This window comes from Danaus plexippus, chromosome 19, assembly GCF_018135715.1.
Source record: "Danaus plexippus chromosome 19, MEX_DaPlex, whole genome shotgun sequence".
Taxonomy (NCBI): Eukaryota; Metazoa; Arthropoda; class Insecta; order Lepidoptera; family Nymphalidae; genus Danaus; species Danaus plexippus.
The window spans coordinates 7,871,888-7,932,835 of NC_083549.1; the positions used below are offsets into that span (position 1 = coordinate 7,871,888).

General features: G+C 34.6%; 1 protein-coding gene across 1 annotated transcript; it reads left to right on the forward strand.

Moving 5' to 3' along the window:
- Positions 1-14,186: 14,186 nt before the first annotated feature.
- On the forward strand, positions 14,187-59,289 carry LOC116768234 (steroid receptor seven-up, isoforms B/C; the record flags this gene model as incomplete). Its single annotated transcript, XM_032658908.2, has 4 exons — positions 14,187-14,472; positions 20,331-20,480; positions 31,373-31,927; positions 57,634-59,289. Coding segments are annotated over 4 exons (1,266 nt in total), but the record flags the coding sequence as incomplete, so codon positions are not given.
- Between the last annotated feature and the right edge of the window lie 1,659 nt (positions 59,290-60,948).

Here is a 60,948-nt window from a genome sequence, read left to right on the forward strand (position 1 = left end):
GTTAAAGATAAACGAATTACTATCGCCATTGACACTTCGAAAGTTAAATTAAACAGTAATAAACATTAAAACAATCGTATATATAAATTACAAAGAAACAGCTCCCGGGACACCCACACACACACATACAGAGAAATTAATATAAACCGACACATAATTACGACTCACACAACCAAGTTCATAGACCACACATACAAAAAACGTACACTCACACAAACACAGTTATACCTATAAATATATAAACACAAGGATCCAACACGACGCGTCACCAACAAATTACTTTTACGGAAATAAACAAATATTTAAATAAACTAAAACCCCACAATTAAAAAAAACACACACTCGTTTGGATTTCCATAAATACATCGAGTTTTTTGAGATATATCTTCCTGGCAACTTTTTTGTTTACTAGTGATGTGACGAAGAATTTTCGATAGAATGATATCAGTACTACAAAATGGTAAGATTTAATCAATAGTATCAAAAAAATGCTCTATACTACAATCAATACATACGAAACACTAAAATAAATACGTAATATTGTTCCTGTGGATATCGATATATCGATAATTGCAATCTATCGATACTTATCCCATCCTAGCGGGTGTTTTACAACATATTGTGTTTGTTGTGTGAATCCAGCTTCTTTACTGTCTTCATAAATCGTCGAGGATCGCTCAACTTCCGACAAACAGCTTAATAATGTTCTAAACTAAATTATGACATCAAATTATAAAAATATTTCATCAGACAAAGACGACACATCCAATCTAGAACCGTCCAATCTAGTTACAGATCTAGAATCTAGATGAAGCTTAGTTTATGTCCGTACATATAACTGAAGTGCTTATTTGTGATATTCCAATGAACAAACAAACGTTGACTTGTAAACATAATAATATACTATCTACAATAATTTTTGTCTGAATAATTGCTTGTAGGAGTAGAAACGACTGGAACGATTTTCATGAAACTGGCATTTTCACTAGCAAATAGCAAGGAGTAACATCAGTAAATTTTATTTTAGACATTTTTTTATTTTTATTGATACAGATAAGTAAATAAAATTATAGGTCTTAGCTTTCTCTAAGTCAAAGTCATTGGCCAAGTTAAATTTAAGTAAAACAATTAAAATTAATTAAAGAGTCGACTGATACCAAACTAATTTCATGACTTAATTATTTTAAATAATATATTTCGAAACTGTACGATACTTGACGGGAATAGAATTTAAAAGTTAAAATATTGCATTGATTTTAAGATATATGCGATTTACATTATAAATGCATATTTAATTAACGTTTGTAAACTGAAAGTAATTTGGAATAAAAAAATAATAATACTATAATTTATTATTTAAACAAGTAAAATATTTATGAATTTTTTATCAAACTTCGAGAAAATAATATATAATGTAAAAATATCTCGTATATTTCCGCGCATTTCTTTACTAAGACTGATACATATTTTTAATAAACATATCGATCTAAGTTTTTTGGTTTGACAAAAAAAAAACAATTATTAAAGAATAAGTATACAAACGCTACAGAAATAAGTACTCTTTTATGTTTTATTCTGTGAAGAACAACTATTACAGGTTTTTTTATAAAAATTAAGTAATTTGAATCGATAACAAAACTTTTTGATCGTCATTAATTTTAATTAGAATTATAAAAGTATACATTTTGAATTTAGAACGTTGTGAATATCATTCGCGGTTGCATACTTTACAAAACCGAAGGTCTTGAAATTTGAATTTAGAACGCGACTTATAAAAGTAAGTAGTAAAATTCTGAGTGAGTTGTATTGTATAATTCAGGAATGTCGTATGTTTGTATATAAGTTATAAGAGGTGGGTTCCACTTGGAGCCGGTCGTGTGCCACATCACATTATCATCTCAATGAGATGTTGATCTGGCGCGTGGACCGACCGCGGACGACTTAAGAAGGGTTATTTATATTGACCGTTATATGCTTATAGAAATTCAGATGAGTCTAAGGTGAAGATTGGATGTTTGATCTTTATGAACTGTTTACGATATGAAGAGATATAGTCTATTGTGCGAACGGCTGCCAAAAAAATATGGCGACCATGTAGAGTAGGAAAGGTCGAAATTATAAAAGATTAATCATTGTACAAGTGTTAGTAGCTAGTTCTCAAGAAACCCCAACGGTCATCAATATTCAAGAATTTCAACTTTCTACGCGACTGTCTATTCATGCACATAAATAAAGATGGTCGCCATTATCCGCGACGGTAGCACAAAGATATCGAACGAGACATTAATTACAAACTCTGGACGTCCGATCATTGTCCAAGGGTCACCGCTTGACCCGTGAGAAAACTGGACAAATTAAAAAAAAAATCTCATATTTAAAATCGCGGGACCCTAAAATTTGAATATCCCCTTCAAAATAGTGTCCTTCAAGAAAACATTTCATTGTGGCCCCTCGGTCATCTTTTGTGTGCAAATAATTTATTCTGTCGCATGGAGCGGTGCAGTGTCGTCCTATTATTATTCATACACCGCGGCGGCCTGCGGGCAGGTGCTACTCGCCGGACACAAACAGAACTGACCTTCGGTATTCTGAATTTGAATTCTTTTGTTTTTTAATATCCTGCCTAATGACAATTTACTGGCCAGTTTAATGTCATAATTCTATTGCAAATTAAGAAACAAACTGTTTTTTTTTTATTTTAAATAATAAATTCTTTATGTTCTGAATATTAATAATAATTTGAAATCTTTAGACTTTGATCAAAATAAAAATAAGAATAACATTACATATATAATTTATACAATGTACATAGTATATCTACTGAACACATACCACAAGTTTCCCTAAATTATTCATAGCATTAGATAACCGCAGTTTTCCCCAAAAAAAGGGAAATGTACAAAGCGGGGTCATCAATCAATGGGATTACGTGAGTGATCGGAGCTTCTCATATTGAAATACCTTAAAATATTGTCCGATTTCCTTATAATATATACAAATATATTTAACATTCTTTACTTAGTATAAAAATCTTTTAAAAGTGAATAAGAATTGAGTTTGAATATTCCGATTTTATTATTTATTCAAATATTATATATAATATTTTTAATTACCTTGTGTTTATTGGGACTTTATTCTTAACTATTATATTATATTAAATGTCAAACTGAACGTAGACGGAGATTTCTGCTCTAGTTTTTTTCATTATATATTCACAAAGATTTTTAAATTAATGTTCATTATAAATTATATAAAGATTTAAAATAAAAATGAAATACAGACGAAGTGATAACCTCCTTCTTTGAAGTCGGTTGAAAACAATATTTCACTGTACAAAACGTATGAATTATATTTAAATTTTAAAAACTATTATATATGATTATTGAAATAACAATTATTTTAAACATAATTGATGTCATTGCTTCTTATCAAGGAGTTCTTGATATCTTTACGCTTACTCTAAGTTAGCATCGTCACTATAAACGGAGCGTTAACAGTTCTACACGTTATAGTATTAACGTCGGCTATGGAATGGAATACGTGAAACACCTCGTGTCTACTGACTATAGAAACTTGTACTAGGCGTACAGAATCCTTACAAGAGTACTCACTCTGTGGTTGTCCTAACTCCTAACCCGAAGAATATCCCGCACTTCTGGTGGAAGAATATAACTTATTTATAATTTGTCAAAATAACCAAATAGTAATACTGAGCAATCATATCATATTTTAAACAATAGGCAGGTACGTTATGCAATTTTTTGTCGTAAACTTGAATGAATGTAAATTGCAGTTTTTTTAAGGCCAAAGTTCGTAGTGACCCGTCTAAAACAAGTCACTGTTTAGTTTTATACGTAAAATGATTTAATAAGATTTTTTTTTTATTGTCGATAGGAAATAAATTCATAATAAAATGTCATAACTGGTAATTTTAAATATAAAAAATGTATTTTATTATATTTTCATGTGTGTGTTGTCCGTTAATGTTTAAAATAATGATAGCTTAGTCCAAGTTCTGTATCGTCACTACACACGGAGCGTTTCTCGTTTCTCATTCAATTATAATCTACGTTAATACTATAATATGGGAATATTTAAGAATGTAAAACTATTAACGCAGCGCACGTAGTGACGTTGTTAACTTAGAGTAAACGTAAATATGACAAAATTAATTCCTTAGAATATTACGGTTACAAAACATTATCCCAATATAAACTAATTAACATTAATACCGGAAGTTGAAAATAAGGTTTACCTTTAATAAAAATGCAAATTTAAATTATTACTTACATCCTTAATTATAAAACAAAACCCCGTTTATATATTTTCATAAAAACATCTATTTTTCAAGCAAAGCATTTTTTTTTTAATTTGTATATTATAGTTATATGTGCGGGATCTTTGTAAATATTAATCTCTTAAATTTGGTCAACATACGACCCTATGATCGATTACCTACTCGACGTGATGGCAGACACTTAACAAACATACAGAAAAATACTAGATTTTAACGTATAACCAACGTAATACATAAAAATACTAATACCTTAAAAGAATAATTTAATTTTAGCAAAGATTCCCACATTTTTGCACTAAATTTATTTGGCGCGCAAACATCTGGACATTTAAAAAAAAAACAAGTCGCAACTAGGGCGTGTGATATTTTCATACAGCTTGTTAGTGGTCACTCCTTTATAGATTTTTTAACAAAGATCTGTTAAGTGGCTGAGAAAACAGTTTTTTTTTATATATTTTTATAGCAATCTTGTTTCACAATGGGCCCTTGGGGACAGTGAGATGTTATACAAAATATTTGTTTTTTTTTTAGTCTATGGAATGAACTAGATCATACTTTTTAAAATTATTTATTTAATATACATTTTATATTAACACATTATGTGCTTTTATATAATCTGTTAAGATAAGACTTTCGCGAGTATTCATTTAGATAAAACTAATATTTTCGGGTTTACGACGCGATTTCTTTTTTTTTTTTGAATTACACACTCCCAATGTTTCGATTAATTTGCAGCAACCGTGATCACGGCCAGACGAGGTAAAAATTTAAGATTTTAATACATTTAACAAAGTAAACCAAAAATAGAGAAAATATTAACATCGGCATACGTTGTCCAGCATACACCTCTACAGAATATAATCGCCTTTGCCGTGTTGGGAATAAAAAAAAAAACCTGTCAATATTCAAAACAAATGTCACTGTAGCGTCCCCTAAAATAAGGCGATATATTGAAAACACATGTAGCGTTATAATGTCCATTGTGGCTAAGTTTTTGGACTTTTAAGGTAAATCCGTGGACGGCGACAGTTCCCATGACGGGTGAATTAATTTCTGTTATGTTTATCACAATGGTTATCGGAAGTGAGACGGATTATTTCCGTCGTCGGCCATCTTGATATGATTTACATGTCGATATGTTTCTCTCCCCAACCGCTACAGATAACGGCCATTATATGTTGTGATAATTCACAGCAGGGCTCTCATAATCTTTGATTTCACGCGACATTTCTGGAATTAGAATATGACATTGTACTTTTTTTTTCCTTAAACTTTATCGCGGGAAAGTTTAGGTTTAAGGACATATTTAAAATGTTGTAATTTTAATACTTTTTTTTCTATTTCAATGTAGGTACATATACAATAAAAATGGCTAAATAATATTCATTATAATTTATACATGTGTATATATTGTTGTGGTGATTATATTTATTTATGTTCCTATTAATTATTGTGAGTAAAGTGGTATATTGAACTTCATATTTGTTGGTCCGATTTCATTCTCAAAAGAGTCTAGATGTGGCTGATAAGCACAGTGCACCGCCCCTCACAGGGGTGACCCAACGCGAGACATTATTACATCATTACATCATTAATAAAAATATATTCAAAACTTAATACAATAAAAATATATAATAATTAATAAGATAAAAAAATCCGATAGATCATAAAAAAAAATCTATATAAAATAAATGATTATAAATCTCCGGTCAACCCTAAATCCTCCAAAAGACCGTTCAAAGCCCACGCAATGACATAATAACGATCGGAGATCACAGATAAGCTATTAATTTGGCTCAAGTATCCTCAGCCAGGGGTCCATCGCGATATTAAAAGCAAGGAATATAACATCTATTGTAATGTCATAAAGACGCGAATCCTTTAATTATATATTTGTATTGTAATTGATATTCAATAGCGTGCAATGCTTATTGTTTTCTATGCGGTCTGATTACAACCCGGAGGCTGATTGTAAAGATTAAATATGTTATAATATATTTTTATTAATAAAAATAATTTAAATTTATATTGTAGTCTACTCGCGAGTCGTTTAAATAAAACTTATAATTTTCGAATTTACTACGAGTTTATTTCACGAAATTTAACGAAATCTTCCCGACGTTTCGGTCACTTAGCAGCAATCGTGATCATGGACATGAGATGAGAATTTTTCATCATTTCATTACATGTAGTTTAAAATAATAAAATAACCGCGTAGTACAACCGAAAATATATGTTTTATTTTAATTCGTATTATTTATCATCCCAAGCTATACCTTACAGTTATCATTCAGTGGAAGTCTTCTCAACATCGATCCAACCGTTACAGAGATCGGCTGACAGGTACAGACGAAAAATAGAAACAAAAAAAATATCGTTCAGTAACATAAAAAAAATACATGCATTTTATAAATTAGGGTGTTTTATGACAGATTTTAATATTAAAAATACTAGTAGAGAAAGCTACTCTGGTGTTGTTTAGCTATATATAGAATTTGAAGCTTTTCTCATTGCAGTCAGTAATTTATTTGCTGAGTAAATATTTTTTTATAATCAAGGAGCTAATCAGTGCCATGTGAGAGGTGAGAGGTCGCATGCTACGGATAATTTTATTGTCTTTTGTCTAATCACCGTTCCAGTCGCGTCTCGAGTCAGCCGTGACTCCTGATAGGTAATTATCATAATGACTATCAAATTAAATTAATGATAAAGGTTTATATGTTGTAATTATTAAGTTGTGAATAAGATAGAAAGATCCTTCGAGACAGCAAGATGAGACGTGCATGAGAGTAACACCCTTAATTGTAGGTGAACTTTTTATTTAAATTGAATTCACTAATTTAATTACTTCAACTTGAAGGTTAAAGGATGTTAGATACTTGATTATTATTAATAATATCTGCCAACTGTGTCCGTGATATGTGCGTCACCCGGGGCGGGTTTCTTGACAAATTTACGGCGGTTTTTGCGTAATTTTTTACAACAGACCCGGCTTTATGGTTCCCGTAAGTTAAATTTCACCATTTTTTCAAAGTTTCTTCGGTGAAAGATTAGTTTTGAGGTGTTAATCTTATCTCATATATCTGACTCTATCTCAAGTTCACGATGAGATATGACGCTAGAGATTTAAGAACATATAAACTTATTTTATGTAAAAAGCATATTATTTGTAGAAATATTATACGTCTGAACGAACTCTAAGCCAATGATAAGAACATTGTAACTTTTGTTTAACGAGAGCATTTTAAAACAGGAATATGTTAAGATATGCATCACTCGGCCTCAGGCGGTGTACCATCCGTTTAGTAAATCCCCACAATGGTACAGAACCTGCCGACACGCGTTTTATTCAACCCTTAAGATGAATCTGTGCGCGTGCCGGGTTCAGACCTCCCTCTGAATCTCTTCATCCCTTTTATTTAAGGGTTAGGGCAAGGATTCTGTGACTCGCGCTCATTGTTCAGATAAAGATTGGACTTCTTTATGTGCTTTATACGGCTTCCTTTTATTAGTCTTTGTGTTATCAGGTTTGTTATAGGATTGTTATAGAACATTTGTTCTTACCTCAAAAATATTATTAGTTAAAAAATTACAATGAACGTGGAGTAATTCACCAGATCTAGTTTTATACACGAACGTGAGTCTCCACGTGTACTCGGACCGTGGGACCACACGTACTGCGAACAAATCCCATAACCAGATTTCATTCTTCATCAATATTCACAATATCAGCCGAAGCCCCTTTTTCTGTGTACTTTTTTGTTCAGGTTTAACGACTTTTTTTGGACGCCGAAAAGACGCTGACCTACGACCTGGGGGCCCTTTGAACGGTCTCTAGCCGAATCTAGTTTTGTATAAAAACGAGTGTCTGAACGTTTGTTTGTAAGTCCAGAACGGATGTTATGTGTAAGGGCGGAGACGTTAGGTAGATAAGCGACGACATCACACGGCTTGTACATATAACACCTGAACATACGCTTCTATACTTAATTTTAACCCTGACTTTACTCGTCCCGGTGGTTACTGATCTCTAAGGCTACTTAATTAACATTTACCAATCGGATTCAACACACGCGATCCAAATGTGTTTTTTTCATGAAACCCCCAAGAACACGACAATGGTCCCAAGCTTCCGTTAAGTAACCCAATTTTTGCGCCATAAATAAAGCCCCCAAAAAAAAAACCTCCACAAAAGCCAACGGTCTTCTACATTTTTTACAAGGTCTCCCGGCTATGTATGAATTAATTTGGAACACGCCCTGATGCTTACACACAAAGTGGGTATTGAGAGCGAAAATTAGCCCACATTGAACGTCATTTTTTCTATTTATGCATTTTTTTGTCGAGTTTTTTAATATTTTGTGACAATATTGACAGATGCCTTCGAGACGGCGTCGGGTAGTTTGTAAATAATCTCATTGAAAATTAATACCATTCTTGAGATGGCTGATTGAAGGCATTGTTGAATGTTTTACATTATAACAGGGAACTGGCGCTCATAAATAAATATGGCATTGTTAGACTCGTTGCGATATTGACTGATTTAAATCTAACTAGATGATTTTTGAGACTGGATCAGTGGACACGGCCGTAATATATATAATATAAGCAATATTTAAACATCTTATATTATATGTTATAAATGAGAATTCGTTTGTAATTATCTTGGATGATAAAAATTTATCTGTATCACATGCAGTCTCACGTAATTTTGTCTAAATACGATAGAAATACGAAAGAAAATATACAATTAATTACTTATTATAAAACCAACAATAAAATAATAATAATTTACTATATAAAATTCGTCAAAAACCTTTTTATTCAGTAGATTTAAAGACAAACTTCATTCATAACTTTTTTCGGTAATTAAAGAATACTTTTATATTATAAAGTTACATTTAGAATGATCTCAATACATTCTGTATACAATAATCCGTATAACCCCGAGGTGTTTATCCTTTAGGCTCGTGCTGCAGCATCCATCCGTTACTCCAAGGGTTAGAATTAACCGGTGAGTTAAACCTTAACCCGACCACGTGCGGGGTTCAAGTCTGATTTATCTCAAACAGATCTATTAGATGTATTGTCATCTCGTAACTGGTACTACGGGATACGAGAGAATAAAAAAAACATTTATAACACCTAAATACATTTAAATATGTTTCAGGTTTTGAGCTTTTTATCTATAAGTTAATATAGAGTATGTTCCAACATACATATCAGCCCTAACCTCTTTCAAAAAATACATATTAACTGATGTGAAACTACTAACATGATTAATTTACAACTATAGTATGTAATGTACTTCATTAAAAATATGTTAGGTTGGTTTAAATATCAGAGAGGTAATTTAATTTAATCATATAATATCATATAAATACATAGAAATAAATATCGTATGTTTAAACAGACAGGACACGTATGTAGAGTTACAAAACTATTAGAAGACGCAACATGAATATTTTTTTCATGACAGAAGCTCTGTTGATCGCAAAATAAGGTTTGAAAAATACAGATCTTTATGAAAGAGAGACAGTTTCGTAATATATAAGTAAGATATTAAAGATTTCAAATACAGTAGTATGATTATTATTTGGACATAAGTAAACACGATTGAAGTAGCATTGATTGAAAGCCGAAGATATTAAAGATAATACACTGATGAGGTCCGTCCCGGGGGAAATACGACCGCCCGGCCGCCCGGCCGCCCGACCTCTGACTGGACTCCAACCGCGATATATACGGCTTTGGATAATATGCAGCCATTTATACGAATTATATTAAGGAATAACTTAATATAAATACGGCTTTTATTTCGTCAATCGAGAACATTAAGTATCCACATGTCGTAGGTATATCGAAGTGTTCTAGCGAGTAACATTCAACCGAACCAGCCGGTGGGATCTCGTGACGCTTTCCTCACATTATAATTGTTCATCCGTCTCCGTAATCCATCTCGAAGCTCAAGAATTCGTTGTAAATCCAATAAGTTGGCCGCTGAGTGCACGCGAACGCCTCTTTTTGTTCTCAAGCCGAGCGAACGGCAACCTGGCCTCCCTCCTGTGATCGCAGATTAAGTGGCATTAAGCACACAATCCTATCACTTGCCAACAAATCTCATTTTCACTGCACTTTAATCCGATATCATCGGATTTTAGCCAGCGATTCACGAAACAACACAAAAAGTGTCATACATTGAAGAGTCAGTTTAGAGCTCGGTGTGGAGCTGGGGCGGAAACCTCGATGGATGTGGAGCGACGAAGTGGCGTCGTGTAATGTATAGTTGTGTGGAAAAGCGTTCGCTCTGTAGTCAATTAAGTGATCAGCCAGGGGTTCCGCACAATTGGTCGCCTTCACACAAAGCGGTGGCGCCGCGGTGCGGAGGAATCGGGAAACGAAGCGAGGATTACACTTATTAGGGTGACTTTTATTAACCAGAGATAGCTGATATATACATCTTTAAAGATACGAAAGATGAGATGAGATAAAGAAAAAAAGATTTAAATTATAAACAATAGTATTGTTTGTAATGATTTTATTGATGATATGTATTAGGTAAAAATGATATTTAAATCAAAATGGCGTCCGAGTAACTCGGGCCGCGCGTAATCTCATCAAGCTCTGACCGGGGACCACTGACGGGTAGTTTTTTAATATTTCGTGCGGAATCCATCCTAATACCTTTATACACGTGCTCACGGTTTTATTTTTTATTTTCGGTTACCATTTTACATTTAGGTAAAAGAAAACTGACTGTTCAATAGCTCGGCTTTACTTTAAACAACTTTTTAGCGAGTTTAGGAATGGAAAATAAAAAGTCTAGGAATCTATTGTATGGAAACTTAACAGTCAGTAAACTTATTGAAATTAGGCTAAAATCTTCAAAGAGTTTGAAACAAAATGAAGTTATATATTTTTTTATTATTATTAAAAAAAAATACGAAAAAAATCGATAGAAAAATGTTATTACTGACGTCACTATCCTTATATATGGAACTTATTATTTATTCAACAAAACATAAAAATGAATTTTGTGTCATTACAACGTAAATAAAATAGTTATAGATATAATTAACACGAGTCCTCTCAAGCAATACGCTTCCCTTAAACTTACGACGACAAATCATTACAATTATTGCATTAATTAATCGGGCTATTAACCCGCCATTTTAGGTGAACCGCCATATTGATGACGTCACACCTAAGCACACATCATAGTAAGAGCACATATACAATTAAAAACAGAATCATTTAGAAGTATATTAATCAATAATATAAATTGTTATAGGTATATTAAGTTATTATTTGATGTTTGTGTGAAGACAGTGATAGCGACAGATAAAACACGGCCCCTGAACCGCTGATAACCCTGGCTCTTATGTACTCGATAGCACTATTTCGAAAATATAATCATTTATAATAAATACGAAGTAGCTTTTAATTCATTGCAATTAGTTTAAAATATTATATATATTTAACAAGATAGGTAATGCATATAATATTTTTTCGGATTAGGTACTACTCGTATTGTTTAGCTGCGTGCTAATAATAAAACACGCGTAGTATAGTCCGAAAAATATTAGTTTCATTTAAACGAGTACTCGCGAGAATCTTAAATCTCATTAAAATAGCTAATGATTTCTTAGTTTTTTTTTTATATTATTAGTAATAATTTAACTCTCATGTCAGGTGACTCTGTAATACTTGTTTGATCTCAATGACCGTTAACATTAGGACGTCTCGTCTCGTGTCAAGACTTCATCAAAGTTTAATCTCCTTTGAAACGATGTTAATATCCTTTAAGATAATTTCATACATCTCAACGTCCGATACGTACGTACGTACCTACGGGATTATTGTATATAATGAAAATAAACAATCTGAAGACAAGACAAAATAACAGACAAATATATATATATATATATATATATATAATAGACGTTATACTTATAAAAAATTCTAATGATATTAAATATTTAAGCATATAATAATTATCATATATATATATATATGTATATATATATTAATATCCTTCAAGATATGTCTGTAGCCGGTTACAGACAGACGGAGTGTACTTAAATAACACTCGCAGAATAAAAAGAGTGTCGTGAGTGATTTAGAGATATGTTTTTGTTACGTTCGAAGCTGATTGATTTATGTGTTACGAGGAACACAAACAGACGAACAAACATAATGTACTTCTCTGTTTGTCGCCTGGTAATTGAGTTTGATTGTTTGAAGCGATTCTCACTGACGAGTTTAGTTCAATTCAAACCAACAAACGTTAAGGAATTCGATACAAGTTAGTAGAATTAAAAATCAGTCATTTATATTACAAAAATGTGGTTATATATATATGAATTGTATGTCTGTAACGAACACACAGACAGCGGGGCGATCGATGAGATGAATCTCGGTGACGCATCCACCAAGAGCGGATCTTTCAGCAGATTGTTTAACTTAGAAACAGTCGGACGGTCATGGGACGTAATTACCCTCTTTATGAGATCCTTGAAATTACTAAGAAAAAAATATTTTATAATTCAACAAAAAAAAATAGATAACAATAAATTTTTATCAGTATGAAAAAAAAAACGTTCAAAAACAAATAAAAAAAAATATAAATATAAGAATAGATATATTTAAATTAAAACCCAACAAAAAAATTAGTAATTAATTTACAATCATAAAACAAACTGTTAAACATATAGCGATATATAAGAAATGTGAATAAGAGATCGTCTGGGAGTTCGTAGATGCTGAATGTAGAGCTCGTCCGTACCTGAAACACTTTCAAGAGACACTCACACAGAGGCCGAGAGGCTGTGGAGGAAGGCGGGACGACCTCTGACCCGCCTCGAGACCCCTCACCCCGGACACCGCCACAACCACGGACATATTGTAACATTAACAACGTATATTAAATAATAACAAAACAGTCTATACTATATATGTATACAGTATAGACTTGTTATAGTATAGTATAGACTTGTATAGACATATACTTAAAAAAATATATTAAAACCTTTATATGGAACTATTAAAATTTTTATTTAAAAACATTATAATTTAATTAATAATTAAATAATATTCAGATTATGATCTGTAAGAATCGTAGAGTCGTGTTAAGATAATGTTTGTGAAGCGATCTCTGATGCCTTATGCGCAGGAGTGGCGCCGCCAGTCACGCCCACTGTGACACGGAAACTACTGAGAGAGAGAGAGTGTTACACCTGATATCATACAGTGGGAAACACACTCAATGAAGAGTGACTGAGTATGGACACCAGCTGGACGTAGAACGTCTACGGCTCCAGGGTAGCGGAGGAAGTATCTGTAGAGATACGGAGCGTACGGAGAGGCTGTAGCGTCAGCAGGCACATAGGAAGGGAGACGAGAGCGGGGGCGTGCGGAGACGGGCGGACGAGGGTTGTATGTAGTGTTGGAGAGACGGACAGGTGATGGATGTGATGTAGCTTAGGTTAACACGGCATATGGTGACATACGACAGAGCATCACACGCGAGTCGGTAGGTACCTACATCCTAATGAAGTCGTACTAGACGCGCGCGTGTGTGTTTGTGTGTGTGACACATAACGTTACGAGTCGTTTCCTCTGTCTCCTCAAAAGCCGTTTCTTCAAACTGAATATAAAAATCCGTTCCACCGTCCTACTTTACCGACGGTACCGCTGAAAGATTTTCCCCCGTCGCGGTGTCGCCGGGGGTCGCGGGGGGCTGGCGGGGGTCGGCGGCGGTCGGGGGTCGGGGGTCCGGGGGGGTCGTGACGCCCTGCCCCCAGGCCACCGGGCCAATGGCGGGCCAATGGCGGGCGGCGGGCTCGACCGGCCGACCCGAGCTCAGTCGCGCCTGAACCGCGACCCTTGAACCACGCGCGCGGCCCTCGCGCGTACCGGCATCATCACGCACGGAGCGCTAGTGTACGGCGGGGTCGGAGGCCCGGGACTCTGCCCCCGGGGCCCCGACCTGCCGCCTCTGGAGTTGGGCTTCAGGAACAGCTGGAGGGAAGACGAACTGCTGCCCGCGACGCCCGCCAGCCAGGCCGCCTCCACGCAGAGCGGCTCCTCCGCCAACGACAAGGGACAGAACGTGGAGTGCGTGGTCTGCGGAGACAAGTCCTCGGGGAAACACTACGGCCAGTTCACGTGCGAGGGTATGTAGGGACAGTGAAGTGCGAGGAATTGTTACCAATTATATTACTAATACCCGGCGACAGGAGAATAGATCTCATAGCTTCATTATTGAAATAAAAATATATTCTTTTTAATTGATATACCACGATCGATTGCATTAAAAATAGTGATGTACCCACACATATATTAATATCACGAGTGTTTTATGAAATATATAAAAGTTACGACGAAGGTAAGTTATAATATAAAATGTATGACAGAGTATTATTATAATAATAATCGAGAAACAATTAGGGAGAACAAACGTCGTTAGCAAAAATATGATTCATATTAATTGATAGCGACGAAGTTACCAAAGAGGCTGTTTACAAAGATAAGGGGAGCATCGGAGCTTTATGCAAATCGACCTATTCAGGAATTATGAATTATCTTACAAGATAAATGTTAATTTATAAAAACATCGCGACACTTGAAGTAAGCCCGCCACCGCGAGGATAGACTTGATAACACATAACTAATCTATATATAACATACGTATATATTAAAATAGCAAGAATAAAAAAATGCTTCGGTTCTAAAAGACAGGTTATTTAAATCTAGGTTTAGCGAATCTAGACTTGATAAATCTAGACTTAGTTTACCGACGGTGTCGGACAACGTTTAACTGATAGAAAATAGTTTACCAAAAAAATAATTTTAATATATTTATCCCAATTGAATATAATTTTCACGCACGATCAAAATGATTTTAAATAATATTTCGTCTAGAAGTAAGTGTGATAGTAAATGTGTTAGGTGCGTATAAATTAATTACCGACGAATGAGCTTCTAAATATCAAAGCTGCCGTCCTCCGAGTCCAAATCGTTATCGATAAGGAGCGTCACGCCCGCTCGTTGCTGTAGTTATAAAGTTAAATTTTAAACAATGTTGATTTTATATTACATAACCAGTTATAATGGTAATGTCTTTAAATTGAATGGTCTATTAGAAAACTAATTCTCTCGGCTAAATCTCATGTTCGATCGGCTAATAAGCGGCTAAGTCTGTAATTTGTTGGCTAGGTAACTCTGGGAGTTGAAAGCTGTGGGAAATACGTCCCTCAATGGCCAGCTTACACGGCACTATTGTAGAGACGATTTATAAGAAAACTTTAGATTAAAATAAATTTAAAACTACATAGAATTTAATTATAACGGTTTTGCAATACAATAATATTTATGTAGTTAATTTAATAGATTTTATTTAACTTTACGGTAGCTATATTAATAAAATATTTTAAGTCACATACATTTCCTTGTTACGATAGCGGTTTACAGAATTATTATCTATAAACAGTATCTATTTAAATAATAATTGTTATAAAAACTTTATTCATCTGTATATGAAATCAATTTAAAATAATATAATCCCAACCTTAACTAATTTGAATCGGTCCCGATGACATAAATTATCTTATAATGTTTGTCCATTTTATGATTATAACTTCAATGACAGTCGTAACATAATTTTGGTACTGAAGTGTTATTTCTAAGTCTCTCCAAATCTCCTTTATATATATATAAGTGAAAGCTGTATTTTCGTATGGATATCAACCGGCGCCAACACATCACTCGCTAATTCCTCAACCTCTGATAAGGCGGCGCTCACTTCAGATCCTATTATAATATTCCTACAAATTACTTTCCGGCGCCAAATAGGTCGTGAACCCGCTATCGGAGCCCGCTGTCTCATTAATTAATGTATGCTTCTTTTTTTTGTTACAAATAACGCGTTATTTCACACTAAATCTTCGTATGAAGTAAATCACGTGGACAATAGCGTAATTCGCTATCGGAACTGGAAGTATCCCATACAGTGTACAGTGTATTTTATAAGATATAGGTACTAAATGTTTTTTCTTTAATCCATATTAATATTATCGTAATGAGCATATCGATAAAACGCATTAGTGCCGCGACCATAAACTGTTATTTTGATGTCGACAAATACACTTTATTAACTGTTGGACCTCCCGCTGCTAGGAGCACCCTTGTCGCTGTCAGTGTTTAAGGTGACTCGCTCTGGAAACTTAATTTACTTATTGCGACAAGGTTCCAAACGGACGCTGCTTTGACTTAAATGCTCGCGTTCTTGAGCGACAATAAGTGCAGTTGACACCTGCGGCTAGTGATGTACGTGTATCGATTATCTTAGATCGATAAAGGTCTTGATTGTTGACTATACCAAACTTGGCAATGAGTGTTGTATCTAAAACATCATTTAGTATATTGCGTATAATTAGATATTAGCAGGGTAGGAGTAGTTTACTAGGAAAGAATATTATCAGCTCATAATAATCTCGACGAGGATCTATTAGTCAGAAATGGTTTAGGAAATTTATTGCTAATAAAGTTTGATTGTCGATGTTAATACAGTTAGATGACATCTCTCCAATGAGTATCAAAATTGTCGATAGCATGAATGCAAATTGGCATCACATTATCAGCTCCGACCATCGACGCGGTCCAACCCTACCGCCAGCGGTCAGTCCGTGTTTAGTCCGCGGCAGTTAAGCCTATCTTTACGAGCGACTCTAAACATAAGTGTCTCTCGGAACTTATTTATTTTTATCTCATTCCACTTTTTAAATTGAAACCGTGATCGCGTGTGGCGCTCTCCGACACTAAAACTGTCAATGGACACCTAAAATGAATGAATCATCGACAGTTTAGTGAAACATCGACTTTTCTTATTACAACACTAGCTGTGGCCAGCGACTTACTTTCCTAAACTCGGCTGTCATAAGATTATTATATACGCGCAACATTTCGTGTCACTAGCGAGGATTGACAAAAATTTTCATTTGTACAACAAATTACCTGTAAAATATTTTATTCAATGCCTATAGTAGACATGTTTATTTTGTTTCTGAGATAGCGCTTCAAGTTAAATAAGTGGTTTAAAGTTCCTTACGAAACCTGTCCTAAAACATTGACTTTATTAAATAAACTAGAAAACCGTTAATTCGTTTATGAATACTAACTAAACCTAAAATTAATGCAATATTTATCGCCTCACTGTATACAATAGATTTGAATATTCTGTTCTTTATATGCACTGATATATTTCCGTCGCAGCGTTTCTGCGACACCGCCACTAGATGGAGCCTCGCGTCTCTTCCTACAGGATCTCCTCTATTACAAGTCCACATCATCAAGCTGATAATTCATTAATCTTTCTCCCGATGTAATGAAATGATTAGAGGAAGTTATCATCAATGACATCTGTAACGTATAGCGGAACGACTTCATCACAGCGTAGTTGTAGTTGTAGTTGTAGTAGTTTATAGTATATAGATTAAAAATATCGTTTGATCGGACACGACTTGCTCGTGGAGACGTTAATTAAATGAAAAAACACGTTGTTTTATACACGTTGTTTCTTTATTAAGGAAATTAATTGTTTCGAAGTAATTTAGACAATAATGACGGAGATCGTTCCGATGATTTATGATCCGTTGTAATTGAATTTATTCCATTATAGTATATTGTCTAACACTTCAAGTATACTGCTTGATTTATAATAATGTATTGTTGTATCAGTGTCTTCGGATATATCTCGAGATTTATCTCCCGTTTTAATACACATGTATAGTTGAAAAATACCCCGCTTGTTTGTGTAGCCTTACCCCAAGTGAGCATCGTCAGGTTAATAGCTTGTCATTTATAAATCTTCATAGTTCATGCATTATAGTATTAATATTTAATATACTGTTGTATATAGAACGGGAAACGCTGCGTATGTTGTGAGACGATACGAACTTGTACTAAGCATAAAGTGAGCGATGTCACAGTTTAAACATATATAAATAATAATATGAATTATAACAGATATGTGTACAAGTGTTGTATGTTTGTCTGTTTATTGTATATTTAGAAAATTAAATTTCGTCTTAACGAAATCATTCAAACTGCTCGCCGTATAATATCTATATTAGGCTTTAATCTTAGCATATATATATATATTAATAGTATGTCAGTGTCTGTGTATAATGAGGTGTCGCTGATATATAATTTTAAAGCCATTATTATAATAAATGCTTTACATTTTTACTCTGTGATTTAGAGACGTATTATTTAAATTATCAAGTAATATTAATGCGGCTTTCCGCTCGTATAATATATCGAAATATTATATGAAAAATAGATTAATTGTGTAAATGTTTAACTTGGTCAGAGCGGGTCGTCATTGTCTGTGGATAATAAGTCTACGTAACGTGGTAATCATCACAGCATCTCTCGTCGGAGATGTTCCCAGCGATGATTATTGTAAAGAGGTTTTGAATGAAAGATCGAAATACATTATTTTGATATAACTATATATATTTTTATATGAAAAAAATAAATATCTCTAATGAAGAAAGTTATATTATAACAAGTGGACATAAAAACTTAAAAAATACATACTAAAACCTTCCTCGAGAATCACGCTATCGAGTGGTGATAAGTGTTTCATAATCGGTGCAGTAGTTTTTCGGGTTATCGCGAACAGACGGACAGACAGACGCGGCGAGGGACTTTGTTTCATAATATGTATTGATTTGTCATGAAAATTATGTTATTTAAGTAAGAAACATCTTTCGTTAACTTAAATATTTATATTTTTTTTTTATTAAAATTATATGTATGTATAATACCCCTTACATTCGGCATCGCGGTACAAACAAACATAACTTTCTCATAGTTTTCCACTTAACATATTTTTATGTTACAGTTATGCCTACAACTGTTTCAACAGAATCGTAAAATTATTTATTATATAATAAATACAATCACACATAGAAATCAGAAATAAAAATACAAAAAGACAGAGAAAGTTGATATAAAATAATAGTCTAACTGATATATAAATTTAATAAATTCTTGCAATGCATGCTACTAATTTTAAAAAATATTTTTTTTTTATCTCAATTTCAAACTATTCGCCGTGAGACCGGTTTGATGAGTAACAAGTAATGTTGATCCGTCCATCCGTTACACCCTATCCGATAAACCAATAGACGACAAATAATTACAAATTAAATCAATACGATACAATATTCATGACATCGCCAATATTTCATATAACTTACGATCCACAATCAATGTTATTAGACATATTAAATATTTCCTCAACAAGAAATGCTCCATGGTTTTATGACATAAATAATTTTCATATAAATTTGTCTCCACATATTTCATTTTAATATTTTAATAAATTTCTATGCTACTGTTATACGAGTTATTAACATTCAATATTTATGTTACATATACATTATATATTCATATCTCGTTCGTGTTATAAATCAATTTTTAATATTTAAACCAGCGTTACATCGTTCTCATTAATAACTTCGTTATTGTATTATTTAAATAATATTTTTTTGTCTAATTTATAATTTAAAAATATGTATATGTAAAGGACGCGACGGCTCAGTTTCTAGGATGGCGGCAAAGTTTAGAGAGGCGCGGATTTGATGCTGCATGTAAGGGCGCTCGCACGCTTTTATGTTTCGTTGTAATAGTTTATCGGCGTCAGTCTATAACCAGCCTAACGCAAATCAGTCCTCTACTAACAATAAGTTATTCGTGGATCGTTAACATTCCTCCACCAATCACCAGCTCAACACCAGCTTCTCTCATCAGGCGACACATTATGTATAAGTTTATGTTAATAAAATAAATTTCTTAGATTATTTGTAATGATTGTCGGTGTCGGATCCGCCCACGCTCTGGATTGATTTTAATGAGACGTCGGTGAAGCGCTTTTTAATTGTTACGAGATGTCTTCGTCCGATTTAAATGGTTTGATTGTAATTAGCGTGTTTAGTGAGAGGTCTGACGTGGTGTCCTGTTTCAGGATGCAAGTCGTTCTTCAAACGTTCCGTGAGACGGAACTTGACCTACTCCTGCCGCGGTAACAGGAACTGCCCTATCGACCAGCACCACAGAAACCAGTGCCAGTACTGCCGGCTAAGGAAATGTCTCAAGATGGGGATGAGGAGAGAAGGTGAGAGCCTCAATTTATTATTAATTTCTCAATAGCATAGAATAAATCGTTCTTCACAACGGCTACTTTCCTATGTCATATTTCGTTGATATAAATCAAATATAATTCTGAATGATATTCAACATCGCAAGAATATTTATGTTAGTCTAACAACAAGTAAAAGATGAATTCCGAACAGGTTTTTAATATTGAATTAAAACCAAATTTATAATAATTAATGGCATCGAAAACGGAAGAATTAAAATTTACATAGCATAGCATCTTAATATATTATTATTAGAATATTTGAATGACAATCCCAGCGAGGAAATCGTATATTTTAATAATGAACTGAGTCACTGTTATATAAAATAATAAAAATATTACATAAACACATTCTTTAGCAATAACCCAAAAACTTTTTCTTACCGTGTAACTACCTACTAAGAATACATTTTATTTCTCTACCAACGTTAGCAACATAATCGCTTCTTAAAATTTTGCGTATTTTTGATGCAAATTATAATATTTAGTAACACCATAAAAACGTCAATATAATTATATTACATTTACAAAGTAGAATGTTGCGCGGGAGGTTCGATCTTTACCATCAATAAGAATCTTACTATTATATATAATATAAGTACATAACAGGCTTCCGACGATTATATACTTGTATATATGTTTAACGGACAATTTGTTAGTCCTAACAAAAAGCCGTTCCAACTTAATTAATGACATAGATAATCATATGCAGGTATTTGCTAGACTTTTGAAGGGCAGTCCGAGTAACTAATGGAGGTCTAGTCACTCTAACTGGGGATCATTAGGACGTGTATTAGACGCGTTATTGTTTAATGACAGGCCACTGATTGATGTTGTTTATAATTGGTTTCGTACTGATTGGTCAGAAATTAAATTTGTCGGATGCCATTGTGCCAGTGACCATTGTGTTTGACATATTCGTGCTTTGTTGTTCTTCGTCTATGCGAGTTTTTTGTCTACCTACAACTATATTATCTAGACGCTAGAATAGCGGTCACAACTTTGTTGAAATTACAAAGAACTGAGAAACATTTTGTTATATAATTGTATACTTTTTAAGTCGGCAACAGTTCTTGAAATGTCTTTTTTTATGGAATAATGACATGTTCGTGTTGTCCTACAAAATAGTGTTGGACTATACGAACATAAATGATATTTATAACTTAATAACAACAGAAAAATACACTTAGTATTATTTATAACTATATAATGTAGCAAGTTTAGCCAGGATTTAACAAATACCTTATATTCTATAAGGCACTGGGCGCACGTGAGCATAATATGACCGGCCGGGTCAACGATACAAGCAAGTGGTCTGCACGATATCATCCGTGTTTATAATTTTCTAAGAGTAAACTCTCTGTTTTATTAACAAAACTATCTGAAGTTCAAGCCCTATCATTTGTAATCGGACGTAGCTAATGTTAATCAAGCCACGAATATAATGACGTTGAACGTACAAGTTTTTTCCCTTCCTCCTGATAACCCAGCTACCGGAAAGGTCGACTAACCTGCTCTCAATCCAACCCTTGAACCCCCTTCCAACCCTCGCCCAATATTTTGTCCACCAAACGATTTGTTTGCTGTCAACAAACAATGAAAAGGTGCAAGAGGTCTAGTTTTTTATACGAGATTAACTGTTAATAAAGAAGTAAAAAAAACGCGATCTTTTGTAGTGCCGTAATCGTCTTAAACATCAGTATCAGAGATGCAGTGAGATTACATTTCCTTTGTCGTGTTTTTTCTTGTTTCGAATGGTGTTATATAAAACGTTTTAGCGGTTGAAGGGTACCATCGGCGAGGCTACCGACGCCTTGATAATGCGATCTGTTACAGATATACTTCTCATGTCAAGTGGTCATCCTTTCATTGCCACACTAATGTCATCATCTCGAAATAATGGTGGAATAAACTGTCATTGTTTTTGTATTCTATATAATTGCGAGTTTTATTTAAAACTGTAAGCCACACTAACTGATTGCCAGACAACGTATTGATTAACGACGTACATTACCGACCGGTTTTTGTTAATAAGTGCATAAATTTCGTTACAAAGAGTGCCGAGTTCGTTTTCGGGTGTAACTCGCGATGTGCACAAAGACGCCTTTTGTCTGCCGCATCAATCACTCCCTTCGTTGTTTGTTATACCTTAATAAGTTATTGTATCTGACCGGTCGTTTAGAAAGATTTTTGCTATCATCCTACCCTCGAGGGGAGTGAATTCAATTTTTATTCAAATTAAGCCATTTTTGCGCTTTTTATATATACTTTATGTATAATAATTCTTAAAGTATTTATACATTTCCTATCTTCTTTATACATTGTAATATCCTTCTCTTTAAGCCATTTCTAATTCAAAGTGAACTTAATTTTGACTATTATATTATATTGTCTAACAATATCTGAACTTAACATTTAACTGATCTCTAATACGTCGACTTTGTGTTTCAATCGGGCCGCGTTCATATATCCGTCATTTTTACAACGGAAACTATGAACAATACTGTCTTTGTAGAACCCACGAGACTTGTCAAAAACATCATGCCTCCTAAGCTGTTCCCAGGGGCTGCAAATTATGGCAATGTTTGCTTCGGTTATTATTTTTTTGAATGGCAAAGCGCCTTGCATACGCCTATGTCAGACAATGGCGACGTCAAAAGGATCAGTATAGCGTTCTGAGGAGGGTGTCAATTTGCGTCTTGAACCAGGTGGGGTCATTGTTGTTCGACTGACCGTAACATTTGCCTGTTTACATTAGACTAGACGAGTCACAAAACATTTAAGTCGTGAGAAACTCCCGAACATAACTGACCACTACAAATTAATAAATCCGACCGAGAAGTGGATGAGATTAATTTAACAGGGTAATCGACTCTAAGATCAGTGGCGGGATTTGGAATTACGAGGAAAGCGAGTCGGTATGCCCACTACGGCGAGTAAGAGATATTATCGTTTCTTGTGAGCATAATAACAGTGACATGTTTCGTACGATGCTGCAGGGCCGCTCGTTATGGTCCAAATTCTGGGAAAACTTAGCCTCACTATCCGCGTCTGACATTAAGATAAAATCACCTACGTGCCGACGCGTTCCCACGGCCGTCGCGAAAAACCCCCGACTCCGGCTAGTGGACAACCCTAGACGGGATCGATCGAAGACATTAATTAAAAAGGATGAAATAATAGTCCGGTTCCGATTGTTTATGGTGTATGGTCAAGCGTCCGACCCCCAGGACCTGCCGATACTGGTTCCGGGCGTCGTAAGCTAATTATGTTTCCGCACATTTTGTCCGACGATTTGCATGTGAATTTGGGGCTCGAGTACAATAGGAACGTCGCTAATCTGTCGGCGAAAGGTCTCCGTCCATCGTGTGTAGACTCGTACCCTCGCCTCAATGGACTGTTAGAAACATGATAGTTTGGACTATAAACATTGAATACGGTGTGAATGGTTAATAAATATCGGGTTTCATGTGATTCCGCTGCGGTGTAACAAATTACAAACCATCAACACTAACTCGCTATAAAATAACGCCACTAATGGTCCTAACAAAATTTTAATACACATATATTCTCTTTCATCTTCCCTGTTTTAATACACTGACACGTTTTCATATAATCTAACGTTAATATCGAACCGAGGCCATAGCGCGGGATATATTCGTCTGTATTCGGTGAAGTCATTCCTGACACCTCGTAAAATCCGGAGCGAAATGGAATCAGAAAAGGAAGTAAAGTGTAAAAATCATTTGTGTCGGATTAAAAAAGGAGCTAGCAAACGAGCGTGAGATATACAACACTATCAATCACCTCGTGATTTATATTGGTAGGGATGATGTATCGCTGGACCCCGACCGGTGAGAGCATTCGATAATTAACTTTTAAAATTTGACGTACGCCTTCATCCAGCCAGATTAACGAATAAAACTAGCCATTAAGAATAGTCCGCCGGCTCGCGAATATATTTCGTATAATCATTATGTAAATCGTCATTATGCAAGATACGAGACCATCTCGGTGCAGAATGAGCCGGTGTTTTAAGCTTGCACTAAACCTGTTACCTCGGTATGCGGATGCGGATGTCTTTCGTTTATTTGATCAACAATTCGGAGATTCGCTGCTCGTGTTGCATAAGACTGACCACGGCCCGTAACCGTTCAGATCTTATCTGCTTTTGAATGGGAAATTGTGATATTTGTCGAAACCATACATCAATCGGAATGTTCCGAGACACCATGCAGCATGTTATGGCACGTCAAAATATTCACCTACAGGGGGTTATTTGAATGGTCGTTCCACTTGCCAGGACGAGAATCGAAGGTGGACCCCCGCGGTGCGGTCGGCGTGCACCTAACGAACCAGAGAGGTGATTTATTAGAGCGGTCTCCACTCTCCTAGTCTAATACCTTCACGACGTGTGATGTTCTCTCGGATTCCACTCTTCATTCGTTTGATATTAGACTTTATTGCTTATTTTTATTGGACCTCTGAATTAAACCGTTCAGATGTCTCTGAATTATTATTAATCTTAATGTCAATATTATCATTTTGCGCTGTAGGATCATTAAGTGGTTGGAACTGTTTAACTCACTATTACATAGCTGTATCGGTGATCGTTTCCGATATAATTTCCTGTGGACGTAGTTTTCTATCTGTGAACACTACACCATATAATCTGGTGTATCCGAGCGAGTAATGCACAGTTTGTATGTATATTGGTTACTACGCTAGTAGTCGCAACTCACAAACCTGTTTCTCTGGTCGTGCCCTCTGTACCGCGATGTACTATAAATTATATTCGTATATAGTCCTTATAGTTTCACTTTACATTTTAAACTTCTCATATCGAATAAAATAGAATTGGAAAGTCTATAATCTTAGATTAAGTATATTTCGGGGCTATTCGTATTAGGGTTATTGAACTCTACATTACATATGAGCAATAAGCGCCAGCATATCACGGGACATTTCCCTAATCACCAATAAATTAATAAACAAAGTCGTGTGTACTGTACGTGTAGATTAAAATTCATTGGGCAATCCGGCGCGGGCGTCTCCGAGTGTTATCAGTACGATAGCCGTGTTTTAAATTAAGCCTAGCGTTGGTATTCAGCTAGCGTCGATCTCTGTCAGTCTGTCCGTCATTACGTGAATCATCCTAACATGAGGTTTCGTGAGGTTACAGTTTAGTGTAGCGGTCCGGCCGCGGTCCAGGCTAGAGCTGGATGGAGGTCATCTTCTCTGTCTCACGTGGAGCGCACCGTGACCCCGCAACTAATCACATATCTTTGTTATGATTATCGCTCGCTCATAGCATGTGGTCACTGACTCTCACAGCTTTTATCTCATACGAAGATTGCACGATTTCCGACATAACTTCAAACTGCTATAGTTTTCGTGATCCGTCTCTTTATAGGTCTAGCTGGGTAATATTGTTCTAGACGCGGTAACCTCGACTTCTGAATATGTTTTATGCTAAGTGTATAAGTGTGTAGTGACTAGCCACCTGTGTCCGGCCCTGACATAAATCTTCCGCGATGTCTAATAATTCGATAATTGCTCGGACGCAGTGGACGCCAGCGCGGAATGCGCCGCGGCACGCGCTCGATCGCTTTATTACACGTATTAGCATATTTTCTAAGAATTTTATCTTTTTCGATAAATCTAATTACCAGATCTGGTAGTGTTCTGCGTCTTCCGGTTCCACTAATGCCTTTCAGATATGCAGCACGAGGTGGGCGGTTTTTTTTTGTTACTTTCTACATTTAAATTGATCGTTTAGAATTAACGTATTCGGTGGAGACTTATCGGTACTCCGCCGTCTGACGTTGTTCCTACAGACGTCTCATTAGTCAATGCCTCACGTTTCGTAACTATGCTTTCTACATTACGATCGATACCTCAATATCCTCGCCGAGGTGTTATCGAGTGAGAGAGAATTTTAATGATATCAATACGAAGCGTTCAAAGAAAAGACGGACGACACAACGTTTCTCGCTGCGCTTGTTGCCGTCGCGTGCGCGTTTGATATATAACACACATTAATATAGGATTATCAGCTAGAGGCGAGGTGGAGGAACGAACCAAACGTATGGAACGGTACTTAAACATATCTTAAAACTTATACGTTCCATCTATAGACTCGCTCTAAGGAGTGAAGGCGACGGAATTGTTAGTCGACTTAAATAATTGGACCGCTTTGCGATACTTCATAAAATGTGATCTTGTTATAATGAACGTTTTCTGGTAATCCTTGAGTAGATACGGTATTAAAATACCAAACAGTCAGTCTTTTCCTCGATTTAACTAAGCGTTCTGTATTCTTAGTCCAAGTTTCTACCGTCTCACTACATACAAAGGGTTTCACGTTTCCCACTCAATTATCTACGTTAATACTATTATATGCGATGATTTATAAATGAGGAACTGTTGACGCTCCGTCTGCAGTGACGAGGCTGAGTAAGAATAATCAGTTATATATAATTGTGGTCAGTTTAACATAATTTTAAAGTTACTGAATTAAATTTTTACGATTCCATGGTAATTGCAAGTGATATATTGAAATACATCACTTTAAAATAAACAGGCACGAATTTAGTTCGGTAGACATTAAAGTTATTACACCCGATCCAATTTAAGTGACAATCACCTGTACAAAGCTTTTGATTATAGCTCGCGTTGTTGGAAAAACATCTCGGATACCTTGTAATTATGTATATATTACAAGACAAGTATTTGTCAGTTTTCATCATACCATCCACGTACATACAATGTATAACAATTTATTATTAACCACACAATAATCCAGGAACGTTTACAACTTCATAATTTTTTGCTCTATTTAAATCGTTTCTACAAACGTAATTATGTAGTTATAAAGAAAATGCACGATATTTAATTGTTATTAAATGACACAGACAGAAAAAACATTAACATATGTAAACACTGGTTTGTTAACAACTTGTATATAAGCTTTGAATGTTATGCTGTATCGGTTCTATGTTAATAGTTGTGTTTTAATACGAGATCGTTAAGCCGAGATTACAGCGGCCTAGATCGGAAATCCTTGCTGACAATTAGGTGACGACGTGAAGGTAGTTTAAAATAACGGAAGATTTGTATCGATAAAAAAGTATGATCTATAAAAAAATGGCTTTTTATATATAATTTTCATACATTAGATGCAAGCCAAATAATTAACAATGCTTTTAAAATGCAAGCGTTAAGTTTGTGTAGTCTTAAACATGTCAATATAACTAACCTTAAAAAAGAAACACTCATAGTTGTAATCTTAAGGAAGTGTCGAATTAAATCATTTTACATCAAACGTAAGAAAATGAGCGTAATTGTAATAATAGTGATGACCGCTGGGAACTAGGAGATGGAAAATAAAAATGCGGTAGCGACGAGCACACAAGGGTTACAAACAATATAAATATATATATATATTGTTTGAGAATTAGTATCAGTTAGAATATATGAGAAAAATATATAATAAAAAGAAGTATTTAATATACTATATAACTTGTAGGTAATTATATTTAGTGTTACATTGTTATCGTAAAAAACTTTTCTCGACGAAATTACAGCGGCATCGATAGATCTCTGAAACGTAACGACAGACTGCCTCCACGGACAAATCCGTGTCAAGAACATTATCGGACTTACATTAATTCGGACCCTAATAACTGTACATAAAATACATTTTACAACGAAGCGTTTAGATGAAATATATCACCTTTTACGCGGGCGGAATATTTACTTAGACGCCAATGAAATATGACCTCTAACATTATAGACATAGGATACACAAAATTAATAGCGAGTAGACAGTTAGAACATTTACAAACGTATATAGGTTAAGCGTGCACAGATTATAAAAATACTTTTGCAATTTTATTTAAAAAACGGATGTGACGTCATAAACATGAAAATAAAATGGTCATATCGTTGTAGAAAATAAAAAATCGACGTCATTGCGACACTGATACGTAAAAAGATATATAAAAATAAAAAAGACATACAAATACAAAAAATGATATTAAATAATTAAATCTTTTATATCATTACGTGTCTCGATTCCGTATTTTTTTCTCTCGCGATAATTCTTTATATCATTTAAAGAATTCCATCAAAGATAAAACCAGCATTAAACAGCTATTATGTAAGAAGGAATGTCGTATTTTGTAATGTTGCTACTATTATTACGATGTCTTAATAATATATAGATTAAGTACATACTATCTATATATAACTTGAATGCATAGTATATGAAAGTTCAGCGTAATTAACTTGACCAAAATCTTATGACCGATGACCCCTGGCGCCAGCGACAAGTTCAAAATGCGTCTCCATGTAAATAAGGCCTAATAGAGTCTTGTTAAGTGTATGGGAAGTCGTGTTATTGGAATTCTATTAATAAATTTCAAATTAATACGTTATAAATAAATTTAGATGTTTCGTCGCTTTTACGTATTAATATAAACATATTGATATACATTATTAACTCGGCGCACACAAACGTAAATATGTATTTAAGCGGCCATTAAACGTGCTGTTGAGAAGTGCCAAGTGAGACCCTAACAGACGTATCATACAATTACTCTAATTCGACGTATACGTACAAGTTAATATAAATTTCGTAATAAAACGTGAACTTCTACACTGTAATATTATAAATATTTATTAATTTGTTTGAAAAATATTACGTAACACATAATAACTTTGGATAGATTGTGTTGCGGTGTATAATAACTTTGTGAAGTAACGCTGTTAGGAAACCGGGTTTATTATGAACTTAACTTACCGATAGCTGTGACTCGTACTGCAACATTCGATGTGACTTAAGACAAAAAAGTATAAATTTTATAGATTCGTTGTAAAAACCAGTCGTGGTCTATAATTCTCCTCAGTCGAACGCTTCGAATGCCTCACGCGCTTAGCATTATTGTAACAGCATTTTTCTAACAAACGTACACTTGTCAGATTCTGACAATCCGTCACGCTGAGGTCAATCACGACTTTTCTTTAAGTTTTACGACCGCCAAATACTTTAGAATCATAACAGTTGATTCATATATTTATTAATTAAATACAGACAACTACTCAGACTTAATGAATTTTGGATTTTTAATATTATTCTATTATTATTAGAACAAATTTCAAATGCAAATAAATTTCATTACGATGAACACTCCGTACATAATGCACTGTATCTCGTATGTATGGATCACAATAGTAATATGGGTACAAAGATAATTTCAATATTATATAATATTACATATTAAAGCATAAATAACTGTAAAATAGAAAAATTGCACCTGTTTTAGGTTATTTAAAATCGTGATAAACGTCATCGATTCCAAACGCTCCTTCACGGACCATAGATAATTAATGAGAACGAATACACAGAGTCGGTACACAAATGTTTTATATATTTTATTAGTTTATAAGAAGATGTGTTATAATTTTAAAACATTCAAAAATTTGTTTGCTCTATATTTAAATCTTATTATCTATCTGTATATATTATCAATATGTCTGTGATATTGGATTATTTTGTAATTTTTGTCTAGTCTCTTAACATTTTGATCTTTAACAATTATTGAAATTAACTATTCTTATTCTATTAATATTAGAGATATCCTTAAAAGTAATTTCTTCGAATTGTTATTTCTTCTATTTAAAAAAATAAAATGTTTAAGAGGTATAAAATATAGTGGCGAGCTATGTGGTCCGGTCATAAAGGTCAAGAGCGGGTCATAATAATTTAAAATACATTAAAATAAGAATTGTCGAGACGATGGGCACGCCATGCTCAGACCAACGTCTTTCACAACTCAAACAAAACAAAATAAATAAAAAAACATTACATACTTTTAAACAAAAATAAACTTCATTGTAGGTATTAAATATCTTTATAATTAACTGCAATTATGATACAATTTAATCATGTTATGGACAAACTAAAAGTATAAAACAAACTGTTGTTTTTTACTAACCAATAATAATCGAGATACGTTATCTGTAACACGGAAAAGTATAAAGAAAATCTTCAGTGCAATGGCAACATTGTGACAGAACATGCATTCTTTATGGTTAACCTTATAATATGTAATATCCATAAACTTAAATTAAATCTGCCTGATAATCCTCCATAATATGCTCAAGGCCTCCTCATTTTAGTTAAAAGTTGCGTCGCAACAAGTTTCGTCGCACACTCCATACGGAGCTTGTTCAGTTTGTCATTCTCAAACCAAATTAATATTATCATGTACGATGATTGTTTATTGATAAACTTGAAACTGCCCGTAAGTAGTGGACAATGGAACATGTGTTAAGGATACAGAAGTATTCAAACTGCTATAAAGTTTAAGTATTGCTTAAAGTCGCTGTCGAGTAGCGAATGAGAGGCAATATTAATTTACGTGCTCGCTTGTTAGTGGCCATAAACGCAATTATTACCGTATTTGATCACTTCAATGCTAATTGTAGGTATAAACATCAAGTATTTATGTTTTCGTCAATAACATTTGAGTTCTGACTTTAAATTTTAATACGGAATCTAAAATTTAGTTATTATATATATATATTATTTGTAAGTAGGTGTAACGTTCCAATGAGCCGAAAAACAATATTGCAAGTTATTGGTAACTAGTATTTGATTCTTGCGTCGATTGTATATTTAAATATAAACGGGCGGGTGTGTTTCAGAATTTACATTAAAACAATAGACTCGGTTGCAACATCTACTAGGGACATGAATTATGTAACAAGCGACTGAACATTCGATTCTATTTTATTTTTCATTTTTTTTTTTGTGTACAGTTTCATGTCGTAACAATTGACAAAGTATGTTTCTTTTGTTTCAGCTGTTCAGAGAGGTCGAGTGCCTCCGTCTCAGTCCGCCGGCCTGGCGCTGCCGGGGCAATTCGCCTTGACCAACGGTGATCCCGCCGCGGGCTTGAACAGTCACCCTTACCTCTCCTCGTACATCTCCCTGCTCCTTCGAGCGGAGCCCTACCCCACGCAGCCGGCCTCGAGGTACGGCCAATGCGTGCAGCCCACCAACGTCATGGGTATAGACAATATATGCGAACTAGCCGCCAGGTTGCTCTTCTCCGCCGTCGAGTGGGCGAGGAACATCCCCTTCTTCCCCGAACTGCAGGTCACGGACCAGGTCGCGCTCCTGCGACTGGTTTGGTCCGAGCTGTTCGTCCTCAACGCCTCCCAATGCTCGATGCCCCTCCATGTGGCGCCGCTGTTGGCCGCCGCGGGTCTACACGCGTCACCCATGGCCGCCGACCGCGTGGTGGCCTTCATGGACCACATACGGATCTTCCAGGAGCAGGTGGAGAAGCTGAAAGCGCTCCACGTGGACTCCGCGGAGTACTCCTGTCTGAAGGCCATCGTCCTCTTCACGACAGGTAAAATTTTGGACAGCTTATTCGGGGAGGCGAGGTTGCTGCTGTACAGAGTCGCCGGCGCGTTCGCTGCTATCACGAACCACGGGGAGCTCCTGGCGCTGGTCCGCACGCACTTGGACGCGTACGCCGAGGCGACCAGGGCTCCCCAGCCGCCCGCGCCGCCGCCTCCGTCCGCAGCCTCCTCGGGCTACTACTCCACGATGGAGACATCGCTCGGCGTCAACTCCTCCCTGTCCTACGGCAGCTTCCTGTCTCCGTCGCGTGTGCCGCCTCAGTATACGAGCAGTCCGCGTTTGGACGCGGGTACGTCATCGTTTAAGATATACGAGGGCAGCGGGAGCAGGGTTGACGCCAAGCGATGATCGTAGAGGGGAGTAATCAGGGTGTCGGTTAGCGGATGAGATCTCGGGACGTTGCTCGGTGCCAGGTGAATGCGTTGCCTTGCGATGTGTCACCGAGGTAGTCTAGAATCCTAAATGCTGGATAATAACTCTCGCTCCTCGCGGCCGGGGAGCCTGCGACTTATTGTCCCTCGACATACGAATTGTGATACGGTCTACTGAGACCTACTTAATATAATACATGAATTTTGTTAGGCGGTCGTCGTAACGCGCCGTTAGTTGTAGCATATATGTAAATAACTATTGATTAACTTATTATTTATTAATACACGCGAAGATGTTATTTAAAAATATTGATTTGTTTTATTTGTTATTTCTCTTGATTCGCCTACTGTTAGTGGGCGACACTCGATGTCTAAACCGTTTGCTTTAATGTCGCTATTAAACTGTAAGTACATAGTTTCACTTTTCCGTTATTGGTTATTAATATGGCGTCATAGAAATTACGATCGTAAACTTTCATTTTCTGAATAACGACAGCTGTAAATAAACACATCATACTCCAGTCTCCATCATCATATATATTTAAATAAGTACTAATTATATTAGCTTTTCCTAAACTCAATACGAAAGAAATAGCGTTAATAACTATTGTATCGTACGTTTGTATGGTTAAAACTTAAAACGTCGACTATTTCAATGTCAATACTAAAAAATTCTTAGGAAATTCAACAGATAAGTTACTATTTTGACAATCCAAATTTGAACTAGACAACACTGAACTTTTAAATAAACGGCTTCTGGCAATAAACAATCATAATGTCCGACTCAAAAGCATACAGATAATAAATTAAGCTTAGAGTTTATTAGATATATAATATGTAGTTTTAATTTGAATATTTATTATGGATGATAAAACAATTTCTCTTTAATACTAACTAGTACGTTAACCGCCGAAGTTCTCACATAAACAAGTCTATCTACGCCGATACTTCCGACACAACACTTTCCCTACAAACTTACTCGACAGTGTCCTACACATTAGCTAGGTATTAAATCGCATGCTTTTATTACTAATGAATTCAATAATATATAACTATTAAATTTATTTCAAATATTTATGTATTTGTTATGTAGTAGATAGTTCTTAATATTTTATCTATACGACGTACCAAGGAGTTTCTACTTGTAATACAAAATGTTTTGACTGGGGATGGCTTTATGAGAGAATGACTCACGAGGGTTTATTTCAACCTCAACTATTCAAGTTGTAAAATAAATTTGAATCCTTACATCATCCATTCTGTTATATTATGTCAGGAATATTATAATTTTATTATAGTAATAAACTAATAGTCACTCTATTTATATAATTTTGCCGGTAGGTATAGCGCTTATAAGAAATGGCGACCAATCGCGACTTCGTCGAATCAATTTGAATATCAAATATTTGTGATAGCGAACGAATCCTTTGTCCTCTTCGCTTTCAATTAGTATGATAAGGACAATACGTCCGTTGATTAATGATTGACTCATGTGATGTTATTGGCTTGAAATATTCATTGACCAATCACGATCGTGCTTACGACTTAATGAAATACGTGAATTTATTATGTTTTGAAACATGATTATGTCATAGCTTTTATGAATATTGTCTGGATGTATTCATAAAATAAATAGCTTTCCTTATTGGCTGAATAGATTGATGCCTTCGCCTGTTTAATATTTCTTAAAAAATAAGCTCGGATGCTGTCAAAAAGGTTTTGACAGTTTGAAAAAATATCCATTTCTATTAGTTTTGTTTTCAAATATAATGAAGCAGCTTGTCATTAATAAAATGTAAATTTATCTGGAAATGTTGCTTAGGAGTTGACAACTTTCTATAAGGCACTAAAATAGCTGCGATTTTTTAAATAACCCGAGTAAGGAACGTGACGTTCAATAAATTTAACAATAAATCTTTATAGTTTCACCGTCTGGAACTTAGATATAAATTCAGTTAAAGATTTATATCATTTTATTGTTTCAATTATTGAGGCAGTTGAAATTTTTGTTTTTAAATTGTCCAAATTGCTTTAACGTAAGTGAAATTCACACTGCTACGCCATTATTAACTTTTTATCGAATGTTAACCATAAATTCTGGCAATTCAGCATAGTTTAGGGACTTAATATCTCGTGGGATGGCAACACTAGCCCGGGGTAACATGAATATGTAACGTAAATGGCTATCCTAACTTTCTCTCAGTACCTCCGCGACGTTATAAACTTGTACTATACTCTTATTGCGATTTAATGCAAGAACTTAACAGAATGTTGTGATTTTAAATATTTAACAGATTTTATTTCAAAACTCAAGCAATAATACGTGAAATGTTCGTAAACCGATGATTAATAATATTGTTTTCGACTTTTATTCCTAATTCGTATAATCTGTGACACATTGACATTTGAATACGTTCATAATATACAATAAAGATAATGTTAATGTTATTATACATATTTTAGATATTCTGATTATAAATAATACACATATATTGATTTAACCCACATATTAATAAGTCAATAACCGAAGCGAATCGCTATAGAACAGAAATTGATTTTGATTTTGATCGATGCTCACACTATTATGGGATTATTTATTTTTGAATAATGATCTCTATTATTATCACGTTAGAGATCATAATTAACAATTCTATGACTCAGCGCTTTTCCTTAATAGTAACGAGTCGGTGATAGCTTAATTTTTAAATAAAAAAAAAACTTATCTAATATGAGAAATTCGCCAATTTATTTAGCGTCACGTACATAGAATGCAACATTTCTCTGTCTCGCTCGCACTCGTTACGCTCACTATGCGTGTGAGTGGGATAGAACGATCGGTCCTGGTAACGGTACAGAGTTCGTGACGTCGACCCGCGTCGGGTCACGACTGTGAGTGTCGGACGGCGGCCGGCGGACGGCTCCGCTAACGAAGGAATTGAAATATTAAAATATATTGGGATATAACGCTTATATGATTATATTATTATTAATTATTATCACACTAGTACTATTCTTGAATTAGTTTGTTTCATATTACATCACACTATTACTATATAATATGTTTTTTCAATTGTACAACATTTTTTGTACAATATGATCGTATGTGTATGTCCAAAGAAGTTCCGCGTTCACCGCTGGCGGTTTTCGAAATTTAAATAATTGTTTTAATTTGTGCCCGTCTAATAATTAGATAATTTTAATGTACCTACTATATCCGTCATTTCCTTCATTAATAGTTATAATTCCGTGTGACGCGTCTTAATTTCTGTTATTGTGTAATATCTGTGCTCTCGTCTCCATTAAACCTCCATTGTGAGTGATTACTTGCAAATTCTATTAAAACTCAGTTTGGGTATCGCCGCCAGCGAATTGTTTGTTGATGCGGGACATTACTGCACTGCTTTTAGCATTTTTATAAATAGTTCCGCTTTTTGAGTGTACCGTCGGAAAAATTTTAAATTTCACATTTTATAATAAAATCAACAGAACAAACTAAAATTTTTTTCAGTATGTTTTAAGACAGTACTACAATTTTTTATTTTTTTTGTAAAACCGAGTAGGTATTATTATTTATTGCATTATATTTTTTTGTTATCGCTTATTTTCTTACCGATATATCCGAGGTCAAGATGACTGTGTAGTTCTATGATTGGGACGTCACTAACACGCCATTATTTACAATTTACGCTATTTTGTTCGACATTCGACAACAATACTCACAAATACAGCGAAAATGTGTAAATCTTCAACGAAATTCCAATAAACGAATACACAGATGTGTGCCGAATCCCCTTGAGGTCAGATATTAATAAAAAAAAAACAAATATGACGAACATTAAAATGGCGGGAAGCGTGCCTAATGAACAATATTGCTTTTAATTCAAGCCAATATTACGCTTAATGTATTTGATATATAGTTCAAAATTAAAAGTACATTTTTATTACAACTTTTTTATTGTTTTTATGGGATGTTGAGCTCTATTGTTATATTATTTGGATATACTATCGATTGTGTGCGTCCAATGAATGGTAACTAAGATACGTGTTAGCAAGGGTTAGGAGATTTGTTTTTGACCGCGTCTTATCTGATGCGGTTTGGGTTACACGTTATCGAGGGATTTGTATTTTGTCCGGATGTTCTTTTGACGTATTTAATGTGATAACGGATTTGTACGGCTGTCAGTTTGGCAGGACGAGTTCTTTATTGAGTCGCAGCACGTGGTCCAGGCGTTGACAGCCGAGTTAGGAAAACATTATTTAATGTTGGTGTTTATAGTATTTTCAATCTACATATCTTAAGATTAATTAGAACAACGTTAATCACGTTATTAAGTATTTTAAAAGCAGACAATAAATTCTATATAGTTTATATAAAACATTGTATTCAATTTATTTAACTTAAGGAGTTCATAATTTTTTTTTTTTGTAATACCTTTAGTATTTTACTATTTTTTTACTGTTACACGTGCAAGTGCTTTAAAATTACTGTTATTAGTTTCGTAACAAAAAAAAAACTATATAGTATCACTGTAACATTTATAATGTAGGACAATATAAGTATGTTTAAACCAGTTTTTATAATAATTCTGATTCAGGAAATATATCGATGCAATAATTATGAGGGACGTCACAATAATGTGTCAGAATCGTGACAAATGTCACTGTCACTTTATTGTAAGACGCAGATGTTGTTTATGGTCGACGTTTTTGATTTCACCCCTTATAAGTTTGTTAGGAGGAAAATTTGGAATGTAAAACTTTTACCGCGTGCATTGAAACGTGTTTTAATCAGAACATATACAGATATGATCGTGTGTTACATTAATGTATAATACATTTCTTTCTGAATTATGGTGTGGTAGTAAATTAGTGTTATTCAAATATATAATATTATGAAACGGGGGATATTTTTTATCAGTTTATTATTTTTTTGTATATTTTCTGATGATTTAATTACGTAGAATGGATGAATGCTAGTTTAAAACTTATCAACATTTCACCCCACGTCAGACGGCGTCGTTCTTACCACAGATAAGACACAATAGCTAAGTTTGTAAATTGTTACGTAGGTTTCAAAGGCTCGGACGCGAATGTCTATCTTGTCGGGGCTTAGGCGTTAGGTGTTTTAGGAAGTCGAGATTCTATCGGTTTAGCTGTCACAGGTAGGTACAGCTTTTGGAACCTTGACGTGATAAAAGACCTCATGGAAATTTACAGAATATTGTATAAATATAATTGGATATTATTGAAGATGTAATCTCTTAAAGTTTTTGAGGTTATGTTATGTAATGTTATATTGTCTGATAAATTGTTAGTACGTCACCCTCGATTATTAGAACTATTAGGTAAAATAACCGGGAAACGGGATTTGATGACGATGCTTTGGAATTAGCATAAAATTATGTGTACATACGGACGGATATTTCGGAGAGCTTTGATTTAGAAATCTAGTTATATATTTTTTAATATGATTTTAATTGTTGAAACTGAATATAAATTGTAAACTTTGAATAATATGATTTAATCTAAATTCATTACAATTCTTGATGACATATATTATTGACATAACATAAACAATATTTTAAATACATGCTAATTAATTTGCAATATAATTTATATATAATTATAGTAAACAAATACCAACAAACTTCATACCGAGTTAACGTACGTATGTTTTCAAAACCAAATATTTACGTATCGTAGTGAACAAAACAGATTAAGTTGACCACATCAGCGTGACCTCTAATACCTAAACATTTGTTCAATTATAGAGAACAAGAATTTAGGGTAACCGGTCATGTTAAAATGGTCACGAGTCAGCAGTTGTTGTTTACGATGTATTTAAGCCGACCTCTTGATTTGTTACAGAGACCCCTTTAGTTGTATTTAAGTAATCAAAAATATCTCATGATTTTGATTACCAAAAATAAAAAATTTAATGGAACAAAAAGACTTTGGACTTGTAGATTAAATATTATAAATAACGAAAATTAAAAAAGCAACACCGAAATAGAAAATCATATTTTTGAAAATGGAACGTTGGTTAACTTTTTCCCCAAACTGATAGTTTAATTTTAGTACACTATTGAACCGTTAAATATCAAAAACACATAAATATCATTAAAAATATCGGTTGCAATCCCAAACGTTAGAGACTGTATCTGTAATCTGTGCTCACTAAACAGGGACCATCCGCGTTACAAGCACGGAACAAGGAACGGGCACAAATCACTAAGATATTCAATCTTTAGCACAATAACATTAGAATATCGTTCTGATACCCAACTAAAGGGTTTAGTGACATTACACCCTCCATTAATGATACGGATGCTGGAACAGACACACTCTTAATATTTAGTTTAAGGTAAACATTCGTTTCTGTTAGCTGCCCGTTTTGACAAATAAATAATGTTTAGGTTAACTTATTATTATATTTATATGATAACGGAATTCATTAATTGTAAACAACGAAAACGTTAAGAATTTTTTTATTTTTTATCACCATTTAGTCCCACTTAAAATGTAAATAGGCAATTCTTATATTTTAAATTAAAACTGATAATATCGATATATTTTGAAACATCAAACAAATATGTTTGTCATTTTGTTTCGTGTCCCATCCAGTAATTATAAGTCAGCGTGTATATTAAAAGGTATCCGGAAGGGATAGGTGAGGGTCTGAACAATTTAAGGGATCCTAATAGTTATCTGTGATCTTGGTGTCGCGCCACTGAGATGAATTTTAATGTCCGGCTTATCTCGTGCCTTATTTTGAGACCACATTTTACTAATTATGCGTGATATTGTGTGCAAACATTTCCATCTAACATACGATAGTGTATACGGCGACCTTTCAAACTTATCGAATAAATATCATTCTTATTTTTTTTTTTATAAATTATTTAACAACATTTTTGATACATATTTGTTGAATATTAAATCGTTCAAGATTCTGCTATAAAATATATTTTAACGAACAGACTTATAAACCTTTAAATACAATAAATTGATCTCCTGAAGATCAATGTTTATTAAATTACGGTTCGATTATTATCGGTAAGAGATATAGAATGTTCGTGACAAATTTAATATCGATATCCAGCAATCGATATCGTGGATCGTATTAGATCGATATCTCGGCTTCTGGTATAATCTGTTTATGGGGTAATTTGTAATGTTACCATATTTGGATGGTTACCCGGGGTAGGTTGTACTCAAAAGGTCATTGTTTCACTCATCCTTGGACCATGGGTTTGTGGATTTTAACTTTTTCTCCATGTTACAAGTACAAAATAAAACGTATTTTACTTTATCTAGTGTTCATTTTAGATATTAGTTATAATCATAACAACTTTTTGTTATTTTATGTTGCACAGATAAGGATATAATGTTACAGAGCAATGAATCATAAGGTGGTTCATAAATTAATTTATTAAAAGAAATAAATAAGCTTTGATTTAATTACGTTTCCGACGACGTCTGCTCGAGGAGTTCAGCCCTTATGACACTAAGTATAAGCACTGAATTAGCTCGGCAACACGCGAGGGTAGACAGAAAACTGCTCCGTAAAGATAAGATGCTAATTTGAATAATTACTCAATAAGTCATCAGAAGATGAATTTTCAAAACAACCACAAATGCCTTTACAATGTAGATGTAACAAGTACGCTTCATATAAAATTAATTTAGCATGTTTATAACTTGGCCTCATAGAGAAATCAAGGGCGAGTGGTTCCTGGACTTAATTTATATTCTCGACCTGACCTCAGAATGACCTCAGATTAAGGCTCAGAATGAAATATATGAAGGGTGTTAAAACAGTAGGTAGGTGTCATTTTAAACGACAAACGTCCATACATTTATGTTTCGTCACATGAACGAAAGTTAAATTATAGCCTATATCTTATTCTGATATCTTATCTACGTTACTGAAAAGTTGGATCAAAATCCGTCTAGCAGTTTTTGTGTAAGAGCAACAGATATATATACCTCCTCACAAATTTTGGCATTCATATCATATATAGGATATCTATCGATAGTCTCTAAAAAAATCTCTTAAATTCCTTTAATTTTTAACTAACACAAATAATTGTTTTTTTCTAACTACCTACATATACATACGAAACCTATAATAGATAATCTTCACGGTTGTACGGATTGATTTCAATTAAATTTAATGTCACTTTTTAATATATTTGGTTCTTGTCTAAAAAATACTGATATAGAACTATCCGTTCAAATGATGATGAAGTAGCGGATATAGGCTAGTTAACAAAATCGATATCACTTGTATGACATCACAATACAATAAGAGAAATTCTAGTATAAGATGTTTAGACGATATCACGGCACGCTATTGTTTGAATTCGATTTATTACAAGATTGTAGATTAATACAAGATGATCTCTCGAACGTGCTTCGAGCTCCGATCTTTAGTTTCACTTAAATATAAATTATTACCATTATAATATCAGAATAGGAGTACAATATATTTAAAACTTTTGACTTCACATCAACCAGTCATATTAATTAATGTAACAAAACATTTTGGATGATGGCAACACAGAAATGTTGTTGAACAAATCTCGTACTTAATTATTAAAAATAAAACAACATTATCTATCGACGTGTAAAGCTTAGATGTTCTTTTAAGATTTCTTCGGCCCCGGTCACAAGTGACGGCGGTCTATGATTAATAGAGTAATTATTGTTTATATTAATATATGTTTTATAAAAAAAAGACAATTTAAATAAACAACACATAAGCTATGAGATTCAGTAAAAATTATTCAGAAATCTGAAATAAATATTTATATGAATTTAACTTTCGATTAATTTATTTCAAAAATACTTGGATTTTTTATTTTAAAAACTATATAAGGTGAATAACATAATATTTTAATTTCATATTATAACTATGTTAATCATGTTATACACAAAAAAATTATTATTATTATTATTATATTTAATAATATATTTTTTATATTATCCAAGTTACATAACGTATCCAAGATGTGGGCAACACATCGCCTGTCAGTGTTACGTTGACAGGTGTTAAATCGAGAAATGTCTGCTATTCCGGCGCTATTAGTCGAGTCATAGCCATTAAGTTGTAATGGTATTTATGAGTTTTTCTCTATTGTTTAGTTAAATGTTATATCATTTATATGTGAGCGCTCGACACCGTCCGATACATTGAAATATGGTATAGTATCATGTGGGAAAGATCGGGATATCACGGCACGAGATCCTGAGATAGTCTTGAGACTAAATATCGTGAGACCCTCTCTTATTATATTGATAACGTTTTGAACCTTTCACAGAATCCGTATTAACATTACATATAAACCGCAATAAATTGAAAATTTAGAACAATTCCGCCATATTGGATGTAGAAATGTTATTATAGGTTCCCAATGAAACTAATATTTCGTGTTTATCTAAATATATTCGCGTTGATTGTGATATGGCGTGTCGCGGCCCGCCGTGCTCGTCAGCAAACGACTATCAGCTTCCAATCCGACAGATAGTTTCAAAATCATTTGAATTAAATAAAGATACAAATCTTGACGCCTCGTTGAAAACAAAAGCTTTTATATAATTCAAATAAAAATGTGGCATTGTGCTTAGAATTTTACATTAATTACGTAAAATATAGTTTCCCTACTAAATGTATTATTATAATCATTAATAATATATTAAATGTAAGACAAAGGCGTGCCAGATTCATAAAACACATTAAGGTATTAGGAACCGCGCCGCCCAGGGTCCGTATGTTAATACGACCAATTAAAGAAGTCATCATTCGTAAAGCCAGCGATACACCTGACACGACCACTTCACGTGGCAGGTTAAGGTTGGTTCACACGTGAACTTAAGGTGAGAGCGATCCACCGGCGGCAAGGCCGGCCGTGTAGAACAAGAACGAAAACGACCTAAATACAAAACAATAAGGTCTACATTTCTATGTACTAATACCTACAGTACAATTAAGAAAGTATCCGATAAGGCTCGTACGATGCTTTACGAATAAGAACTCTATCGCTATAAGTTAGAGTCGGTTTCGGTTTGATGTAGGTCAAAGACCGGTTGGTTGCATCGCGAACTTTTACCTATAAATTTGTGTCGACCGACGGAGTGCTCGGTCTAGGATATTATAGAGACTGGTCTAGACATAAACAGAGACTCAGACCGTCCGTTATTATAAACAAAATACTATTCATAAAAATCTTTATACTATAAAGTCATTTTACCAACTAAGGTCAGTTATTAATTGTAAAAAAGGTTTATGTCGTATCCGCGAACACTACGACATACAAACGCAATCTCTAGAGGATCATAGTTAACAAATACCTCAAGTCTAACTGGGAATGATAAAATATATGACCATATATATATGTTTTCATACATTTGTCCTTGAAGTGATTTATTATATTTTTTATATTTGTTACGGGCGGAGTGTGAACGCACTCACTGCTAAGAGCTTATATTTTATTCACCCCTTGTGTGGAGCTCTTGATAACTGTCGCTAACATAGTGCCTTATAGCGGTAAAGTAACCGAATAACATAGTGCTACTAGATTTAAAACTCTCATTTGTTACGATTAATTCAAATCTCAGTTTGTTTTTATTTGTGGCCTGTCTGTAATCTTCGTAGGTCTTCCTAGATTCGTCTTTGTTAAATTATATCTCATAACTGAGACTGTTTCCGCTAATCGCTCCTCCTATCACAGCGGTCCGTCCACCTATTACTTTGGTAAAGTGTTCGCAGTATTTATTGTGGTGGGGTCATTCGGCTGAGTGTAAAAAAACGCTGAATTAATAAATTGGCTTGCAACCGAAGATATTATAATGTGTTGCTTTGTTACGAGACGACGGGAATAGGAGGTGAGATCGAGAGGAACGCGTCTCATTGAAACATAAGCGAGGAAAAAAATAAAAGAATATTATTGAAAAATATACCTATATAAACATATATCTGTTACCTCTTTCATATAGTATCTATATTTAAATTTTAATATAAAATTACTGAGAACAAACAGATTTGAAACGAATCTTTAAGTTAATATATTTAGTCATTAATAATTATTAACGAGTACGCATATTAATAGAAATGTTTTCAAACATACTAAATCAAAGAACTAACGTATGTTAATATTTATTTTATATAATTAATATGTTATGTGTGATGAAGCGTTGATTCTCGTGGTGACGATGTTTCATTCATCAAATAAAGTAAAATAATTAAAATCTTCTCATAATTTATATATATATATATATATATATATATTAAATTATGTTTCAAAATAATATTTTATATTAACTTTTTTTTTTTAGTCCGTACATATAAAATACCAATTAATTGACAAAAATGCTTTAAAACTAATAGTAACGACACCCGCGTGTGTGTGACGTGTTACAAAATGTGTAGAGTTTTATTAAAATCGATCCAGTAATCGTGAATATCAGTAGAAATTATGTTGATTATATTATTATTATATAATAATAATAATAATTTAACACAAACATATAACCGTTATATAAAGCGGGTCAGATTTCAAAGCTTGTATAATGTACGTCTATCTGATGTTATCTGTCTAATACTGATGTGTTTATTATGTACAGTCGTGAACAAAACTACTAATATATAATTAATATTATGAAAGGAAATATATTATTCTTATTATAACTAACGAATCGAATGATATATCTCGTTATAAATTATATAATAGTTATTTTAATGCTATTGAAATTATTAAACGAACATAATTTATGTAGCCGACTGTACTTAACTGTTTCTCGACATTTCCTTATATGATTCGTTATATTCCACAAATATATATGTATATACAAATAAATATTAAAATAATGCTATTTTATTAAAACGACATAGTGATTTTTTGACTAGTTTTTTTTTGGGGGCATTTGACAAATAAATAAAATAAAGACATATTTTCATTTTATATAATAAAAACAAAGTTTTAAGAAATATACATTACTTATAGGTGATGTACAAATCTATGATCTATTTGTTAATATCGTAACGCAGACAAAGTCGCGATTGTTCTATGTTAGACATTAAGTATTTTTGCATACCAAGGCCGGTTTGGCTCGTGGTGGCCAACGTTCCAGTTAACCCTGGTCTTCGGTCCTCTGATTTATTCTCAAGGATCCCGGAATGAGCGAACCGCCCTCCGCAATATATCTATCCTTTAGGGAAAATGTAAGATTTACGTGCTTTTCTACAAGAGCAAGGAATCTATATACATAACAATGAGACAGACTCCATCATTACCGGGCCATCGATATGACAGATGAGATATTTCTGGGTGTATTTTTTATAGTAAACAATCTTTTTATGTCTCTCGTCGATCAAATGTGAATAATGTTTGAGAGTTTTTTCTTTTATGGTTCTTAATATGTCGAAATTGTTTCAGTAAATGATAAAAAAATAGTTCTATATATAAAATTATAATACGTTAAATTCCAAAACAGAGGAAACTATTTCTGTGACGTAAAAACTACTTCCTTATAAGATTTATAGCTATCGGACCTCCTTACTATAAAAGGTCCACACTTTTTTAATGTTGGCCGCGGCACTGATTTTTATTGAAGACCTATTTTTTTCTTTATTTTTTCCGAATCTTATATATTTAACGGGATCGTTGTCGAGTAAGTTGTTAAAATTATTATGAATTAATTGTTTTTATATGAAACTCGTGAAGAACATATTGTATCTGTACATAGGAAATAGTAGTTTGTTTTTTGTTGTTTTAGTCACAGAATAACTGAAAGGATTCAAATAATTTTCTTTATATACAAGAATTATATATATCTGTACCCTACGTTATTATTATAGCTGTTAAACCTAATTGCCCAGCCAAAAAGATATGTTAATATATATATATTGTATTTGAGAGTTGTAACAAGTTCATATATAACACAAGCCGTCCCCGTCAAAACCAATCCTGTAACACTCAATAATAATAAAAAAGTCCATTCCCTATATTCGCGTCACGTATGCGATGTCGCCAGGCCATTGCTGAAATTGATACACATTACCCATACAGAACACGCATTACACACCTTCTCACTACGGCATAAGATTCGAATTCCCTCAGCCGCTCCATTTTTTATTCATCAAATGACCATTGATCGATGAACTCCGTTTAGGACGGTGCGTTTTATAAATGGCGTTCCGCATTAAGGTGGTGGTATTTTTTTTTTTTGCGTCTTGACCGCATTTTAGCTGAAAGTCTGGTGGCGATTGCTTCAAATATTGTTATGAAGGCTGGGGTCAATAGCGTGAGGATGGACGCTCACAACACGCCACGCTCCTGACGTTTTATTGGCCTACCCACCTACAAGCGTTTGTGGCAATTTCCTTTACATTTTCACGATTCGGAGTCGCTTTGTCACTTAGTAAACACTCCGATATATTAAGTTGAATTTAATATTTAATACATTCCCATCGATTCGGAAGTTACGATATTTTGTTTGTTTTTCTTTTTTAATAATGCCTGTTAATCATCTGCTTTTTCACAAAATACAAAGAAATGGTTTAATTACGACAATTTCAATTTACCAATAAGTGTGTTTCGTTTGTGTTCCTTGCATGATTTTTTCTATTAACTGTCATATGTCTTAATATTTTCGCATGGCTGTATCTAAGCATGCTCTGCACGGGCTATAACATGCATGTCTTGATGTATCTCGCATGTGGCATGGTAAGTCTAGCAGGTGGTTGGCCACTAACCATATCTTCTTTTCTGAGTAAACCAGCACTTAACTTCGACATAACTAACACCGAGGGACCCTCACTACATGTAAGTTGACCCCATTTTCATTATACTGACTTAATGCATTCACTTAGTGTATATAAAGGAAATCTTGAAACATATATACATATATATAACATCTGTTAAAGATATAATCTCTAAGTATATGTTATATTTATACAAGATTTTCTTTATAAATAATAATATTTATTTCTCATATAGTTGCACATTAAATAACTTAGAATTGCTTGCTATTAAAATATTTTCACTGTTATGTTCAATGTTTTAATAATTAAATTCTGTTCTATGTACTTGACTATATAAAAATATATATAAATAATTCTGTCTGTAATAATTAGCCCTCGGCTGTGGTCTGGGGTAACACAAGTGCCACAGATTTACGACTACACAGATATGCAAATATATCACCCCACAAAGACATTCCCGTCTCTACGTAGCCGTCAGACGATCCGTGTTTTGTCATTTCTTTGATTTTTAATTATAATATATTCGTTACAAAAAATAACCAAATAATTCAGAGACAGTGATTAGGTTTAAATAACAAAGGCTCTCTTTATGAATCCGTCTGTCGTGTATGTATTAAAATATATAGTAGAATAAAGAATATGAAATAGAATTAATATAGAATCTGTTTGTTATAAAAAAAAATGACATCTAAAGAACAGGCTCATGTCAAAGGTGAAATATGTAAATCATACGAATATTCGACATGGAAAGCAATGCGATAAATTAAAATAATATTAATTGATTATGTCGAGTGAATATTATAAATTTCTTAATATTAATCGAGTTATATTTTCCGTGCTGTTTTGAACAAACCGAGAGCTGTATTCAAATTAGTTAAACTCATTAAGACGTTCATTTATATTATCGGAGGGGCTTATTGTGGCGGGGCTGGTGACGTCACTCCCAAATTATCTTGTTAATTCGTTGTTTTCACAATCTCCTTATATTTTGAGTTATGTTTATGGGTTTGCAATTAAAGCGCTACTTGATGTTGGCATGGATTAAAAATGGGTCCACAGTAACCTGATAAGTATTTGGAAAACTTATAATTCCTCACCGGACACCTGTCCAGATATTGATATGTATAGTTTTTAATCAACTAAATACAGTCAGTTTAGTAGTTATACTCGTAACAGTTGGTTGGCCTGAACATACATACAGACGGACCTCTGTTTGAACTGGCTGTTTGCTCATTAGTAAACGAAGGGAGCGTCGTTTCATGTCGTATGAGATATCAAAGTTACAGCGATATGCTTTGATTTAAAAAAAAACATGTTTATTAACCAAAAAGTTTTACTACATAATTATTATAAACATAATCAAAGTAATCATAAAATAAAATATAATTTAATATCAAAATCGCATTATTAACGACCGATCATAAAGTTGTTTATACATAGGTATGGACGCAACAGTCTGTATTGATAGTCGAGATAATATGATTATTAATTAATAAAAAAAACTGTTGACACTGCCCACGTGTGCCCACGACCACGACCACAAACCGTGACCACAACCTAACGAGACCACATGAATATTCAGAAAATGATACAAGGAATTAATTACAGTCGGACACCCCACAGACTTCGACACATGCAAATCACAACGCTCCCCCAGCTTTTATTGTGTTCACACTTTGCACTCGCGTTTTTGTATTACAACTATTGATTGTTAATATGACACAGAGAATGTATATTAATAATTATATAGAGGAGCAAAAATATATATAAAAATATATAAGATTAGAGATCATTCGTCTGTGCGTACGCGTTTAAAAGAATCAATCAATGTGCTTAGTCCAAGTTTCTATCATGGCTACATACGAAGCGTCTCTCGTTTCCCATTCAATAATACTACAACGTGCGGTGTTTATGGATAAGAAACAGTTAAAGTTTTTTACATAACTTAGATCAAAAAAAGCATAGGTACAAATTTGAGGAATTTTTTGGCCAAATTTATGCAACTGATATAATTTAGTTTTCACAAAGAAAGTTTTTTTTTATCTTTTTATATCTAAACTCAGAAAAATATACAGTATATAGTTTACTAAAAAGCGTTAAGATATATTTGTGATATCTACAAATAATAATAATATTGGTCTCTTCTTCTGTCTGGATGCTGATGAGGAGCTTTTAAAATTATAACTTAGAATAAACTTTAAATCGATCAGATTTTAGGAACATATATAAACCTTACATATAATATACATTCTACGTCAGTAGATTAGCGAATGCTACTGTCCATGTAAAAAATAATTTTCAATTTATACGTACTAAGTAATATAAATAGCGATATCGTGATTAGTCTCAACCTTAAAATAACACGAAAACAGCGTTTCAAACAATAACCGATAACAATATAAGAACATTTGAGCACAGCCATAAAAAAAAATATAACAAAGAGCAAATAATAACATTAATTCATCGGATGGTTTCTATTCATTGGGATAAAATTATTAAAAACATGTTATAAATGATTTTTTTAGTCGCGTGTCGCGTGTCGCGTTACAAACCGTCGGTTAGCGGTCGTGTTGTGGCTATACATTACTGGGATATTTTAAAATTTGTTTGAATAAAGCTCTCTGTACGCGATAATAATGTGATAATTATATATATTTTGCACTTTAATGGATGGGGTGTCAACAATAGTTTTTAACTAAATAAAGGAATCGAAAGCGGTCGTGTGGGGTGTCAACTCGACACTCGACAGTCGAAACTCGTAAGTAGAAAGTCGACAATCGACGTTAAGTTCAGTGAAGTTTGCAGATATGATTATCTTAGAGTCAGGGGGACAAAAAACAGAGCGTCAACTATATGGAGGAGATGTCCCGACGATTATTCAGCGATATAACTTACTTGACAGCTTGGCTTTTTTGGTGTAAGTTATGAAGACATTATTGTCATAATAAAACATCTAGAAATAACCTTAAAATGTTCCGACGGGAGATTATTACATCGGATTTAGTATTATGACAATTTTTTAAATAGATCTCTTATGGAAAGTTATAGTCAAATAAAAATTGATTTAGCAAGTAGACTTCTCATCTCTTTTCATAATTAACTGTCAGTACACTGTTAAAAAAGTTTTGACATATATATTTATTTACATATATATTTGCGAAACAAAGAAAAAAACAAAGATTATATTTTTGAATCAAATTGAAAAAAATATTATTAACATGCAAAAAAAATAAAAAAATATATCTTCGGACTCGTCATAAGAATTAAAATCAATTATAAAATCGGTAGCGAGTTAAGAGATTGCCTGGGGTCGGACCCCGCACTTTGCAGATTAGAGTTACTGTTATCAGCGGTTTGTTTATCCAATTGTAGATTAGGGTTAGTAACCACTGACTTGTCTGCTCTCTCTATATCATGCCGTGTTTTACAATTCCTTCATAATGCACAGTCGTATTAAACACTCGTATAAATTGAACCGTTGAAGCTCATTGTTGCGGGCAATTTTTGTGGAACACACATCGTTTTGTTCAAGGGTTTCGTTAAAAAGCTCATTAAAAAGTTGTTCGGATCGTTAACTTCAGTGTCGTGATTTCCCGTTTGCTCTCGCAAAGTTCTTCTTTTGTGCTTTAATTGTGGATCTCTACCGGCTGGATTAAGCAAATGAGGTTCTACCTTACTCTCGGTGCTCTGAGTACAATCGTGTGCACACGATTCATGCGCCCACATTAATACAGAGAGCTTTTACAATTAAAATGTATTTTATGGTTACCACCAATAACTTTACTGGAAAAAATTTAAGATACAAAAAACGAGTCCATGTTGACAATCATTGGTCATAGATTATAGCGATAGTAAGAAAACAATACTTCTTTAAGGCGTAAGATGCGACTGTACCCAACAAAGGACACTCGTGATCCTTAGACATCGGACGCCATTAGCGGTCGTGGGCGTAATTAAAGAGCTACAATACAGAACTGAATTAAAAACAATTAACTTGAACCGAATTGAGCACAATGGCCGCTGGGCACGACTTGGACTTGGATTTCACCAGGATTCCGCTAGCTGTGGGAATGCTTCCACGATACACGTACAATACATGACAATAAACTTAATTCAATATGTCCGTACATCATTATATTTTATGTTTTTTAATTCTCTCATGCCACTTGATCAATACTTAATTCATTGCTGTCATCCGATCTAATACGACTCAGGTCACGAATGATAATGAAAAAGATGGCGTCACTGTCAAAAAAAGGAAATGTCAAAGTCATATTTCAAACAAAACAATAAGAGAGTAAAAATCAATGAGATCCTTTCCCGTGTTAATCGGCCCGTCAAATTAGGTTTCAACGTTTAAGCTCATCGAGAAACTGCTGATGTAATGCAAGCCGAGGGTGACGCCATTTTCCTTTTTTTTTTATCCACGGTTCGCGCGTCTATTACCGACTTTATATCAACGATAAGTTAGTTACGGGTGGCATTTTTATTAATTCCCAATTTGAAAATAAAAAACTCGCATTACGGTAATTAATTTTTATTATTTAATTCGTTTTATTTTAAGGAGTAAGTAGTAACATGAGATTCGATTAATACAACAATACGAATGAAATATTAAACATCTATTAGTACATACAATAAAAAACCGTGTTCAAAACCATATCAAAAGGCATAAAATGTATAAAATGCTATCTCAACGGAGCGAGATGAGGGCTGTATAATTAAAGCGGTGTCGTGTTTCGCCACGCGCCAACAAAAGATTCTGTTTTTGGACCTTGCTTCCATTGTGATCCCTTTGATACATCGATTATTATCAATGGCCACCATCACTAACAAAGGAGATTAATGTTCAACACTGTGATCTGCTCTCTTTAAAACCATGCCTTTTTTATAAGAACTTTACGCCATTTTGTCGCCGCGTTGAACTTTATGCTCGGAGGGCATCTATCTCTTTTATTAACTCCTCACTGTACTATATTTAAAAAATGTTTAATAACGAAGCGATCCAAACGTCCCGTACGAACAGAGTAATGAAAATACCGTGAATAAAACATTCCGCAGTTTATTTAAAATCACTTGTATATATTAATAGGTACGTATGTCAATACAACGGAGTCCGCACAGAGCTAGGTGATCTCTAAAAGAAAACAAAACCCTTTATAGTCTGTTGGCCGCATACATCACGCACGACAATGGCTGGACTTTTTGCCATCGTGTTGCCTTTTTGAACTGGACGGAATTTTTTCACTCCACTCGTTCTATGTAGGCTTTATTCCACCGAAAGACCAGGGTTGGTGATATCGAAAATAGGATACTTCCGCACATAAGCGGAATTTGAAGCCTTAAATAACAGGAGATTTATAGTTATGAAAAATATATGTTAGTCCTGTTTTAACATGTTCATTAAATGTGCAGACTTAAATTCGTATATAACTAAATGTTCAGACCTGTTTCGTAATACATATGAGCGTCGTATTAGTAAGCTGTGTCTAATAAACAAAGTTGCAGTATAAAGTATGAGAGGATGTCAGTCGATAATAGTCATAATGATTGACAGCCCTGGAGCATTAGTTACAAACTCCGTCCGCCTGTTCCGTGTAGCTGTTCACCTAAAAACTAAGTTTGTCATGTCCACTACAAATGAGAGTTGTGCCTTCCAGCCATTTGACGGCTTCATATAACTACGACGCCGGTTCGTACATCACGAATAAGCTGCGTAAAAAACAGCATCCTTTTATAATATATCGTACGAGATAATTGTTCAACACGAAAAGATCAAATTTCCGTCCCATAGAAGTGTCGATAGCTTAAAGCACGTGACTTTCCTCGTTCTAGAACCATTGAGCATCAATCCGCTGATACGGAGTGATCTTTGAGAGGTATCATCGGTGTCAAGGAGCTGTGAGCGCTCCACCGCCCTCCGCCCTCCGCCCTCCAGCAACCTCTACAGATCACTCGTACGTGATTAAATCGCGAAATGTCAAAGTGCAGGGATCACAGCCATCCGTTCGCAGTCATGATGCACTCATTCATCACACGAGAGCTGCCGGCGGTAGTGTGATTAAAACTACGGACACATTTTAAATACACGTCACACAATAGTTTCAAGACGGCGCCTCGTAGACTCGTATACAGCATGTGAAGTCGACTACGTCATCAACAAAACTCTGTGCTTCATACTCAGTTATGAAATCTGTTAGCTCGACATTTCGGATATCAATATGATATTCAAATTTAAACTCTATCCGGATTTTAATACATGCTATATGACGGTCAGGGGGAGCCGTGTCAATGTGTCGTTCGTGGCGCGGTCATCTCTTTGTTATTCAGATTAAACCTGCCCATCTGGCCGGAGAGGAATAATTAACAGCTATTTAGGAAAGGGCCACAGAAATGTATATTCATTTGAAACGAAAACAAAAAGTTACGAACGATATACCTACTCTGTTACATAATGGATACTATACTTTGATGGATTCACTGTTTTAAACATTTATAAGACGTATATCAAGTAATTGATCACCCATCCGACTAGAGGCGGATGATTTAAGCCCTTAACTTTTATCTCCACTAAAACCGATGCTCGTACAGCGCTAATTCTTCCGCATAGCGAGTGCCGTATCACTTTTCTTTCTAAACACTTTACGACGTCATTAGCACTATCACTAGCAGCCGCGCTGACAATATGACCCTTATCACCATCGTAATAAGATATAAACATAATAATTTTAACAACACTACCTGTGCGAGTGTGAAGAATATCCATAGATAGGTTAGTTTATGCCATTTCGATACCAAACGAGCTGCGGAATTTTGTTCTCTTCGTGTGAAATTTCCGATTACCCGCCTTTAAATACTAGTTTGTATATATATAGTTAGATTAAACCGTTCGGAAATGTTAATGTTAAGCGATAAAAGCTTTAAGATGTCCATAATTTTTTCTGTTCCATTAATATAACTAATTGAGAAACGGTTCAACTACAAAGCAATACGTAAACTCGAGACTCGTGCATGAAGACAAGTAATATAAAGCTCGTATTGCTAAGAAACAATTGCGAATTCAGAAATGTCCACACACGATAGTTCTCTGCGCGAAGTTGACGCCTTTGTCCGACCTGAACCCCGACTTTATCAGTGACACCGTTGACACTGCTGACATCTGCTGACATCGCTGACACCGCCGACATCGCTCTTGTGCCCCGACACTCTGACCCAGTTGACGACTTTGTTCATGGATCGCTTTGTTCTTTTGAATGAAGTGTTTGCTGGCCTTCTTGTGTTACAGTGTACATTTAAAATACGCGTCAGATCTAGCGACGTGTTCTCGGACGATACTTAAGACGGGAATGCTGAGGGATGTATCAAATGTAGATACATATAATTATCGTTACGTACTAGTAGTCAACTTTGGTCGCGACCCCCGCCGCGTTGTTTATGTCATCGATCGAGAGATACCCGTTCACCATTGTGTGCGCTTTTGCGACTTGCACTCTCGTTCTAAACATTACTGCCACAAGTGGCTTAGACTCCTAAAAATTTAACCGTTCAGGCTTAATGCCATAGTACAATATGTTTCAAACCTCAGAATACTGATATTATTACGTAATATAAAATTTTTGTAATACAATAATGGTTCAAAAGATAAGTTTTCAATAGCACGCGTCAATCCAAAAGACCCGCAGTCGGAGCGCAAAAAAAACAAACATAATACAACAAAACCTATTTACAAATATTCTCTCGCCCGCCCACTCTAAAGGTATTTATATTAATAATTCGTGACACAATACGAATGCCAGTAATGCCAGCTTTTTTCTCTTTTCGCGCCATTTAATGTTGTTTCGAACCATTAGATGACACGTTTGCGTCGCCATAGACGCGACATTCGACTTTATTCCATACAGAAATATTACGTCGAAATTACGAGTTTTTTTTTTAATAACTCCAACACGTGTTTATGGCATCCAATTTGGGTCCATTGAATCTTTGGATTTAAAAATTTATGACTTCTCAATATTAGTTTCGATTCGTTTTAATACAGTGTCGAGCGTGTTCAGAGTGCAAGAGCACATAACGTCTCGTCGAGGCTATAAACAGTTTAAACACAATACGAGGCGGCTTTAAGGATCGCTCTATGTTATTAACGTAAATAAACACCTCAGATCTGGATAAGGAAGGGTGTAGTGATAACGATCTGTGACAAACATTGGGAGCTATTGTGGCTGCTAAATTTGTTTCACCATTTCCGATCTCCTTACCAGATTATTCCACGATTGTAAGGCGCTATTGTTGAATAACGTTATACAGGACGTTTGCGAGCCTATCGATAAATCCATTCGTTGTGCCAAACTTTCTTCAGGTGATCGTAATTGTTCATTACTCACGTACATATAAATATAATTCCTATTCAATCTTTTAATTGAACATCATGTATGTATTTTAAAATTTTTCTTTACCTTGCGTCAGTTATAATAAGATTCGGTCGAAAAGAGAGCCATTATGTCCGAAGGCTATTGTCGCCTAATTCCTGTACAAACATCTGCTGAGTACGCCCACAATACAAACCATTGTTAAATCTATTTATGTGACGTTAGCTGTTTGTTATCTGTTGTCTATAATATTGGATCTGTGATTTATAATCTGCTCACTCTCTATTTGATATTTAAATGACATAAGTTCATACTTTTTTTTTTTTACACAGAACAAAATATTTCTTATTATTTTTTCTTCGTTCTCTGTATGGATAGACATTGAAATATAATTTAAAAAAATGCTATCGCACTTAAGCAAACGCTTTAAGTGTTTTTCCTTTCCTAATAATCTTTGTCCAAAATTTTAAAAAGGTAATTAGAAAAACTTCAAGTTGTAAAAACATTATGCTGTGGCAGTTTGTACGAAAAAAAAATCACTTTATAATCATATATATGAAATAACAGACACGTGAACCAAATCAAAAAAAATATCTATTAATATTGAACGCCCTATATTGAATTTAAATGATAATAAAAATGAAACCCCTTCTATCAATATATGAAAAGACACATTAATACCCGCATACCGCGTTTAATAAGTAGCAATTATATTATTTTTATAAAAGATAAATACGCCGCGAAGAAATATATAACACACGTATGCGGGCAGCAGAACTAAACCCTTTAATTCATTAGATTCAATAAACCCAGCAAATACAATCTTACGACAATTTGTCTTATCGTACAGGGAAAAAATTAATAAATCTTATCTCACGCTAACCACAGTATTAGTTATTGAACGACGTCCGATTAATTTTGTGAATAAAACGATACATTATGAGCGAGAGATTTTTTTTCGTTCTAAACATTAATATACGAATTAAACAAATCGTGAAGGCGCCGGCGCGTCGCTCATCGCCGGAGGACATTGATTTATTGGGTCAAATCTGTTGACACAGCCATCAATAGTATTTAACCAGCCAACTGCTGTTACGACCTCCTTACTTACAACATTAAAAATATCATTTATCCTCAAGAATACCGTCACGGATCAACTCGAAAACTGACTCGGAGCGTTCCTTGTATAAATATTGCCAGTGGAAGTGATCAGCCGTTGAAATCGAATCTTCGAGTAATTTGTTTCATTAAGAGAGTATTCAATGAGGCGGGGGTCGTATCAATTAAACTATATTACATTGTTAGGAGTGCGCCGGCGCAGGGTTAATTACTATTGGCCGATCAGAACGTGATCCTCGACCAAAGATCAGTGAAACGCTATTTGTTGTACACCTTACCATTAATGTAATATATTCTGTAATTATAAAGCTCTAATTATATTTGTTGTACTGGTTTTCAGACGTCATTCATCTTGATTCTTATTCTTCTTTTTTTTTCTTAAATATATCCTACTTCGCGGCCAGTTTTATTCAGCTTTTATAAACATGTTTTGTACTGCTCAGAATTTCTCCAAATCATTTGTTTATGTCATCAGTTTTATTCTGTCTGAAACGTGTTTCCAGTGCTGAGGATTATAATGTAAAAAATTCCAATGGAATCGATACTAAATTCCTATCATCATGGGATCAATTTATTTGAATGTCCTTTATGAAACAGCTGCTTCTTACAATTAGTGCAAGTGACAGCAATTGGTGACGTCATCGGCAGGCGTGGACCGAGAATTAGAATTGATAGTTTTTAACTAGGTCGGTTCGATTTAGGTGTATCTCGATAATTATCTGAATTACTCAAGCTATTCATACTCGACTTTACATCGGCTGTATAGCAATTGACATTTTAATATTATTTATATATATGGAACTTAAAAAAAAATACATTGACATGACAGTTTAGAAATTAACTCATTATCGTTCAGAAAGGTTTTTATTTAATGATACATATGATTGAACGTCCGTACAGAATGTTTTTACGTCATTAACAGCACTAAGCAAACAAGTCGTATTACTTAATAACCAAATAATAACCCCCCAGTCTCAGTATCATAACGTAATGGCTCCTGGCTACAAGTGGGTTAATTTTTAATTACAGCCTCAGTGAGTTACAATATTTTTTAAGTGGACGTTTTATTACTCGACATGTGTCTTATAAACGCTGAGTAGTGAATTACTTCTACAATTATGTTTATTAATAAATGGGTCACACGTAGATTGGTGTACTGTACATGCAAATTAGGTGTACGAGAAGTAGGTATTAGAACGCTCTCAGATATAGACTTCATAAATAAATATAACGACAAAAAGTACTCGTTATTTATCACTTTTCTTATATTAATAATGTTATTGAGACAACTCCCGCTATAATTTTGTTAAGGTGAAACTATTAACATTGTTTTATCGAGTGAGTGTGTCTGTTTATTTTCGCTGTTCCCTCGCATCTGCTGCACCTCGTCATGTCCGTTTTGTTTTCTGCGTCATTTCTCCATAACAATAAAAATTATTAATGTCTCCAAAGCCGAGTAGGGTTCTAATCGCATTAAGACGGCCTGCGATTCACGGGCTATTATGTATTTTTATTTCTGTTTCTGGGGTCGGAACCGGAAGGATTAATATTTTGTCTTATAAATTCAGTTGCGAAATAAACGTCTTCGAATATCAAACTGACGGAGCCGGTTAAAGTCACGTTCGAAACGCGGCTTGTGTTCCGTGTAATAAAATATACTGAGGTCTGTTTACGACAACACTATCTTCAAAGTTTAATACAAAATATACATTATATATCGAATCACTCGTTATTAAACATCGACTTTGAGAAACTTTACAGCGCCATAGGAAATGTGTTATTGGGACAATTATTTGACACTTATCCGCTAATTGGTCATCAAGTGGCAATCACAATACTTCACGCATATTTTATAACTTAACGAAACAGCGTGTTATTATGATAAAACCCGCTTTATGACCAAACAGAACGACCTGAACCGCAGTTAATGTTGTGAAAACAGTTATACCTGCGACGCGACATACCGCTCCCGAGGTGGTAATCATGAAATACTCCGACGCTCAATGGAGCGTGAACGACGAGCTGCGTGTGACTCGAATGTCGATTGACCAAAGATTTTCCTCTGTTCCAGATGCCTGTGGACTATCAGACGTAACGCACATAGAGAGCCTTCAAGAGAAATCCCAATGCGCTCTCGAAGAGTACTGCAGAAGCCAGTACCCCAACCAGCCGACGCGTTTCGGGAAACTGCTTCTTAGGCTACCTTCATTACGGACAGTGAGCTCTCAGGTCATAGAACAGCTGTTCTTCGTGAGGCTGGTGGGGAAGACACCCATCGAGACCCTGATAAGGGACATGCTGTTATCCGGCAGCTCGTTCTCGTGGCCCTACATGGCGACCATGTGACATACGATGTGGAGGCAGCTCGCGGCGGCCTGATCCTCGCCTTACGGCTTCCCGTCCTACCTGCCCGGCCAGCGGCTCGACTTCCACAGGTACCGGCGGGAAGCCGAGGACGTCGTGACGTCTTCCAGCGAGTTCCCGGAGGCGGAGGCCGCTCCCTCCGAGGACTACTTCGGCTCGCGCGTCAGAGACGACAGGGCGGAACCCTGCCCCGACTTCGACCCCATCTCAGCGTTCTACCCTCCGAAGAGCACAGAAAACGAAGTCTTCGATACAAGCAATAATTGTGAAACACAAAAAAACGCTCAAAAAACTTCCATGATGATCGAGAACCTCCTCAACATCAGAAGTGACTCGTGTTCCCAGTCCCGCGACAAATAAACTCTTAGCGTGTCCCGGGCCCGCGGTGCCCGGGGTCAGTAGAGACTTAGTTCAGTTATTTTGTTCCTCTGTAATATATTTAGAGTATAGAGAATATTTAATATTGTAAATAGAAAATGTTTTTATTATATTGTAAATGTATATTATACGTGTAAGGTACAAGAGGCGTGTTTTCTACTAAATTCAGTGATGAATGCTCTACGGCCGATATCCTCTGTTGGAATTGATTTTAATACGTTTTACATTAATTTATTTAGAGAAACTATTATACGGATCATATATTAAATGATATATATACGATATGTGCAATTTTGATGAACATCCGACTGTAGTATAGAGAAGACGTTTTGGACTTTACATAGATTAAAAATGCCACAGACGGTTCACATTTCAGACGTCACTTTGGTTTTGACTTTGACTTTAGGACACAGAGCCTTGTCAGTGGCAGCAGAGAGCTATTTATTTGTTTCTCACGTATCCGCAAACTGTGTTTTGGTGCTTTTCCTTATATTACGACACCTGTCGCATGTACAAACATCGTTTAGTGATTCCGGGACAGCATTTATGTGTTTTAAAAGATTTTAAGCAATAATAATGTTAATTTGTGTGTAGAATTTTTTTTTTATATATTTTAAGTGTTTGTTTATATCCGGTCGTTGTTGAGAGTGAGTCTCATTTTATTACATTTATTTGGCCAGACATTTTTTTTCTTGTGAACGACGCATTCCGAGAAAAACTTTTTCATTTAAATTTCATATTAAAATACGGCTTCGAAATTATTACCTACGGCTGCAGTTCATTGCTCATGAAGTTTTTCTTATTATTTTTTTTATATAACGCGTCGTCACGGGATGGCTGAGATTCATTAAACATTTGTCAAAATCCTGCCAAATCTTATAAAGCAATGTAATAATTCGCAATAATTGTACAGAGGGTGTTATTAGTGTGTGAAGATGCTGCATGGAAAAAAAAAACGTATAGACGAATAAAATGTCTTTCAATACTTCCTTGTTTCATTTACCCAAAAACAATTTAAATAAATATATATTATCTAAGGATTAATCACTTAATTCTAACATTAATATAAAAAAAAAACAACATAAAATCTGTTATCTTTATTGATAATAAAAAAAATATTACTGAAAAAATAAATTTCATATCAAAATCAATATCACGCTCTCAATATGAGAGGTGACCGGTGACGTGTTGTAAGGAGCGGTCAGTCGTCACGTTAAGGAGTTAGTATCTCGACGTCTTCGTTCACTTAAATATCGCGAAATTAATTCGTATGCTCTACTAGCGTCCACCGCACTGCTTAATGAAAGTTTCCGGTGAGTTAGTACAAAGATGTCGCGCTTTCACCTTATAAAAAACCCTTTATGTTTATCTAAAAGATTTTAATTATTGCTTGATATATAATAAGTAATGTGTAAATATATAGAAACACTATAACATTGATATTAATCAGCGAATATGTAGTAAATAGATCAATGAACATTCCCATAGATCAACACGGGGTTGTAATATAAACTGGCTAACCACTACAGACAGGGCAATTAATTAGTAGTTGGCAACACTTGTGTTCTCACGGGCGAAACAAATCACGACTCGCGTGCACACCTGTTACACGCAAAGGAAGCCGGATGAACACTACACGGCTCGTGGGTAAAATTTAGAACTACCTCCATTAAATATGTCACATACTCGTATATTCACTAATATCATAGACAAAGCTACATTAAACTTTTATTAAAACATTAAAATAGTATATGACATCACACTATGAACAAGTTTTATGTGAAATATTGTCTTGTAACGGTCCTGGATTCGGCTCAGCGTATTGAGTTAGACATTTATCATATATTACAATAGAATACATTATAATGTAGAGAAATTTAAAGTCTGTCGCATGTCGCACGCAACCTGGTGCGGAGATGACAAAATGTTTTTAATTATTGTCGTTTAGCTCATAAGTTCTGTAAGAATCGAAATGACAGCTTGTAATAACGACGCTACAAGTGTATATTTTAAATATTTTTATTTCAAAAAAAAAAGTAGTAAAGGTTATAGTTCACGAATAATAAATCTAAGTACATATAATCTGGGTGTAACATAGCTATATGATTCTAAAAATTGTTCCGCATGTGACTGTCGCAGGAAGTTGAAAGTTAAGTTTACAATCGTGTGATATAAATGTGATTCATAGAACCTGATTCTATTGGGGCTTAACAAGCGGAGACAGGTGCTGATAGCGGGTCAGGAGTCAGTCGTTGGACACGCACGTTGCGTCTTTTGTCAACGCTGTGTAGCTGCCAGCACAATTATTGCCCCTCAGACACAGCTATCAGCTGCTTTCAAAGCACAGCCAATTTTATTCATGGCTAACTCTTACCTTATCGCAGCTTTCATTCAGAGCTTTAGTATTTATTGTTTGACTTTAAATACTTAGGAGTTTGATATGAGAGGTTCTTCCGCTGATAATTCCTGAGCGAATCGGAAGGCATCTTAAGGCTATTGACATTTTCTTGATAGGTTATATGATACAGAGCAGTTTCAGCGCTTCAGCAGGGCGGTGGGCGTGGCGGGGTCGCCCAATGGGGTCACAGGTCGCGACCCCACGACCCCGCGGTGAACAGCGCACACTCCAGCACAATTGATTGGT